Source organism: Pinus tabuliformis, chromosome 2_1 (assembly GCF_031772625.1).
Source record: "Pinus tabuliformis cultivar Carrire ecotype Pingquan chromosome 2_1, CPIR1, whole genome shotgun sequence".
Classification (NCBI taxonomy): domain Eukaryota; kingdom Viridiplantae; phylum Streptophyta; class Pinopsida; order Pinales; family Pinaceae; genus Pinus; species Pinus tabuliformis.
The window spans coordinates 755,615,662-755,687,750 of NC_142299.1; positions in this window are offsets into that span (position 1 = coordinate 755,615,662).

Genomic DNA, 72,089 nt, shown 5'->3' on the forward strand with positions numbered 1-72,089 from the left:
GGGAGGGCAGAGAGAAGAATGCACATGTTCCATAATTTATGCATGATACTGACATTATTGAGGTAACATGAGAAGATGAGAGACAAAGGTAGGGAGGGTAGTTAATGTAGTGGATGCTAGTCTTAGGAACACAAGAAAATTATAAATAACACATTCATGTTCCTAAGAATATGTGCAGGTTAGCAGGAAAGTATGTGCTATTTTTCTACATCTTTAATGATATTATGGCCTTAAGACCCATACATTATGATTAAAATTGTTCAAGGGTGCTACCATTATTTATCAAAGGCCAAAGATAACCTCTAGAGGTAATGTGTGGTCATCTAAGTAATTTTTCATGGTTCTAAATTCCTCAAATATTTCTTTATGATAGAAGACATGGTCTTCCTCCCTATATCATTTCAAAGACCCTATGACATAGGTTTATTTCTCAAAAAAATATAATGCAATTGACGCCTACAATCATAGGGAAATGTTACCATTAGGAGTCCATTTATGGTTTTTCATGGCCTCCTTCTTAGCCTTAAATTGCTAGAATCTCCCACTAAGGAATATCATTCATGTTTCCACCCTTAGGCTTGTCTAGGGCTATAAGACCCATAATTAGTGCTTAAAAATGCTAGTGGAACCTGTATACCTAGTTAGTGGAAAGATATTCCCTCTGTAAGCCATTGGTGGTATTCAAAATATCATTCTTAGCCCCATAAACCTATAATAGCCTTTAGGATCATGACTCTCTTGGTTTTTCTCCCTTAACCATATTTAGGTTCTAGAGACTTATACTTGATTTTAAAAAAATCACAGTGCTGACTATCCCCATCCATAATCCAAGGACACCTTGAGAAGGTCCTTCTTGGTGGGTCAACTTGTTCTTGATAGTCGTGCATGCCTAGAATCTTCCTTTACGATGTAATTCCTAAGTTTCCTATCATGATCATACAAAAGGAACAAAGACCTACATCTAGTCCTCAAAATCTCCTAATGATTGTCACATCCCCACATAAATTCCAAATATCATCTTGAGAGTTTGTCTATGGTTGTTTAAGTGATCATTCATGACCCTTACACCCTAAAAGTTACCTAATACCTTAATAGGTTATGTGTGGTCTTTTTATGTGTAGTGTTTGTCCCCAGATGCTTATACGAGTTGTAATCAAACTTAGGTTTGGGTTTCACAAACTGACCATATTGTGGACTTAGGAACCATAAATAATGATCAAATCTTATGCGGTGGCCAACATTTTTTTTTCAAGCCCAAGGATACCCTCGAAAGTTAATGTGTAATTATTTAAGTTATTTTCTATGGCCTTGGATGCCTCAAATATTTATTTAGGAACTAATAAATGGATTTCCTCCCTAGATCATTTGCAAGTCCTTGGGACACATAACTAACATTCATAATCACCTAATGGCATAAAAATCACTAACTATGGGCCAACGATACCCTCAAGTTGTCATAAATGGTTGTTTTTGGCATCTCTTTTTCCCATAGATGGCCATAATTTTACTAGGAATATTATTCATGTTTCTTTCCCTCACTGTGAATGGGGCCTCGAAACCCATTCCTAGTGAAAAAAGTGTTAGAGGTAAGGTATTCAATAAGTCATTTGTGGTGGCTCAACGTGTCATTCCTAGCCCTTTAAAGCCTATAATATTATTCTATGGCACAAATATTGTGTTTATTCCCTTACCCTTATCTTGGCTTAGAAGGCTCATAATCAATTTTCAAAAAATCATAATGTTGATTATGCCCATCCATAAACCAAGGATACCTCGGAAATGCCCTTTATGGTGGTCCATCATATGTTGATGACCCTACATGTCGAGAAGCTTCCTTTAATACCTAAGCAACGAGTTTCATCACAATAATTTATAAGGAACCAACACTTATTTCTAGTGTTCAAAATATCCTTATGATGTTTACATACCCACTTAAAGGCCAAACATCCCTTTCAGATCTCATTTATGTTAATTTTATTTGTAATTCATGACCCTTGATCCCTAGTAGCTACCTAATAAATTAAGGGGCTAGTTGTCGTGATTTATAGCATCATGTTTTCCCCTAGATTCATATAAACTTTGTTCTTTAGTTAACACATGTTCTATTTCCCTAAATCATATCAAATAACATATGTGTTTGTGTGTGTGATGCATACAAGTATTAGGATTGATTCCTCTAATATCTGTACATTCCCATGCAAAAGAAGAGGAATGTTTATGTAGCATCTTTATCAATTGAACTTCTTAAGATTCTTCTAGTTTGGAATTAATATTTTAAGTTTTACTTGGATTAATTTCTACAAGAATACTTCCAAATTTATCTATAGGATTTGACAATAGCATGGAATTATATGATGGGAAATCTTCCACATTACAATTTTGTTGAAAATCCTTATCTAACATCTTCATATGATAATTTTACATTTTTTCATCAGGATAATGATGAAAATAACAATTATTTATAAGATGTATTATTTGGTTTTCTTCATCATCTTGTTTGAAAGACATTACTTGTGAAATTATTAGAAGAGGTTGTATTACTTCATGATCATTATCATCATCAATCCATTCATTCTCTTCTAATTTAGTGATTGATTTACGAGAAGTATAATTTGTAAACTTCTTTATTGCATTTCCATTAAATATTGTTGTTGAAGATGTAACTATGGTCAGTCTTCATAATCTCTATTGTAATTTATCATTATGTATTTATAGTAAAATTAAAAAAGAAGAAAGAGAAAATTATTTTGAAGCATAGGTTTCGTTATCATTTTATTTATTTATTAGGTCAAATCCTACATTATAGTATTCTAAGGTTTCTCTTGCGTCTTAAGTCATTATCACATTTGTTAGACCCTCCTTGGGCTTTTGTATCGTGTAAGAAAAAAAAATATAGTATAAAAAGTTATTTTTCACCTCGTAGAGGATGGATGAGGTGGTGATTGGAGGAGGTCTTTGTCTAGGTTAAAGGGTCTTGAATTGTCTCACTTTGACTTGGTTCAGTTATAGAAGAATATATTCATTGGGTTTTCCCCTAGAGAGGGATTTTTTTTTTGGCTGAGAAGGTACATCTTGTGTATCTTTTTCTTTTGATATTCATGAATTTGGATTTGGTAGTTGCTTGATTAAAGATAACACAATAAAGAAGTAAATAAGCCAACACAAATCACCAACAGTTGTCAAGAAAAGAGGAATAAAAAACCTAATAACTACATGCATTTATTTCTCAACAATTTTCATTTCATTGGATCTACAACTCATAAATGCCTCGGCCGTGGCTAACCAAGGCCTCCCTACTATTAATGGATGAACTCCTAGATTGGTTCTAGGTGTAAGAATCATAAAATAAACTAGGTATTCCCATGAATACAAAGATACACAAATATTTTCTAGTACACCTTATGGTTTTATAGTGGACCTATCCATTGATTGTAATACAATTAATGTATATCAAAGATTGCTTGATTATAATTCATTGGTATTATTTTTGTTTATTACATTTCTTGTGTCTCATATATCAACAATGTCTTTGGAATTGCAATATTATTGATATCAATATTCACAATGGGACATCCTGGATCTAGATATTTTTCTATGTAAGCCTCTCCCATCCTTATATTTGATAGATTCCCAATGAGATGTACTACAAGAAGCTCTTTTATTTTTATTCCTAGTTTGTTTATGGATAATCCATTTAATGTTTTTGCATCTACTGGGATATCTTTTATTTCTTATAATAAGTCAATTCTAATGCAAACATTTCTTAACTCATGCAACATATCATAATGTGATGGAAGTAATTTTTTTTCTACATTCTCATCTATTTTCGTTTTTTTTTTTGGAAATGGTGAATTTTGTGAAGATGTAGACGGATGATATAGTGGAGTATGTGAAGGTTGGCTTATTATTGTAACATCTATTTTCTTAGGAATTTCTTTTTTTTCTTCTTTCATAATTATATGGGAATGTTTTTTCAAATTCTCTTCCTGATCTAAGTTGAATGTCATTTATATCAAGACAGGAAATGATATATGTTGAAAATTTTGTACCTTAGCATTGTAAGTGGGGTATTTTACATTATTTTTCATATTTAAAAGATGTTGTGTAAGAAATTGGGTAGTCCTTTGATGTCATTGTGTAGAATGTAATTGAAGAGGTTGGCTAGAACTCAATTGTGGTTGTGGTAGAGGAGGTTGGTATGATTGTTGGGGTTGATATTGAGGATATGATGGATAATATTAATGATTATTTTCCCCATATGCTCCTTTCCAACCTTATTTCCAAGGTCGAATTTGAGCTTGAGTTGGCTAACATTTTCAAAGCAATGATGTATTTCAATTTATTTGGGGGTATTATAGATAAGTTTGAAAAAATTGAGTAAGTTATTGCATTATACCTAGTTGTTGGGGCTTCCAAGGTCTTATTGTGATAAAATATAAAAATCAAGAAATATAAGAATAAGAGGCAAAAAGATTACCGGAAAAGACCTCATGCCATAATCTCTACTCTCACACTACTTCATTGTGTATTCATCTTCCATTGATATAAATATATAATACAATTATGAAACCACCTCAATTTATCTTAGCTTGACACTTGACAAAGAGATAAAGTAGGATGAAATAAAATAGGACCTAGAAACATACTTAAGATATTAACTACATCCCAAGATGTTAAATACATAAAGGTGGTGTATTAGGACTTCATGATTGTGTATGAGAAATAATCTAACATTCCCCTTATCAAGCACTACTAGGTTAGTAGTTGGGCCAACATTAAAGGTCTTTCATGTCATTTTTAGAACAATAAGAAATGTTTGTACAAGTATGAGCAGTAAACACAGTCAAAATCTATGCTTGCATAATTTTCTAATTCTATCTCAAATTAGCCAAAACAAAACATCTATGGTTCCTATAAATCATCCACCTTTATTAAATATGAAAAGAGATAAGAAAAATTATGATGTAAATTTATAAAAATTTTAAAGAATGAAAGTTTAAATAAGTTTCCATATATATATATATATATATATATATATATATATATATATATATATATATATATATATATATATATATATATATATATATATGTTCTACTATATTTTATATTTTTAATAATAATAAAAAGTTCTAATACATTTCTAAAGTATATATACAAAACAATAAAAGAGATATAGAAAAATAAAAAATTTATGTTATTTATTAATAATTTCACATTAAAAAAATAATAATAAATTCTACATATAAAATAAATTCCAAAGACATGTCTTTATATTACAATTATACTAATAGAGTACTAGTGATGTAACAGTCTATTAGGGTTTTTGCAAACCTTGCAACCTTTCCGAGTACATTCTGAAATTGGCAGAGCCAATGCTATCCCTGTAGGCCTTGATGGCAGGAATGAGCACTCACGTGGGGGGGGAGAGGTCCCCTCCTACAAAAACGTTACAACAAGCGAAACAAACACGCAAGCAATAAAAGAAAGAAACGACAAAAAAAGTGGATTCAATGGAATGCTAGTACCGAGGGCTCAATGGAAGAACAAATTCAGAGGACAATGCATGCCCAAAGCTATTAAGAAACCTAGATTTGTAATCCCAAATAACAAACTAGAAACATACAGAAAGTATATGAAGGACCACGCCTTAATTTTCAAGTTCATTGGCATATGGCCTTCAAAAAAGGACCTGGTGAAATGAATACAACATAAATGGTAGCCAAAAGGACATATAGATCTAAATCTGGGGACTAAAGGCTTCTTTACAGTGATATTCACCAATGTAGAAGATAAGGAGCGAATCTTTGAGAATAGCCATATTTCTATTACAATGCCATAATCTTTAAGCATCACTGGGACGAATGATGTAACCCCGATCAAGAGAAGTTGATGGTCGCCCCAATTTGGGTCAGATTCTTTGGATTTTTGATGGATTTTTTGGATTGAGAGATATTGGAAGGCATAGGAATCTCAATAGGGATTTTTGTGAAAGTGGCAGGTTCAACCAGGAGAGGAAGATACACCTCCTACGCACAAATTTGCGTATACATGAATATAATATAATCATTGTCAGAGTTTATAGAGTTGGAGTATCAAGATGAGGTATGGCAACAAACCTTGGATTACAAACACATTCTCCTTTGTTGTAGACAATGTCACAAGTATGGACACATGTACAAGGAATGCCCTCTATACCAAAGTGAGATGGCCGACATGCCAAAAGCAAAAGATAATGGGAAAGGGAAGGAGGATAAGCAAGGATTTCAAAGGTCCAAAAGAAGAAAAGGAATGTGAAAACCCCAGAAACCTCGACACAATAGCAATCGAAGAAAGGATCGAGCTAGAGAAATTGGCTCAAGGCCTTGACAAAGGAGGAAGAGGATAGTGTTAATGAATCCAGGGGCCCGGTAAACCCTGATAACTCTCAAAAAAAAAACCAAAAGGTGGACATAATCCTAAAAGGAAAGAAAAAGAGGAACCCCAAGAGAAAGAAGCACCAACAATGCAAGAGGAGCAAGCGAATATGGAAACAAATGGATTGAAAGAAGGACTGAGTACAAAGGAACAAGTGATGATAATGTTTTCAAATGAATGGAAGCATTTAGATGAAAAATTCATTCTATATCGATAAACCTTCCAGTGCTTTAAAGCCAAGCAGGCCCCCCTAACTCCATATCTGTCGGATCATTTGAGTTCACAACTAGGATAGTAGAGAGAACTAACCATAGTAGGGAAAGGAGGAAATAAATGAGGTTGCAAAAAATTACAATAATATATTTAGATGGTGGGAGATATGTTGGTAAATTTCGGAGGGGTTGTATGATTATCAGCTATCTTCAACCACCTCAATAAACCTTCCCAATGATTATTACATCCTAGAATGTTCAAGGCCTCAATAGCAGGGGTAAGCAAAGGTACTTGAAAGATAGGATTCACAAGGATCATCCGAGTATAATGACAATTCAAAAAACAAAAATTTATGAAAGTATATTGAAATAAATTTTAAAAAGTATGAAACCATAATACGAAGTGGTGGCTCGGGAATCTAGTGGGAGAGTGGGTGGATTAGCTATCCTATGGAACCTGATGGAGGTGATATTAGATGAATGGGTGAGATTTCCAAGGATACTATCGAGAAAGTTTTGGCACATGGGATTTAAATATTAGGCTCTACTGATGGGGAATTTTTGGCCTCACACTCTAGGAGAAAAAGGGGTTTTCCTCCAAAATTTAGGAAAACTAAATAAATTATATGAGGAGGATTTATGGATTCTAGGATGGGATTTTAACATTATCACCTCACTCAAGGAAAAGAAAGGAGGCCTCAGAAGGATGGATGTAGATATGGAGGCATTTCGAGACATAATAGAGGGATTGCATTTAGTGGATATACCCATAATAAATGACTTTTTCACTTGGAACAATAGGATGGGAGGAGCACAATAGGTAGCATTAAGACTGGACTGGTCCTTGGTGTGTGAAAGGGTCATAAGGCACAATATGTTTTTAGAAGCCTCTATCCTTCTAAGCATGGGATTGGATCATTAACCAATCATGTTGGAGTTGGATCTAAAAGTAGGCCCAAAAAACTGACCCTTTTGCTTTGAAACCTTCTAGTTATGGGACCTGCTATTTATGAAAAAAGTGGAGGGTTGGTGGAATGGAAGTGAGGTGCATAGGCACAATCACATACATACCTTTCAATTCTATAAACGACCTCAAAATAAAAATCAAGAAATGGAACCAACAAGAGTTTGGTAACATTCAAAAAGAAGAAAAGAAACTAGAATAGAGCATGAAAGATGTGCGACAAAGATTCATATGAAAAGGGAGCTCAAAACGTTTGGTAGAGACTGAAGGCTAGCTGTTGAACTAACTAGAAGAAAGAATGAACTAAGAAGAAATCTTATGGAAACAAAAATCCCACATCTAATGGATTGGGGAGGGAGAATGTAATACATGGTTTTTCCACAAGGCAATGATCTAGCATAGACAGCATAACTGCATATTCTCACTCAAGGACAAGGCGGGGAATTGACTGGTAAAACATGAAGAGATGGAAGAGCTGGCAGTCAGTCATCTCTAGAACTTGCTCTCGGAACTAGACCAGGATAAATTGAATTCCATTGCACGAGTCACATGACACATCCATTGGCTAATCTCCCTGGAATAGAACATGGCCCTAATGCAGGCAATGATATTAGCGGAAGTAGAAGAGGTTGTCAAAGGAATGGTGAAGAATAAGGCTCCAGGACCAAATGGGTTCACGATGTAATTCTACCAAGCTACATGGAAATTTATTGGTAAGGACAATTTGGAAGTGGTGGAGGAATCATGGAGAAACCAGAGGGTATGTTTGAGTATCAATTCTACATTCTTTGCTTTCGGCCAAATCAAAATACCCCTAGTGGTTTAGACCGATTGCGTTATGTAATGTCATCTATAAAATCATCTCTATTGTCATTGTCAAATGCCTGAAACCTCTCCTTTCAACCTTGATTTCTATGGAGCAATTGGTTTTTGTGGAAGGTTGCCAAATCTTGGATGGCATCATTACCTCTCAAGAAATGCTTCACTCCCTAAATCATCTCAAATCTCCTCGTATGATGATTAAGCTTTACTTTTCCAAAGCCTATGATCATCTGAGTTTTGATGTCTTTTGTTTCAAGCATCATTGGGTAAACTGTTTTTAATCTCTAATGTCAACCCTAATGTGTTCCATTATGCTCAATGGCTCCCCATATAGAACCTTTAATCCTACCTAGGGCCTTCGTCAAAGGGATCCTGTCTCTCCATTACTTTTAATTTTAGCTTTTGAGGGATTAGGAAGATTCTTGAAAGCATCGGTCTAGTCCTCCCACCTAAAGGGTCTTAGGCCTTGGTGTTTTGATTTACCCATCACCCATCAACAATTTGTGGATGAAATCATCCTTTTCTACCAAGTTTCTTTAAGGGAAGCCCGAAAGATCAAGGAAATCATGAAGAGTTTATGATGGCCTCAGGCATGCTGATTAATAATGAGAAATAAAGAAAATTATTTTCTAATACCCCTATAGCTACTCAAGCTTTTCTGGTCTACCTGATGGGGTTTGGAATAGGGACAATGCCTATGAATACCTGGGAATGCCTCTAGCATATAATTCCCTCAAAACCTCCTACTCGCAGGACCTCCTTGTTAAAATCGAATCGAAGTTGAGTGGATGGGCGTTCTGTGCTCTCAAATTGGTGGGTAGAATTGTCTTACTAAAATATGTCCTTCAATCTATCCTGATCTACCAGCTATCTGGTATGGTGGCCCCTAAAACCTCATGTTATTCCATGGTTAATATTTTCAGGAAATGCTTATGGCAAGGGGCTCAGAAAGTAAGGAAATGGACCTTGGTATCTTGGGACACGTTAACCCTCCCTAAGTTGGCTAGAGGCCTAACTCTCAGACATCTGTATATATTAAACCAAGTTATGGGAGCTAAGCTATGGTGGGCATGGATAAAAGGTGGCCTTGAGTTATGGTAAAGAATATGGACCCGAAAATATGGAATTCTGATCCAGCCTAAAAAGATCCTTAGATACAGGGATCCTCCTCAAGGATTAGCCATTTGGAACTTGGAAAAAAACAATAGGGACCTAATTAATCAACACTTCTTTTGGGAAATTAGAAATGGTCGCAAATCCCTCTTTTGGTAGGACTCTTGGTATAAAATAGAAAAGATATTCAATCGACAGGATCTTGGATATATTTTCTTGTGTAAACTAATAGGAATTACTATATAGTGGACCAATTCTGGGAAACCCCTCCCCAAATTGCAGGATGGTGTAAATGGAAAGCAGTAGGGGACTATCCAAACTCCCCACCCTCAAAGCATGGAAAATTTTAGGGGCTAATATTCGCAGATGTGCTAATTTTCCATGATTTTTCCAAAAAAAAGATTTTCCAATTTCCATTTTTTCTAAAAATGATTTGCCCAAATTTTACAATATCAAATTATTTTACCTTAAAAGATGAAAAAATTATATAGAGACTATATATAAAATCCCTACATATTTGAATAATTTTACAAATATATTAATAGACATTTCATAGTTTGCATATTAGGGACTAGCGAGATTCGCCAATGCTTTAAACTTCAAGATAATTTTCCATCCTTAAAATTTTCCCTACCTCAAAGCAATGGAGAATCATGGATCAAGAACTAAAATCAAGGAAAATAACATACCAAGAGGGGGAAGACATCATACGATGGGGATACATGACTAAAGTCACCTTCATCATTAAGGAAGCTTATAATCTTAGAGTGGAGGAACCACAAAACCACTAGTGCCTTCTATGTGTTAGGTTCCTATACTACTAGTGTAACCCCTTCTTGTTATTAGTACAACCCCCTTATTATATCGTTGTTCCCATGTAGTCCCCATATTTTTATTATTGTGCCCCATGGAAGCTCACTATTGTTATTGTTGTGCCCATACATTATTATTGTTATGTCATCTCTGATTACATTATGACCCCTTAGACTCCTATATATAGAAAGGAGGTCTTGTCATTTGCATCATCCAATAATTTTTCATTTATGTAATGTAAAGGGGGTTGCCCCATTGAATAGGCTTATTTATAAGGCATTGATCTATTTTTACTATATTGTTGTGAGCTAGTTTCATAACATTTGGTATTAGAGCTTTGGAATCTAAGGTTTCACTGCTCCAAATAGGTCATCATGGAAGTTTCCCTATAACGTTTTTTTCTAGGACATTTAAGATGCTAAATAAAACCCATTTGATAATAAATCTCACAAACCTTGGGTCTAAATTTCAGATCTTGTCACTCTATGTTGTAGGAGATATGATTTGAGGAAGTTAAGGTTTTTGCAAGCTCCAGAGTTCCATCTCAAATAGGTCATCATGTAAGTTTCACTATAACTTATTTTATATGAAGGTTAAGACTCTGAAATTAAAACCCATTTGAGATGAAATCTTGGTGAAGCTCAAGCCTGAATTTCAGATCCTATTACGCTATATTTTAGGACATACATTCCAAGACATTTAGGGTTTCTGCAGCCTTCCTAATCACATCCCAAACATGTGACCTTAGGAAAATCGTCATAACTTTCTCTCTGAGCATCAGATTGAAATTTCGCAAGAAATTACAGAAGGAGGATGGACTGTAATTTTCTGTATATTGTGTCTAGGTCTGAAGGTTGAAACAATGATATGTGGCACTTCGTACAAGTTCACTCTACTCAACTAGTCTATAATGAGGTCATCATAGGAGATTTGGCATAACTCTTTCCGGAAGAATCTAATATTGATCATACCGGTGGGGTTAGAAAGAGGAACCAAATAGATACCATAGGACACAATGTGAGAAATGGGAGATCCAAAAATAAAGAGTTACAATCATTTCAAGATCAAGCTCCTAAAACTAAGAAAAAGTGATATGAGGAAGTTTGATGGCAAGGATCTGGTAAATTGGATACTATAGATGGAGCAATATTTTGATCTAAATGGTGTACAACTATTACAAAAGGTACATATTGCACCTTTATATTTGGAACCAAATCAATTTTTATGGTATAAAGGGCCTTTTTCACGTAAACCACTTGTCACTTGGTCAATTTTCATGGAGGAAATGATAGCACATTATGAGGATACAAAGAGCAACACCTTCTTTAGCCAATCGATAAATCTCAAACAAAAGGGTTCAATGGCAGAGCACATTGAGGACTTTTGAAAATTGAATATAAGGGTAAATTATATTCCATAGAAGTAAAGGATTGAGGTATTCATAAAGAAATTAAAGGATAACATTCAACATGAGGTTCGTCTTTGGGAACCTGATTCATTGGAGAAGGCATTCAAGTTGGCAAGAAAAATTGAAAGCAGAATTATGGAAACAAGGAATCTTACCACTAACAACTATAAATATGGAAGTGTTTTTTCTCCTAGCCTTCCATAACCTACAAGGTTTATGCCACAAAAATTGGAAGAAAAAAGAGAAAAAGGTCTTTGTTACATTTGTGATAGTAAATACACTAAAGGTCATAAGTGTGCTGAGAAGAAATTATTTTACATAGATTGTGAAGAGGAGGAAGAAAACGATCAAGAAACATAAAAATAAGAGGATATACACCAGGAACCAACCCAGAGAAAGAAGAAATGAATCCGATCATATCTTGTAAAGCATTGGCAAGAATTACCACTCCTCAAACTCTCAAGATAGAAGGACATATCAAGAAGAAAAAGGTTCAAGAAGTGAAAGATGACATCGAGCATTAAGAAATAAATATGACCATATATTGTAATGAATTGGTAGGAATTACCACTCAAACTATTAAGATAGAAGGACATATCAAGAAGAAAAAGGTAATAGTATTGATTAATTCGGGCAGTACCCATAATTTTATTCATTATAAGATAGCGAAGGAATTGAAGTGCTTCCTATATCCAGCACCAAAGTGTCAAGTTGTTGTGGGGAAAAGTATCCGATGCGGATGACCCTATCCCTACTCTAAAGGTGACAGTCTTTAGCAACAACTGAAAGTAAAGTTTTGATGATTTCCTTTATGAAAGTACAGAGAGAATGAAGAAAGATTAACCAACCTGGTGTCTTTCGCTTAGTCGATCCTTATCCTCTCTCTTTGTCTCTTGTTCCCAGCTCCTTGCTCTCTTTGCCGGTCCAGCTACACACAGATCCTGCACAAACAAGAGAGCAAACTACAAGATACATGTACTCATAACTGAAGCATGGATTAGGATGAATCAAATATACATGTAAATACAATACATCAATGCAATACAAGTATATAGGAGAACATGCAAAACTTTATTGATAGAAGTAACAGGGTTCTGAGAAGGTTACAACCAATGATGGCTCCAATCCAGCAGCACCTCCCCAGCAGCAAGAACTCTCCTCTTCACCTCTAGTAAAACAATCACCCAATAGCTCTAACTGTAAACCAACAGCACCTCCTTGCTTTACACAAAATTCCAGCCTCCTTAGACCTCATAGAAGAGCTCTATATATAGGAGAGAAGAAGAGAGGATGAGTCAGCTTGAGACTGACATGAAGCTGCCTTGTGTCCTCTCCCTCTTCAGTTAATCTTCAGTTCTTGAGTCCACTTGGAGATCCTTGCTTACACATGGTGATCAAGTTCCTCTTACTCATCACAGGGCGAATCTCATGAACCAAGTGTCAGTTTGGAAGCTTCCTGGGCAGTTGACACCTTGCAGGATGACTGTGCCACTTGGCCAATCTCGCCCAGCGCAGGTAGCCTTCATTAGATTTGACTTCCAGCGCAGGTACAAGGAGGAGCAGTTGCATTCCAGCGCAGATGCTCAGTGGAGCAGCTGACATGATCCAAAATTAGCCTGTTTTGAAGTGTTTTCAGGTGGAGAACTGATTGGAAGTGCTGTTGTTTGATGACCTTGTTCTTTTAGGGGTAAGAACAACATGTTTAGGGACTGAGGATCCCTGTGATTATTGACATTTCATGCTCCATGATGCGAGGCACAAAAATGTCTATAACAGTTGCCCCCTAAAGTATGAGGCCGTTTATCGGGTGAAATGCTTTATCTAGAGGGTCCGAAGTTCATTCCAGTGCTGAGGAGGCGCCCTGTAATACAATACAATACAATACATTATTTTTCATTCTATTTTCATGATCTAGCTGAGGCGGGCATTCCCATGCTCAGCTTTTATAAATACATTTTGGTACATATGACAGACGATCGTCTGAAGGTAGACTGATAATTTTCTGCTGAAATTATCATCCTTTGAATAGGATGATCATCTGTTGCAATGATGTACATGACAAATGCTTTTATATTTCCTGAATATATATCGCAGCCCGGATGGATGAAACTAGATCCGGGTCTTCAAACTCGTTCGATCTTCACTCTAAGTACAAGTCGATCCATGTGAGAATTGCGCTGAAGTCGAACATGGAAAGACATCGCTTGATTACCGGTCAATAATGAAAACCGTTAACAAGCGCGAGAGGAATCACCAATAATGACGATGACCCTCAAGGTACTGCAGTACAATTCACGTGGCGTGAATAAAGGACTTGGCGTCGAACGCCACGCAAAATCTTCTGGTCGAAGGTCATTGATGTATACCTGTCGCCGGAAGTGAGAAACTTGCCATTGAGGCATGCAAGCTTCAAAGTACTGATGGGGGTGTTCCTAGATCAACTTCTTGGATAATGAGCTGAAGTCGACAAGAAGCGATCCGTCAAAGGAGGGCCTTAATGAATCCCACAGCAATGACACGGAACGGAGCTAATGACTTTAGTGGAGGTGAAAACAAACTGTGACATATGATTCAGGGTGGTGATCATGAATGGATGAAGGATAATGTATGGCAGTGGATGGGACACGGTTGACACTTTCAGAATGACCCCTCTTGAACATATAACAACACTGATGCGATGGATCGGTAGCATTACCCCAAATGTGGATGGTTTGGCGAGGACCATGGTGATGAGACCGGTGAATGAAACAACCCAACCCGATGTGGTACGGAGGAAAAGTGTCATGTTCAAGAGTGACTTGCTACCATTAAACTTTGATGTTCTCCCAATTTTTCCCCAGTCATTTCTGACCAGTACCTCTTTATTTTTGTCAAGCTTGAGGAGGATAACATATGCTTGTTCTATAACCTGCCCTTCGGGCAAGCCCATCGCTATGATTTAACGAGCCTAGCGATAGGGAAACTCGTTCTCGTCTAAAGACAAGTTTGTCGCTATTTAATCATTTTAACGAGTCTAACGACAAAGAAAACTCGGTCCTTTTCATTTTTAGAGAGTCTGAAAAGGTACGGAAAGTCAACTCCATAATTCCTTTTTCGTCAGCAAATCCCTTAAGTCCGAAAAAGTATAAAACAATACAGAAGGGATGGCTGTTCGGTACTTTTAACGAGCCGAACAAGACAAGCGCTCGATCCTTTTGTGCAATAATCCCTCAGGTCCAAAAAGATTAAAATTTAGAGGAGGGATAGCGTTCCGGTCATTTAACGAGCTGGAAGGCCAAAACTCGGCAAACTTTTCATATTTTACGAGTCAGTGAAAAGAGCTCAAAGAAGACTCGTCTTTTGAGGAACGAGTGATAAACAGGGATAGCTACAGATTCCAGGTACAAATTGGAATTTTCCAATCACGGTAGTGTCACAAGGATGGCTAGGTGAAATCACTCTTTGCAGCTGTTCCTCAAAATGGGTAAACACACATATGGGGGTGAACGACCGGCCAAATGAAATGGAGGTGATGGATGAGAACACGACCAAGGCTTTTAAGGCTGATAAATTTACGATCGCAATGGTTATTTACCAAGATAGGTTCATTTTTTAATGAGCTTGAACTCTGGCGGAAAAACTTTGCTCATACTTTTCTATTTTTTAACGAGCATAAATTCTGTGGTAAAACTGCTCGATTCATGGTCAAATTTAATTTTTTACTTTTACTAGCTTTTCTCTTTTCAAATGTAGTACTTCATCTTCAATTGCTGCAACAAATTTTGTTAGAAATGGACAATATTTGCATGAAAACGAGATTATAACCCTAATATTTAACTTTAAACTGTGTAAAAGTCATAAAAAAGGGTTTTTACCTCTCATTTACCATTTCATTTGCATTTTGCTTGTTGGAGCTCTGGAGGTGCCTCTTTTTCCTTGATTTTCACCAGCTGATTCTGGGAGATTCTGTGGACGATTTTTGGCGCCGTTTGGACCAGGTAGGAGCTAAACCTTAGCCCTTCACTTTCATGGTTTCCTTTTTCAGTTTCATGCATGTTTTTCAGGGTTTCTGAGCCCCAGGGGTTTCATCAGGGCGCCCTGGCATCAGCGCAGGTTCCCCTTTCGAAAATTGCGCTGTATTTCAGGCAGCCTTAAGGCAGACTGCCTTACAGCGCAAGGGGAAGCCTCTCTGCCTGCGCTGGGCCTAGAAAAGCTGACCTTGCATGTGTTTTTTGATGATTTTTTCGCCAGATTTTCATCAAAATCAGGAACTTACTCCTTCTCTTGTTTGCTTGCAGGGAACTTTGAACAAAATGTCCCTTACATGGCGAGAACGAGAACATGAAGCAGAGGACATGGTTGCACTCCATGACCCAGTCACGGTGAACGCGCTTCGGAACTGTGGCCTGCTGAAGTTCTTCCGTATCTCTAGCATGAGAGCACAGATTTCTTTACTGCAGTATATGCTTGATGCTTGGGATCCTGTTAACCAAGTATTCCAGATTAGGGGGAAGTCTTTCCCCTTGACCATAGAGGACATGTACTTCTTGACTGGGTTGTCAAGGCGGGGTGCCCCCATTTCTTTGTCAGGTACGGCTCGAGGGACTACTTCCACCAGAGACTATATCCGTCAGTATTGCCGGGAAGGTTCACAGCCGAGCAAAGACGGCAAGATCAACATCCGTGACATCACTGACAGGTCTCTCAGGTCCATTCTGTTTACTATTGGTAGGATGGCCGGTAGCGCAGCTTTACATGTTGCCAACAGATCTTACATGCAGCACGCCTTGGAGTGTCTCCAACCGAAAGTGTTTAACTAGTGTGATGCAGTACTTGTTCAGATGAAAAGTCAATTGACCAAGGTAAAGGACGGGGGGCTGAAGAACTTTGGTTTTGGTTCTATTCTGACTGCCTTTGTCTTGGAGAAAATCCCATTGATGCAACCTCAGTACATCTTGCTCGATTTACCTTCTCCGACCGAGCCACGCATGCAGAGGTGGGTTGACCATATGTCCCGGCATGCTGGTCAACCTCATATTACTTTCACTGAGTCCTTCTTTAGGTGGTTCGAGCGTCAGGAGATGGCATTTTCCGAGTATCCATACGTGGGTATGGACTACCGAGGTGATCCGGATTTGGTGCTTCCGGATGGCGAGCAATGGGGCGCTATTGGTAAAATCTCTGACCATATCACTGTTTATTGTTTTTATTCATGATGTTACTGTTCAAACTGATCAAACTCTTGGGTGCATGCAGATGTTGGTCCTGTTCGTCCAGTAGCTCGTCCACGATCGCCAGTTGCTGCCCCAGCAGCAGAGCCTGCTAGGAGAGTTGTTATTCGCGACCTTGGTGATACTGAGATACTTGCAGCTGTGCAGGAGCAGGTTGAGAGCCTTACTCGTGGTCTTCCGGATGTACAGATTGACGAGTTACCTTTACAGTTGCAGCGGCACACTATTGGCGTGCCTAGACGATGGACTCGTCTCTTGCGCATGATCGCACAGACCGTGACGTACTTTCATGAGCACCACTAGGCTAGGGTGCCCCCTAGCATCTTTTTGAGTTCTAGGTCATATGACCAATTTTGTTTTGATTACAGCACATTATGTACAAACTATAAACAGCTTTATATATTTTGATTTTCGGAGTTTATTTCAGTTTATTTGTGATCCACTTACATAGCACCGATGCATCTCTTTTTATATATGTTGTAAATGTCTATCTAATACATAGTTTGCTAATGAATCTGTTAATGTGTTCAAGTTTCTGGAAATATGTTGGTATTGAATTGAATCAAACTCTCTTTCCAAAATCTTAACTCTTAGAAACATTCGATAAATAGCTGGATTGCGGACTGAATATATACCAGTGAGTTGTAGTATCACAAGTTGTGAGTCTAGCCTGACAATTAGTCGGCGTATACCATGAGCGATGGTATCAGAGAGGAGTTCAATCAACGCACTATACTCAGCGATATTGTTCGTTGATCGTCCAATACACACACCTCTGAAACTCACTAACTCGCCGCTTGGATCAAAAATGGCCCAGGCTGCGGAGGACAAATTCCGCGTACTACGACTCGCTCCGTCGGCATATCCCACATATGTATCAGAATAATTCGACATCTGCAACAAACGAGAAAGGTGGATTACTTAACCGAAACAAACATTTTAGCGAAAACAAAATACAACAAAAGCACTCAGGTTACTATTTAGGCATAGTAACGCTTGAGGTACAACCCGTTACGGGGTTGCGCCAGTGGCATTCCGTCATAATCCATTAACTCGTAGGCTCCTTTTGCTAACACCCTTTTAACAATATAGGGACCCATCCATAAGGACTGAAATTTTCCTGCTCCTAATTTATCGGATTCTTGGTCGTAAAGCAAAACCAAGTCACCCTCAGAGAAGTTGCGAGGTTTGACATTTTTGTCGAACTGTGCTTTGACTCGTTTCTTATGGGCCTCGTTCGCCAAAGCGGCGTCACGACGGTTTTCATCCAACTGGATCAATTCCAGGAAACGAGCCTCTTCTTCTGAAGTTCCGGGGAGGAGGTCAATTGCGAGTTTAAGAGACGAAATTTCGCACTGGATCGGTAAGACTGCCTCCAGGCCATACACCAATTGGAATGGTGTGAACCCAGTGGCGTTCTTTACCGAGGTTCGGTAAGCCCATAATGCTGAGTACAGGATTAGATGCCATCTTCTTTTGTGAACCCCGATCATCCTTTGCAACATTCGCTTCAGGACCTTGTTGATTGCCTCAACTTGTCCGTTGGCTTGTGGATAATACGGGGTAGAGATGTCGTGCGATAGCCCTAGTTTGGCAGCTAATTCAACCATCATGTGATTGCGAAAATGCGATCCATGATCTGTCACTATAGCTTGCGGAACGCCGAACCTGGCGACTACATGATTGAAAAAGAAAAGGGCAGCTGTTTCACCAGTGTTATCCAATGTAGGCATCGCCTCGGCCCATTTGGTAAAATAGTCAACAGCGACTATAATATACCCATGCCCCCCGGTCGAGGTGGGGTTACATTGCATGAAATCGATGCCCCACTTGGCGAAGGGCCCAACAGCAACTATCGGCTGTAAGGGTGCGGGTGGTCTTCTGGTTTTGCTATCAAAGATCTGACATGCATGGCAACTTCTGACAGCTATTATGCAATCTTTAAACATAGTTGGCCAGAAATATCCTGCTCGTAAGATTCTTTGTGCTGTTGCATATCCAGATTGATGTCCCCCGCACGCGCCTGAATGACAATCATTCAGGGCTTTTTCGGCCTCCTCATGGGTAAGGCACCTCCTCAGAACCGTATCGACACCACGACGGTAAAGTGTATCACCGACGATCATGTAGTCTTTAGATTGGTATCGTATACGTTTCCGTTCCGAGTGTGAGGTATTAGGCCTAAATTTTTGGGTTTGGAGATAAACAATGATGTCTCCATACCACTCATCGCTTACCGATATTAGAAACAAATTTTCATCCACGATTGACTCTTCTGATGTTTCATCGTTGGACGACGATGGGAGATCGCATAATAATTCCGCGAAAACTAGAGCTTTCTTCGATTTGGATTTTACAAAATCTAAATCAAACTCTTGAAGGATGGCTATCCATTTTGAATATTTGCCCCCAAGCAACTGTCGCGACAGTATATATGTCATGGGATTGCAATCTGACAGAATGGTAGTTTTCCTAAAGAGGACATAATGTCGAAACCTTTGAATCGCTTGAACAGCAGCAAGCGCTAGTTTTTCAACATAGGAATATTTACTTTCTGTGTCATTTAAGTTTTTACTTAAATAATAAATAGGATGTTCAATTCCATCGACTTCTTGCACTAAGACCATCGCAATGGTCGTATCTGCTGCAGCTAGATACAGGTTAAAATCTCTTTGATAGTCCGGGGCGTACATTAATGATGCTCTTACTAGAGAATCTTTTAGAGCGTCAAAGGAAGCTCGCGCAACCTGGTCCCAGACAAAAGGTACATCCTTTTTCAAAAGACGAGTATAACCTTTGGCAAGTTCTGCGTAATTTGGAATGAACCTCCTCAGAAAGTTTGCTTTCCCTTGGAGTTTCTGAATCTGAAGCAAATTTGAAGGTGGAGGCAAATTAATGATTGCCTGAACCTTACAAGGGTCGAGACGAATCCCATCCTTAGAGACCACAAAGCCAAGTAAACGACCAGAACCGACGCAAAACACACACTTGTGCGGATTGAGTCTTATCTTGTAATGTCGGCAACGTAGAAATATTGCTCTCAAATGCTGCGGATGATCAGTCCGCTTCCGCGAATGAGCCGGAAGATCGTCGAGGTAAGGTTGAACAATGTTCTTGATGTCATGGAAGGCATAATTCATTGCCCTCTGAAACGTCGCCCCTGCGTTCTTTAAACCAAAGGGTAATTTTCGATAAGCGAATGTGCCCCACGGACAAATAAATGCAGTCTTAGACTGGTCCTGTGGGCGGATATTTATTTGATTATACCCGGAAAATCCATCCATAAAGGAAAAGATTTCACATCCGGCGCATTCATCAATTATCTGGTCGATGAAGGGTGTAGGGTAGTTGTCTTTCGGACAAGCTTGGTTTACATCCCTATAGTCGACGCACACTCTTATCGTCCCTTGTTTTTTCATAACAGGGACAATATTCGATACCCAATCGGTTAGAGGAACCGGGTAGATGAATCCAGCATGGAGAAGTTTTTCAACTTCTGCCTTAATGGCAGCGGCTTTCTTCGGATGTACCTGTCGAAGCCGTTGTCTTACTGGTTTGACATCAGGATACATTTTAATCTCATGTTCAACTATGCTCGAGTCAATGCCTGGCATTTCATCATATGACCATGCAAAGACATCTCTAAATTCGCGAAAGAGAGCACTATATATTTCCAGTTCTGAAGGGGAACAACTTTTGCCGACATGAATATTCTCAACAACATCAGATTTTGTCGAGATGTTTATGGCTATGGTTTCTTCAATATTGGATAGGTTTCTCTCTGAATCCACCGTGTTTACAGTATTTGTTAGGAATTCAAACACTGAAGGGTGATATAGGTCGTGATGAGTTTCTTCTTCACATTCTGGAAGAAGGGAACGATGGTGGTGACCATTCCATGGTGCCCCCTCAATCATCATTGATTGTAAGATTCCTTCGTCAGTCCCATGAATTTTTGACCATGGATCTAATGGGGTACCATATTCTTCGGACCTATCTACCCAAACGCTTGACGAGCGTTCATTTGGGCTCGCCTCCCATGCCTGAAACATTGATTGCTACAATATTTCAATAGGGCTAGGTGGCAATACCACTTGATGATCCATGACGACTTTGTCTTCTGCGACCTTCGATGAAGATACCATGTTGCATGTTGCTACAAACGGGATATTCCCTTCATGGAAAGGAGGTGGCAACGTGAAAGTTCCCATCATTGTGGGATCTTTTAGCAAGCCTACTCCTATATCTTTTATTGAATGGTCGCTCCCATGGATCAGGGGAATGCTTCCAGTAACTTGTGAACCATTAGGGAGGAAATTCTGTTGGTCGACGATCGTAATCCCTCCTTCAAACGGGAATGCGATCTTCCTAAAATATGTCGACACTACAGCTGCCATGGCATATATCCATGGTCTTCCCAGTAGGATGTTATAGTCAAGATTGCCATCAATGACTTCAACATCAATCTCTACTGTTTTTCCTCCTAGTTCAACCTTAAAGTTATTTAGGATACCGTATGGAGTGTATGACCTACCGTCAAATGCTTTCAATGTCGTCGAAGATCGCGACAAGGTTGGAGATCCAAGAGTTTTCCAGCAACTCATCGACATGATACATGTCGATGCGCCCTCATCAATAATCGTTCTATGAACAGTTTTGTTGAGTGCTTTCACTTGAATAAGGAAAGCTAATTGCGCTGGCAACTGAGGATCATATCCTTTGTGATCAAAGGATACAAGATTGGAATCTTTAGGATCCACTCCACCAATTGCTGATAACAATGCCTGTCTTTGGGATGGGCAATTTTGTAGTACCTCAAGAGTCGACATAGCAGATGGCGATTGGGCCAAATCCTCCACTATATTATAGTGTTGCGCCGCTCTGGCGCGAGGGTTGAATGTCGACTTGTGGACTACTCCCTTAGGCGGCTTTATTGTTAATTCATGCGTGAGGGGGGGTACAACTTCTGCCGAAGTTGTTGTCGAACTACTGGGTTGATCTTTCCCTTTGTCGTTCGACACCGGCGGATTCCCATAATCTTTATTCCTAGTCGAGATCAAAGCATCATTTTGCTTAGAAACCGACAACATAAGCACTTGAGACGGAGAAGCATTTCCACTATCAACCATATTTTGACCTGGGGTGGGAAATGGATCAGTCAACACAGCTGAAGTTTGGGAACTTTTAAAGAACCTCTTTAACTCAGCTTTGAACGGACAGTTCTTTGTTGAATGATTTTCATCGCATATTTGACATGGAGGAAATTGTTTCCCTTGCCCAGGAGGGTTTGAAGAAGTTTTTTGAGGGGATGACCCACCTTGTTTCTTCTTCTTCCCTTTGTTTTGTTTCTTCTTGCTTCCTGGTTGATTGGAGTTTTTGTCTTTATCCGTAGATACAGCATTTACCTCCGAAGCAAGAATCTCTTGATTTGCTTTTTGATTCGAAGTCTTACGGGCTTTCTTATTTGAATCCCTTGTCGACTTAGCGTTTGCAGTTCCAATCACGCCATCACCGGCATGAGAGTCACTATTCGATCCGGGAGGAGGAGGGATTGAAAATTCCGGTCTGGGGGCATCAGGTATCTTATCATAGAGCGTGCCCGACTGAGTATACACTAAGTCCAAATATTGAGCACGAGCAATCACTTGCTCTTCTGTTACGACACCTCCCTTGGCCACATCTTCTGTTATTGCCGGCAGAAGCGACTTTATAAACCACTCAGCTAATAGCTGATCTGGAACATAGGTTTTTACCATTCTGCGACGACGACGCCACTCATGTATATGATCAGATATATGTGTGGCAGTTGTCTGCTTGAAATTGGTCAAGATCTCTGTCCCAGTTTCGTACCTTATAGGTAACTGAAAGTGTGTTAAGAAAGTCGTGGCTAGGGAACTAAAATTGTCGAAAGAGGCTCTAGGTAATTCAATATACCATTTAGCCGCCGGACCAGTCAATGTCCTCTGGAAAAGACGAAGCCTTATCGAATCATCATTCAAGGTATTCGACGAACACCACAGATGGAATGTCATCACATGATTCGACGGGTCTTCGCCCGGATTTCCATTGAATTTAGGAATGTCCGAAGGAAGTTTGTGAGGAATCGCTGGCCACCAATGGGCATAGGCGATTGGATCGTTCGTCAATCGATGTAAATCTGGTAATTCTAAGGTCGCCACGAATGGCAACTGCTGATTCAGGTTTGGCGAGGCGTACCCAGGATATGATGGAATCGCCTGAGCAGTAGGTCTTTGCACACCAGTATAATGCAACTGATGTTGATATGACTGATATGGTTGGTGGGCTTGGCCACTGTAAAGTGGTTGGTTTAACCCATTCTGAATATAGGGTTGCCCACTATTTGCAAAGATCTGTTGCTCAGACCCCTGGTACACCTGTTGAAACTGAGGTTGTTGGTATTGCACCATCCATGGTTGTGAAGCCATGTTTTGTTGTGCGACACTAACCGACGGACCAAGACGCGGGGTTATGGTTCCCGTTTGTATCTGTGTCGTCCCGGCAGTTGGCGATTGTGGTTGTGTTGCAGGGTCAATAGGCTGTTGCATTACAACTTGGGGTTGACATACAACAGGCATCGATTGAACTTGCGACACGGTTACAATTGCTGGCGTCGTCGGGATACTAGACATAGGTACACATTGTTGCATGGAATATACAACTCTTGGTTGTTGGGGTAACATAGGTACCCAACCACTCGTCGTTACTTCAGTCAAACCTGAATGTGGTTGAAAACTGCCGTATGGGTATCCCCCCGAAAGGGGAAGTGAAAGGGCATATTGCCCCCCATACGGTAACAATCCGGAGCTCAAGGGTATAGATGGCCTTTGAGGACTGGATGGCCCAAACTGATTCCCAAAGGGATCAATTTGTCTCGTTTCAACATAAGAATTACCGGGTATTATACCGGAAGAACAAACTGGAACAGACCAAGTTGTCATAATAGTCCCTGGGTGGACTCCTTCTAGCTGATGAGAGCTAGTCGGGACGGCTGGTATGCCGGCAAACATCGTCGGATTGGCAGCAGGAGCTTCTGCTGTCGCTGTGTCGTTTGGCACAGTTCTAGATGTCGACGGTTGTTCAGACATTTTAAGTCTATCCAATAAACTTCCTAACGATTCTTCAGGAACTTCTGGTGGCGATAGACAAACTTCTGATGCAGAAGGAAAAAGAGGGGTACCTACTCCAAAATGAATTGGAGTATTTGCTTGCTGGTCCTCTACGATTTCCTCTATTGCAATCAGACCAGGAGGAAGAGGAAGACCGTCAGGTCCGTAAAAGATTTCTGGTGCCGAAGAAGGGGTTGCTTCGACAGCGACAGTCGTTTGAACAACAAGACTCTGTGGACCGGTTTCAGATGGAACTGGTTCAGTTATGCAAGTACTTGTCTTCAGACTAGGATCAGTACCACTGTCCTTCTGTTGCTGTTGAACTTCTTCAATAGAGGCAGGGATTCCAGAAATATTGGGAGTGACCAGAATCTCAGATGTTGTTGGAACTTCCGTTCTAACTTTAAAAGGAGATTTTGAAGTGTAAACAAACAAGTTTCGTCTAACATGAAAAGACACCTTACAGGTACTTGTTTTAACACTAAAAATATACGAATTCAAACCATAAGATGAAAAACAAACAAACTCAAACAGCCATGAACAGTAATAAAACTAGCTCTTAAGATCACAAAGACACTTTTACAGTTCAGGATCTAAGAGGTCACAACTATACTGGTTCGCTTTTCACAATGGGAAACTGTAACTGAAACAAGAAATACTGAAAGAACATTCACAGTTTCATCACACAACTGAGGCGGAATAATGTCAAGGAGAAGTGGTCTACAGCAAGTACAATGACCAGCAAGCAATCAGCTAAAAAACAGTGAAAACAGGGCCAAGACACAAAGGGAAAGCTGAGCAAGACAATGGCTAACTGGACCAGCGCAGGTTCTAGTCTGCCAGTTTGACTCTCAGTGCAGTTCCCGAAGGGAGCACCTGCGCTGTAATGCAGACTGCCTGTGGACAGCCTGCACTGACACACGAGAGTTGCGTCTGCAAAGAATTCCGGGTCATAAAAAGCTCAAAAATGCACTGTTTTTGCTGAAATAAAAAGCTATAGGTCAAGTACAGGCTAAGGGATGATCAAGAGGATGAAGATCTATCACAAAGAGTAAAGAGTCTTTTGTAGATTAGCTCTTTAAATCTTGAATTTGCTCAGCAAATGAGCAAGAGTAGCAGTCCCTCTACTTCGCTTTTGATATAGTCAAAAGCTTTTCGATTTGGTACTCTTTTCTTCAAGAAATGAATAGAAAAATACTACAAACACCAACAAGATACTAGGCTCCCCAGTGGAGTCGCCAGTTTGTTGTGGGGAAAAGTATCCGATGCGGATGACCCTATCCCTACTCTAAAGTTGACAGTCTTTAGCAACAACTGAAAGTAAAGTTTTGATGATTTCCTTTATGAAAGTACAGAGAGAATGAAGAAAGATTAACCAACCTGGTGTCTTTCGCTTAGTCGATCCTTATCCTCTCTCTTTGTCTCTTGTTCCCAGCTCCTTGCTCTCTTTGCCGGTCCAGCTACACACAGATCCTGCACAAACAAGAGAGCAAACTACAAGATACATGTACTCATAACTGAAGCATGGATTAGGATGAATCAAATATACATGTAAATACAATACATCAATGCAATACAAGTATATAGGAGAACATGCAAAACTTTATTGATAGAAGTAACAGGGTTCTGAGAAGGTTACAACCAATGATGGCTCCAATCCAGCAGCACCTCCCCAGCAGCAAGAACTCTCCTCTTCACCTCTAGTAAAACAATCACCCAATAGCTCTAACTGTAAACCAACAGCACCTCCTTGCTTTACACAAAATTCCAGCCTCCTTAGACCTCATAGAAGAGCTCTATATATAGGAGAGAAGAAGAGAGGATGAGTCAGCTTGAGACTGACATGAAGCTGCCTTGTGTCCTCTCCCTCTTCAGTTAATCTTCAGTTCTTGAGTCCACTTGGAGATCCTTGCTTACACATGGTGATCAAGTTCCTCTTACTCATCACAGGGCGAATCTCATGAACCAAGTGTCAGTTTGGAAGCTTCCTGGGCAGTTGACACCTTGCAGGATGACTGTGCCACTTGGCCAATCTCGCCCAGCGCAGGTAGCCTTCATTAGATTTGACTTCCAGCGCAGGTACAAGGAGGAGCAGTTGCATTCCAGCGTAGATGCTCAGTGGAGCAGCTGACATGATCCAAAATTAGCCTATTTTGAAGTGTTTTCAGGTGGAGAACTGATTGGAAGTGCTGTTGTTTGATGACCTTGTTCTTTTAGGGGTAAGAACAACATGTTTAGGGACTGAGGATCCCTGTGATTATTGACATTTCATGCTCCATGATGCGAGGCACAAAAATGTCTATAGCACAAGTGATGGTTGAAAATGGAAGAACCATAATTTTTTCTGGAAAGTGCCATAATATCAAGCTATCTATGGTAGAATATGTTTTGAATAGTCCAATTCTTTCAATTCAAATGGGTTGCGCTGATGTTGTACTAGGAGTCCAATGGCTACAATCTTTGGGTATGATAATTTTTAATTTTCAAGAACTCTTCTTGAAAAAATTTCAAAAGAAGAGGAAGTTGAATTAAGAGGTATCGCAGGGAAATCGGGAAAGATAATTAGCTCTAACGGCATGAAAAAGCTTCTAAATGAAGGACAACATGGCCTAATTTCACAATTATGTTCCCTAGAGGTTCCCATGTCGAAATAATCTATTTCCCCTAATCTCCAAAAAGTCTTGGACAATCATTCCAAGGTATTTGAGACTCCCAAAGGTCTCCCACCTATTTGTGATCATGATCATGCTATTCATTTTCTAGGAAGTGTTCCTCCAAACATTTGGCCTTACAGATATCCCTTCGTACAAAAGAGTGAAATTGAACGTATGGTTGCAAAAATGCTATAGGATGGTATAATTCAACCTAGTCAAAGTTCTTTCTCTGCTCCAGTAGTATTGGTGCACAAGAAGGATGGATCATGGCGCATGTGTCCAGATTATAGACAGATCAACAAGCTCACTATTAAAGATAAAGTTCCCATTCCTCTCATTGATGAAATATTGGATGAATTGCATGGAGAAATTTACTTCAGCAAGTTGGACCTTCATGCAGGATATTATCAAATCATAATGAAGACTGAAGAAATTCCGAAAACAGTAATTAGAACTCATGAGGGTCATTATGAATTTTTGGTCATGCCTTTTGGCCTTACCAATGCACCTTATACGTTCCAAGTTTTGATGAATTCTATTTTCAAACCCTTCCTTAGAGAATTCGTGTTAGTATTTTTTGATGATATACTAATCTACAACAAGTCTTGGAAGGATCATGTTCAACATGTTGATAGAGTGCTCAGACTATTGGATGAGAAACAATTATATGCAAAAACCTCGAAATGTTTCTTTGGAGTACAAGAGGTGGAATACTTGGGTCATATTGTATCTCATGAGGGTGTTAAGGTAGACCCTTAACAACAACAAGTTCTCCAACTCTTAAAGAATAACCTCACTTTGAAACAAAATCAAATGAAACAACAGGCAGATCAACATCGCAGTGAAAGAAGTTTTGATATAGGGGACTGGGTATTTTTACGAATACAACCAAAAAAATTTCCCTCGAGCAAGCTAAGAAGGATAATAAATTATCACCAAAGTGCTATGGTCATTGGTAGGTGCTGCAAAACATTGGCATTATGGAATACAAATTGGAGCTTCCTACATCTTCCTCAGTGCCCCCAGTTTTCCATGTTTCATGTTTAAAAAAGTTTATAACTGGCAAGATCCTAGTTCAAACAATATTGTTGAAATTTGATGAGGAAGGAAAAAACATATTGGAACCTGAAGCTGTCATGGAAACAAGAACCCAATAGCTACAAAATCGATCAATTTCAGAGTATCTCATCAAGTGGAAGAACTTACCTGCTGAAGATTCCACATGGGAGGATGAGAATTTTATAGAAAAGCATCCAGAACTACTCAAGCATTGAGGAAAACAATTTTTGAAGGAGAGGGGCATGTTAGGTCCCTATACTACTAGTGTAACCCCTTATTGTTATTAGTGCAGCCCCCTTATTATATTGTTGTGCCCATGTAGTCCCTATATTGTTATTATTGTGTCGCATAGAAGCCCACTACTATTATTGTTGTGCCCTTAAATTATTATTTTTATGTCAGCTCTGATTACATTATGACCCCTTAGACTCCTATAAATAGAAAGGAGGTATTTTCATTTGTATCATCCAAGAATTGTTTGTTTGTGTAATGTAAAGGAGGTTTCCTCCTTGAAGAGGCTTATTTATAAGGCATTGATCTATATTTTATATCTTTTTGTGAGATGGTTTCATAACACTATGGAAGACTATATGGATGGGTAAATTATGGCCAAGAATTTTGTAGTTCCTTTGGTTGGTATCTCATGGGAGAATCCTCACATGGGCCCAACTTCATAAACAAGGTCGGTAGTGTCCCTCCTGATGCATTCTTTCTGGCCACCACAACCAAAGTCTAGAACATTTATTGAACACTTACCCCTTTTCAATCCAAAAATGGAACCAACTCAGGAATGTGTTTGACCATTTAGACAAAGATCCCCTGAGTGCGAAAGAAACTATAATCCAATGGCGTAAAGGGATCTTCTTGAGCCCCATCTTAAATAGAGCATGGAATTTATCGCTGGGGTTTTATCGTATGGGCAATATGGAAGGAAAGAAACAGTTGAATCTTAAAATATAGACAAAAATATTAGGAGACAATATGGGAGTGGATGATATAGAAAATAAGAGAGACTATCTTATCAGAGAAATGGCACCCAAATGACTTACAAGTCGCTACAGCAAAAACAAGAATCCTAAAACTGTTGAATTTATAAGAAATCATGACAGCACCAAGCTCATGGAAAGTCTTGAATTGCCCCACATCATCACCACTCCATTTCAAGAGCCCCCCGCAAGTTTTTATTAGATTAAACTTTGATGGTGCTTCGAAAGGAAACCCAATAAATGTTGGTTTCGGTGGCCTATTTAGGGATTATAAATTGAAAACCAAATTGATCTTTGTAGCTGACTGTGGGTATGCTAGTAACAATGAGGTAAAGTTCACTATAGTCAAACAGGGCCTTCTTTTTTCACAAAAAATAGGGTTCAAAAGACTGGTGATAGAAGGGGATTCGCGACTGCTGGTGGACACAATTAAGAAGCTAATTCAGGGATCCCATTGGGAAAAAATGAGTCATAGTTGGCACATATCTCATTTAGTGTAGTAGGTTGGAGAAATCATGCCCTCATTTGACTAGCTAATCAACTCTCATGTCAAACGTGAAGGGAATAGAGCTATTGATTTCCTAGCAAACTAGATATGTGCCCTTCTGGGAGGTATGATAGAAATGCCATGGCCACCAAACTCTCTGTAGAATGATCTGATTCCACTCCAAGGTATCCTAAAGAAGTATAACAAATACAATCAAAAATAGGAGGTGAGCGTGACTCACCATCCCCGATTCGGGTGCCAGCCGGCCCTAGTGGGATTTTACAGTCACAGAGATTAATGTGGCTCATTAAGAGCATCAAAACCACCCTCTGCATGTAGCCAACAATTAGAGCGGTGGTGGCAAGCATGCGAGGTTTAATGCATAAGGGTGGAAGAGTCTCAAGGATAGTTGGAGAGGGAAATACTCTGTTTGGATTGTTGAGGAGAGTAATGTGGGCATTCACGATCCTGTGGAACCTGTCTGTGAGAGGAATTCAGGATAGACTAAGACAACTACCATCCTCATTAATTGGTAGTGATTCCTGGTATGTTATCGACCTTAACCTTACAATTTTAGTTAGAATGGATCATTGTATTAGGCCTTTGGTCAGGGAATTGAATGTGCCTAGGCTATGGGGTGACGAGTTTTGGAAGAGGCAGAGGCATGGCCTCACTGGGTTCCAGGTCAGGTTTATGTCCATAGTTTTTGTCATCCCAGTGTCAATAGAGTTCAGGATATGTTTGTCTCTCATTGGTGCATGCAAGGTTACAATGGTAGAGAGTAGGGTATGGGAAATTCCTCTCCCACAGGTTTGGAAGTACTGATATGGTGTTGGGTCTATAGAGAATCGAGGGGGATTCTAATTGCCTCGGTATAGAGAGAGTCAGGGGTTCAAGGAAATCCTAATATACCCTCTACTGGGAGAGGGGTGAAGTTAGAAAAGCCCTATTTGTTAATTTATGGGTCAATCTCGTTCTATGGACTTAAATATCTTGGGCCAGGAACCTCTGTTTGGATGAAATTCATCTCAGGTATCAGTGGTGGGCATGGAATGATGTTGAGTAATTGAAGTTGATTATGGACAAATAGGTCTCAATTCCCACAACTTGGGATCTCTATATGGGGTCATTTACCAAGGGGTTCAATGGGCTATGGGCTCAGTCCCGTGACTAGCTCGAATCCCCTTTCAATTCCTATTACTATGTTTGGATGATGAAGTCAGTTATCAATGGAAATTATTGCTATACTACTGATGGCTTGCTAATAGTTGGCATGGCCAGTTTGTTCAGGCTTTGCACTAGGAAGAGGAAGGCATATAAAAACAGTGGCGCTATAATCTTGTGTTTCCATACAATTACTCAATTAGTGGAGTGGGTTCCTTAGCTAGTTTTGTTTGAATTTGAAGCAGATCTGTAGTGTGGGCATGACCTCGGGAAACATCGTGCACCCACAGTTCAGTCTTGGGCTAGTGGAAATTTGCGGGTGAGGGAAAAAGGAAATAAATTGACAGGAAGAGGAAGCAAAATGGCTTGAGAAAAGGGAGAAAAGAACAATGGTGGTTGAAGTCGAGGAAAGGAGAGGCAAAGAAAGGAAGCCTCACTACCAAGAAGCCAACCTAGCTCTTTCAGTGGGTTGGGATAGGATGAGGGCACAAGCCAGCCTCACGTATAGTTGGCAAAGCAACCCAAGCTTACCATTGCCAGCATCTCCAACCCAGTTAGGCAGTCGATCATAGGGTGGGAATAAATATGATAAACCGTGGAAGACTTTTCTTTGGACATGGATGAGTGGCAAGTAGTGGCCTCGAATCTAAGCCATACTCATGGAAGAGTAACTCAGTAAAGGAAGATAGTGCATCTATTCTAGATGATGAAGAGAATTCTGGTGAAAGCTGTAGAACCATGTCCTTAGCACATGCATGTAGCCCCTCGGGGGCATTCATATTTTAGCAAAGAACTGAAAAAAATTCAGTTCCAACTAGAAACAGAGTCGTCAGCTAAGCCAAATTGAGTAGCACATCCCTTTCATACCTCACATGGAGCTTCATGGTTCTACTATGAAGGACCTTGCTCCTGTGGATTTTGCTAATCATGATTAGTGACAGTGAACCCATGTTTTTTTTTTTTTTTTTTTTGGGTAGGTAAGCACCCACAGGGGATTTGAACCAGTGACCTATCGCAAGGAGTGCCTTAACAGTGCACCTAGTCACCATCAATCTAAAGCCCGTGGGCATTGAACCCATGGTTTTCATTTTGAATGCTTTAGTCCTATAGTTTTAAACTTATTATCAGTTATATTTATCACTATTTAGAGAATATAAGTATAAAGGCTCTAAGGTATATATAGCATGGCTGGAAAAACTTATTATTTTTTGCTTATAGAGGGCATATTTTGCAGCTAGGTGGCCAACAAACCTAGTTTCGCATTTGGTAGGTTGATGCCACATAACTCTCAGACATATGGATGTAACCTAATTTATTTTTCAAAATTAATAGAAAGATACCACCATGATTACAAAAAAAAAAAAGAAAAAAAAAACAAAAAGCTCCCATATATAAAATAATTTTTAAAATTATTATCCAGAAAACTTTAAAAATTTTGGCACATTGTAAAAAAAATGACAGTTTTGAATATCATACAAAGTGAAGGGATAAGTTTATCTAAAATCATAGTTTAACTAATAAATAAAATGGCTTTCTCCCCTAAAATGTGTAATTTCGTATTATTTAATACGCATTTTTAATGCATAAATGGATTGAACACATCGAAACCCCCAAAGCACTTAAAATTTGCAGATTAAATAGCTTAAATGTATAATTTCTAATAATATTTACCAAATTTTGGCAAAATTAACCGAATCAAAGGAAAAGAATACAACTTTCTTTATTAATTAAATTATATTTTAGCTAAATAGTAAAGCTTATATATGGATTGGTGAATTTTTTCTATTTATTAAACTATACTTTGGCTAAACACGAAAGATTACTATATGGATTGATGTGCATGCCTATTCTAGAATAGGACATTTTGAATCTTGATTTAATTATCAAATAATAGGACTTCTGGAATCTTAATTTATTATCAAAAATCATTTGGTGGATAGTGGGTATTTAAATATCATAGAAGGCGTTTCTCTTTGAAATGAACCCCCCAAATTCCTTTGTGTAGAGGAGGGCGAGGGACCTGCAGAGAAGGGAGAAGGGTTTAGACGAGGGCCGCAGAGGACGAGGCCACTATTTCGTCACTGCATGAGGGCGCGTAAGGCGTTTTTTCTGCAGATCATTTTTCCCTCAGAATATGGCGCCCTCTGCATGGTGGTGGTAGTTATGAAATTTTATATATATTCGGGCCACTGTTGTCTTATATTTTACTTTATGTTTGTTGTTCGTGAAATCCTGCATGTGTATTGAGGATTGCTTCTACTTTGCGCAATTTTAAGGTAACCTTTCATGAGGTGTTTGCAATGTATGTACTCCATTTTGTCTCTATGAACCCTGGTATGCATTCCTTTTCCAAATATGTCCCAATTCTCTGTTTTAAGTTTCAGGGGAATGGGTCTGTGGGGGATACATTGGCGATTCTCTTGTTCTTTATTTTGGGTTTCCACTCTGCCCCCAGTTTTGAGCAAGGTGCCCATTCTATCTACCACTTGGCCTATCCTGGAGGAAAATTTTTTTTAAAAATTTAAATAGATAGAAGGTGCAGAACACTTGGTTCAAACCATGACAAATCAGATTTGTTTCAGAAATATCACTGTTATCTATATTCTGTGTGTTGATTACTTGCCTGCAAATTTGAATCTGTTGTAAATATTCCTGAAAATCTCAGCAGTTATAACTCGAACCCTCATGTTCTTCGCGGCATTCAACACCTTCACGAACAAGGTCATCTGGCTGATCGTCATTTCTTTTTTCTTTGCGCGAGACTTTGTGAAGATAGGGTTAGGCAATCGAATCGCCACATATCCTGGTATGAATTCCTCTTCCAAATACGTCCCAATTCTCTGTTTAAGGTTTCAGGGGAATGGATCTTTGGGGGATACATTGGGGATTCTCCTGTTCTTTATTTTGGGTTCCCACTCCTCCCCCAGTTTTGAGGAAGGTTCCCATTCTGTCTATGACTTGGCCTATCGTAGAGGCAAAACTTTTTAAAAATTCCAATAGATAGAAGGTGTGGAACATCTGGTTCAAGCCATGATAAATCAGATTTGTTTCAGAAATATCATTGTTGTCTATATTCTGTGTTGATTTCTTGCCTGCAAATTTGAATCTGTTGTAAATATTCCTGAACCCTCATGTTCTCCACGGCGTTCAGTGCCTTCATGAACGAGGTCATCTGGCTGATCGTCGTTTCTTTTTTCTTTGGGCAAGGCTTTGTGAAGACAGGGTTAGGCGATCGAATCGCCACATATTTTGTCAAATGGCTGGGGAAGAGCACTCTAGGGCTTTCCTATGGGTTGGCTATAAGTGAAGCTCTCATTGACCCAACAATGCCTAGTACGACTGCTACAGCCGGAGGAGTGTTCTTGCCCATTATCTAGTCCTTGTCTCCCTCAGGGGGTAGTTTGCCCAACGATAAGTCGTCGAAGAAACTCGGTTCCTATCTCATTTAGTCGCAATTCCAAGTAATTATTTTCGTTGCCTATGATATTTTCAAGCATAATGATGGCATTTTCAATCACAGAAACACACTGCTTAAAATGGGATGCTTTCGATTAAATTTTGATTTTGATTTTAATGAGCTTTATTATGGTGTTTTCTATCACAGCAACGAAACCTTAACATCCCCATGCTTTTGATTTTGATCTAATTAACTTAATTATAGCGTTTTCAATAACAGAAACCAAATCTTGCGTTTGATTAAAGTATGGTTTTGATCTTAATGAGCTTAGTTATACCATTTTCAATCACAGAAACAGAATCTCAAAACCCCACTTTTGATTAAATTTTGATTTTGATCTTATTGAGCTTAATTATGGCGTTTTTAATCACAGAAACAAAATCTTTTTCTATTAAATTTTGATTTTGTTTGTAACAAGGTTAATTATGGCATTTTCAATCACAGAAACGAAACCTTAAGAACCCCACGCTTTTGATCAAGCTTTGATTTTCATTCCAATGAGCTTAATTATGGCATTTCCAACCACAGAAATGGAATCAAACGCCTGCTGTTGTTTCAGTTTTGATTTTGATCTTAATGAGCTTCATTATGGCATTTTCAATCACAGGAATGAAACTTTAAGAATCCCATGTTTTTTATTAAACTCTAATTTTTGATCTTAATGAGATTAGTTATGGCGATTACAGGCATAGAAACTAAATTTCAAGAATCTAAATTTTAATCTTGATCTTAATGAGTTTAATTACGGTGTTTTTGATCACAGAAACCAAATCTCAAGAACACCCGAGTTTGATTTTTATCTTAGTGAGCTTCATTATGGCATTGTCAGTCACAGAAACTTAATGATCTTCATTATGGCATTTTCAATCATAGGAATGAAACTTTAAGAATCCCATGTTTCTTATTAAACTCTAATTTTTTATCTTAATGAGATTAGTTATGGCAATTATAGGCATAGAAACTAAATTTCAAGAATCTGAATTTTAATCTTGATCTTAATGAGTTTAACTACAGTGTTTTTAATCACAGAAACCAAATCTCAAGAACACTTGAGTTTGATTTTTATCTTAGTGAGCTTCATTATGGCATTGTCAGTCACAGAAACGGAACATCAAGAACCTCATGTCTTTGATGAAATTTTTGTTATGATCTTAATGAGCTTATTTATAGTGTTTTAAATCAGAGAAATGAAATCTAAGAACCTGATGCTTTTGATTTCAATGCGGACACACAACATGCACATCTACTCCCTTTTGCATCAGCATCATAGAAAGAAAATCTTAAAACCTGATTATTTTTTATTATAACAACCAGATATTTTTATTTGTATTAAATTTGATATTTGATTCTGGGAGAATAGGCTCTTTTGAAACGGTTGTAACGTAAATTTTATTTCAATTACCTTTCAGGCTTCATTCTTAATGAGTTTCGTTATGTTGCTTTCAATTACAGAAGAGGCTTTTTTGAAACAATTGCAACGTAAGTTTTATCTCAATTACCTTTGAGGCTTCCTTCTTAATGAGTTCTGTTATGTTGCTTTCAATCAAAGAAGAGATTTAAAAGACCTGACATTTTGTTTAAAATTATTTTGGAATAGTATCTTTCAAAACAGTTGCAATGTAAGTTTTATTTCAATTACCTTTGAGGCTTCATTCTTAATGAGTTCAGTTATGTTGCTTTCAATCATAGAAGAGATTTAAAAGACTCGATGTTTTGTTTAAAATTATTTTGATTTTATTGAGCTTAATTACGGTGTTTTCAATCACAGAAATGAAATATTAAAATCCTGATGCTTTTGGTTAAATTTTGATTTTATCTCAATGAACTTAATTATGTTGTCAGATATGGAATCCTAGGAACTCTAGGCTTTTGATTGATTTGATTTTGACCCTAATGAGCTCAGGTATGACATTTTCAATCATAGAAACAAAATCTTGAAAACACATTGTTTTTTATTAGATTTTGATAAAAACCTCATGTTCTTTATTGCATTTTGATTTTTTAATCTGGGAGAATAGGCATTTTGATATAATTGCAATTTGAGGTTTATTTCAATTACCTTAGGACACTTCGATCATAATGAGCTCCATGCTTTCTTTCAATCACAGAGAAGAAAACTCAAAATCCTGATGCTTTTGAGTAATTTTTGGTGAAAAGCCATATTTAAATATTTTTTATTAAACACAATATTTGATTCTGGGAGAATAGGCTTTTTGTTTTGTTTCAATCACAATTCCAGGTTTGTTTCAATTATAGCTCTGACCTTAAGGCAGTTTCAATGACAGGAATGTTACACACGGAGATATAAAACAGAAATGGGTAATATTTGTATTAGAAAAAAGCCACAACTGAGCTAGGCAGCTTAGCGCAATACAAAAAAAATGTTGTTAACAAAAACCACCATATCTATCTAGCTGTATGTGTTGGGTATAGAAGATCCAAATCATCATTTCATAGAGTATTTAAAAAAGTTTTTGCTAGGATGAACTCTATAAAAGACACCTAAAATTGACATTGTTTTACATAATATGAAACACTAATGAAAAACATGCTTGCTGAGAGCTTCATCTTGACTGTTATTAGTGGGGTGAGATTCCTGATAATCGAAGTCCATCTCTTCAATCACTTGCTGAGGTCACAAACCATATAACTAACATGGAGCATTCAACTTCCAAACTTGGATTTGCCTCCTCTTCTACACAAGAGTGTCTATAAAATAAGTTACCAGGAAATGGATACGGATACAAATACAGATCTAGATCCAGGTATGTATCTACTAGAATTTTGAAAGGCAGATGCAGATATGGCCGGAAATGCCATGTACAAAAAGTATAAAATATTTAAATTTTTTTTTTTAAAACATATTCAAAGAAAGAATCAAAACAACTCATGAATCACAATATTATTGCGGTTATTGAAGTGGACAAATATCACATAATATGACATCATTTCCCATCCCATAAATTAGTAATTTAATTGCATTTTATCCATTTTATTAGAACATTGTAAATTATTATATCTTGAGAATTTAGAGATTGATTAGCTCATTACCAAATTCATAAGTCATAAGGCACATCTTTCATGACAACCAGGCTTGAATTCATTAGCGCAAGAACAAGGCTCAAAGTTGTTACAACAAAATATTCATTGTGAGTTCAACATGTCACTCAGGAAAACAGACCTTAGGTTTGTAGGATAACTTACATTCCACAACTAGTTGGGTAAACCTAATTGAGAAAGTAGTGTTTTATATGGAACAATCAAAACTAAATTTTTTCAAGATTAAAGTTCTGAGACCACTCTGGACATGTTTAATTTTTATAGGAGCATGTTCAAATTTTCAGAGTCATACCCCTCTCAAAGTTGTCATCTATGATCTAGGGCAGAGTTATGATCTTGGCATGAAATTGGGAGTGCTTTGCCTTTAGTTATGAGTAAATTGAGTTTCCAACCAAATGGCTGTGCTCGTAGTAACATTTTAGCAAGCTACATGTTTCTTACAAAGTGCCAACCAATGTTACTAGCAAGGTGTGGAAACTGCATTTTCCTAACAAAGTACATCGTAAAAATTACTAACATGGTGTCTCAGCTATATTCTGACTATCACAGGACTTGTCTTTTTATACATCCAGAACAGAGCACCCATCTCTTATTCTATGGTTATCAAGGGTTTAGAACCTCTAAAATCCAGAAAATAAATTGGTCTTGTCGCAGCAAACAAAACTTATAATGAGGATGTGACTCCTACTTCCAATCTTCTCATTTTGAATGGAGAAAATAGCTCTTATTCTATGGTTATTAAGGTTGGGTTTAGAATCTCTAGAACCCAGATAATAAATTGGTATTTTTGAAACAAAGAAAAGTTACAATAAGGATATGACTTGTGCATCCAATTTTGTTGACTTTGAATGGTTCTTCATGCCTTTCCTAACTGTCAGAAATCTTTGTTTCTTTCAATTTTTCCTCTATTGCTTTGAATACTATATTTTGGAAGAGGTTGTGCATCAAACAATGTTATTATCACCTCACATTTATGATATGCCATATTCAGTAAGTTACTAATGGCATCAGAATTTGGATGTTAAGGTTGGTAAGTTGTGATTGTGGCAATATTTTAGGATTCTGTGTGAAAATTTCTCAAGCTCATACTAGCTTAAGAGCACTTGATTCACTCACTCATTGATCTCAAGTTAACTCCACCATTATCTCTGCCTTATTTAAACTTATATGAAGACATTGACATTATGAAAATGCATGTGATCTTTCCCTTTGCCTTTGACAATGTACTATATTTTGTTAGTTGATTTCTTGCTTATAATTATTATATTATGTTAAAGACAATTACTGTATTTTGCATTGGTTGTGCGTCAAACAATGTTATTATCAACTCACATTTATGATATACCATATTCAGTAAGTTACTAATGGCATCAGAATTTGGATGTTCAATTTCTGGAAGTCCTCAATGTGCTCCATCATTGTACCCTTTTGTTTGAGATTTATCAATTGGCTAAAAAAGGTGTTTCTTTTTGTATCCTCATAATGCGCTATCATTTCTTCTGTAAAAATTACCCAAGTGACAATTTGTTTACGAGAGCAAATCCATTGATACCATAGAAACTGATTTGGTTCCAAATATAAAGTTGTAATATGTACCTTTTGTGTGTTTTTCACATTATGGAGATCGAAAAATTGCTCCATTTGTAGTATCCATGTTCTGGGATCCTTGCCATCAAACTTCCTCATATCGATTTTTGGAACATGGTGGGTCTTCAATCCAACATTTGAATCTATGAAATCATGATTAACATTTCTTTTTTTCTCATCATGAGTTTCCTTTACTACCCTTTCACCATTAATGACCATTTCTTGTAGCAAATTATTCAAATTTATCTTCAATTCTTTCATCTTATCATCCATGCCATTCATCTTAGCGTCCATGTCATTCATCTTAGCTTCCATGCCATCCATCTTAGCTTTCACGCCATCCATCTTAACTTGCATGCCATTCATATTAGCTTTCACACCATACATCTTAACTTCAATGCCATTCATATTAGCTTCCATGCCATTCATCTTGGTTTCATTTACCTTTAGTGAGAGTGAAATTTTTTGTAATTGGTCTTGTAATTTTGATATGTCATGTTGCATTTCTTCCACTTCTTCACAAATCATGCTTGAGATTTCAAGTTGCTTACTAGGTGTTTCCATTTTCTTTCTTCAAGGAATTAATCGATGCTAAAATTTGTTCACTATTCCTTTTGAATTGATTCAAACTAATTTTTCAGACCAATCTTATGCAAAATAAAAAAAATAAACTACACACTTTTTTTTCACGTTGTGAGAGCTCGATATTAAATCTATTGTATCTCTGTAGCTGCGGATCTTGAATATCTGAAATCATGTTTCCTGTTAGCCCTTTGAGTCCTCTTTCTAACCCCTCAAGTCTGATCAAGATTAGATTTTCCAAGGAAGAGGTATGACGAATCTCCCACGATGACCTGATTATAGACTAGTTCAGTAGGGTAAACATGTATCACATGCCACGTGTCACTATTTCGACCTCAGTACCTAAAAATGATACACGTAAAACTAAAGGTTGTCCTCTTTCTGAAATTTTTTATGAAATTTCAATTTGATGCTCAAAACAAAGGTTATGACGATTTTCCCTAGGTCACCTGTTTGGAATGTAATTCAGGAGTCTGCAAAAACCATAACTTCCTTAGATCATATCCCCGCAACTATAGTGAGACAAGCTCTGAAATTTGGATCTGAAGTTAAGAATGATTTCAACTCAAATGGGTTTTTATTGTAGCTTTCGAAACATCACAGAAAAAGGTTATAGTGAAAATTCCACAATGACCTATTTGGAGTAGCGAAACCCTAGAATCCAAAGCTCTGATACCAAATCTTACGAAACCAACTCACAAAAAGATAGAAAAGATATATTAATAACTTATAATTCAACCCCTCCAAGGGGGAAACCTCCTTTACATTACAAAAATGAACAATTCTTCGATGATACAAATGACTAAACCTCCCTTCTATATATAGGAGTCCAAGGGGTCACAATATAATCAAGTTGACATAACAGTAATAACATAAGGGCACAAAAGTAAAAATAGTGGGTTTCTTTGGGGCATACTAATAACAATATGGGGACAATAGAGGCACAATAATAAAAATAAGGGATACAATGACAATAGTAATGGGGGAGTCACTGGTATTATAGGGGCCTAACATGGTACATGTTGTAGGTCTTCTTAATCATTCGGTGCACTATTCTTTATAAGTTGTTCTATGCTGTTTTGAAGATGAAATTGTTTTAGTTGTTATTTATAATTTCAGATTACAACCGTTGCACTTTTATCCGCATGTGATGCACTACAACACAATAGATACAAAAACATAGTCATTAAAGTTGTATGTATCATGCCCATGCAAATCTAGGCAGCAATGCTACCTGCACTATGGACGTATTCCAAGTTCTAACCTAAGAATTTTCTATGGATTTTTTATGGAAGGATAAAAACCTTATGCCACCATCCCCATTGATAAAGTTCATATTTTTTTTCCATTTGGACTTACTCATTTTTTCTAATACGAAATATTTTTAGTTCTAGAGAGGATCTAGATTTGTATAGGATATATTTTGGTTGCTCATATGTTCTACGTTAATTGGTTAAGTTTTTGTTTATTTATTTCTATTTTATAAACAACATTAGCATTGAAACAATGAGAGTTTAGTTAACAATAACAATGCAATGTGAAACTGTAGTATGATCCTTTCCTAGAGAATGTGAAATTTGAAAAGAAAAACTTACCACCATAATGTCAAAGGATAAGATTAGATCTATGATATGGAAATTCCAAAAGATATGATTAGATCTATGATATGGCAATGTTTAGGGGGTCAAACGTGATTGAATTCAGTTCTCCAGAACAAGGAATCCTGTAGGAGGACAACATACATCAATGAATTTGAAGAACTCCTCTGAGAATATGCTTCTACAACTTAAAAAAAAGGGATACATTATTCATAATGAAGCTTTTAGTTACAAAACATACATCACCTCTAGAGTTTTGCAACCACCAAGATGTTTATCCTTACAACTCATCTCTTCTAGGACATAATAACTTCCATTTAACAGATTATGGTTTGATAGTCGAGAAATGGACCTCTTTTTTAGCTGCCGATATCCACGACTGTCTGACCTTGAGTTTATCTATAAATTATGATGTGGAAAGAAATTTCATTTCCATAACTACTTCACCTAAAACATAATTCTATGTTAGATTTCTTACTTCATTAATGAAGAGAGAAATATTATAAATTAAATAAAAAACACCTACATTCATGTCCTCAATTAACACTACTAATATTCATGTCCTCAATCCTTTTCCTTTGATCAACATTGAATCATACAAGAGCTCATTCCATGTATTAGGGATCCTAGGAAAGCACCAATGACTGCAATCTTGATACCTTTCTAATATTTCCTCCTGTCAGGGATACTGTCTCCGATATATAGAAGGGTGGGCATCCTTTCTGTAATCTATTATGCTTGTGATATTCAGGCATAGGGATTTGTTGAGATTGGATCTTTTATCAACCCATTTCACCAATGTTGTGAGAACCTTTCTGTAGGCTTCCTATACATTCATATCAAGATAGACATGATCTCCATCTTGGTAGTGATCCTTTCCCTTCAAAGTTTCTTTATGATTCCACCAATGCCTTGTATTGGAGGCAATAACATCTTCTTCCTTGAACTTTGGAGTAGATATTTCTATCAATTCCAACCTCAAAGTTTCCTTCTTTTTTCCATTTCCATCATCCACCTCCCATTCTTGAACTAGAAAAGGAGCCCTCAAAAATTCTAGTGAACAATTTTAATTCTAATATAAAAATGCATAGAACCATTTCCACCTCTCATAGCCATTATCCACCATTGCATAGCAATTAAGATGCCTTATATTGAGGAAACAATTTAATGAATCATCTATGTTTCATAGCCTTCTTCTACAACTTATCACATTATTCCATGCTTTGTTGACACACAAAGTAGGAATAATAAAACATAACCCATTCTATTAATTCACAGGCTTCTTAGATTACACGCTTCCATAAAGGCACTTCTGGAAGCCAAACCGGACGCCTTATTCCCCTTGCTCCTCCCAAGGGAATATTCCAAGGGAATATTGGTTGTAATGTCAACTAGCTATTTATTTAGGGAATGGGTTTATGTACCTTTTTGATAACCCAATAGACAATCCCATTGATTTCTCAATTAGAGTAGGCACAAAGAAGTGTGGTTGGACAAAATCAATTCTTCATAGGAACCCATAGAGAGAGGAATAGAATAATGGCCTTAATAAATAGTAGTGTTGAAACTCCTTGTGGCACTGCCCTCCTAAATTCTGTTGCACTCCACTGAAATGAGTAGTTGAGTAACCATGAAAGAGAAAGGCAACATATCTTTATGACTTTGTTCACTGCACATTCTTTTAGTTTTCAAAAAACTAGGATCTATACTATAGTGGAGAACAAGGTAAACAATTTCGCTATGCATTGAAATATATTTTTAGAAGCATAACACTTGTTCATACAATGTCACCAACCACATTTCAATCAAGTAACACTAATGTTACTAGCCTCATCTAAAGTGAATAAAAATCTTATCTAATATTTGAATACGAATACAAACTTCTTATAGGAGGATATGATAAAGATGTTGTGACACTATTTGGGATTGATTCCATCTAATTGATGAGTTGGCAGGACCATGCTTAGTACTAGGAAGGAAGGCCAATCTCTTTGGAATGAAGGCCATATCTTGTAACTCTAGGAAGGTTAGGCTTATTGAGTTTTCAAAGCTTATCCTTACCAAATTTCACTATTGCCTTGACTCATGAGACAAGCCCCCATTAACAATCAATCTATATTTTTGGAAACTTGAATGCCATGATGACACACCTGACGCATTAGATGCCTAGTGTTAGGAGAACACAACACCTATATCCTAGACTTGCCTTGTTTAGAGTAGGCTTGCTTTTATAAACCCAAATATCATAGACTTGCTTGTATGGAGTAGGCTTGCTTTTATAAATAACAATGAATAACTTATTGATTGGTAAGTTTTTGTGCATGATCAATTGTCCAATCAGTCTAGGAAGACCCAATCTGCAACGTTTCCTTCCAATTCCTCTATTGGTCCGGCGCCATAAATTATATCTAGTACTCCTAAACAAACTGAGGAAGGCACTAGATCTAACATCAAAATAATTTGGGCGAGAGGACCTTATTGTTCGATAATGGATTTATAGATGATGAGGACATAGATTTAGAAACATGTCGCAAGTACTTTAGTCGGATAAATAGTTAAACAAAGTAAGAACTAAAAAGAATAGAATATTCTTAAAGCTTAGCATTTTGTGGTTTTTAATAGGTACTATCAAGTTCTGTGCCTCCTCCAAAATAATATCCAAAGCCTGCTAGAATCCTAGTTAGGATGTGACTTTGAGTAAACTTATAATGCTGCTCATACCTTCAAAATACTTGTGAATATATCCATAGACATGGCATTTCCTTGGACCTAGAACAAGCAATTCTCTTGCTATAATAACTATACACATGTCCATTCCAGTATTAAGTTTCATAACAAATCATGCCTATTAATATATTAATTCAACATAGCATGAACATTGATTTCAGATAGGTTCCACTCACTACTAAACCCACTTGTTTACAGCTGAATATGCAGCCTATTTCATAAAATTTTAACTACATTGCATAGATAAGCAGATCCCCAATCCATACCTATATTTTTCTTTCAATGCAGCTCGTTTCTCTATGTTTGGCTACAGAGAGAATAACTGTTACTACATCTTAATCCTTGTTTCATAAAGCAACAATGTACAGGAAGAACAATTATTACCTAGACACATGCAGTAATAAGTCAAAAACCTGCTGCATATATGCTTATCTTCTTCTTTTCTGATTGAGTTGCACTGCTTATCTAAGTTAAAGTTTTTTAATTATTGAAAAGTAGTCTTTTTTCTAGCTCTAGTAGGAATTATACTAATTTGGTATATAGCTATATCTCTATATAGCAATATCTTTAATAAAGCAACAATATCTCAGTCAATAGGCAACAATTTTGAAACTTGTTTGTTTTTAAGGACCAATTTCAAACTTTCTACTAATTCATTATATGGCATGGCCACAACGCACCTTTTTATCAAAATATAATTATCTTTGTTATATATATTAACTATTAACCAGGCCCCAAGGTTAGCTCAATTTGTTTGATTGCTATGGCAAAGATACTTTTTTATACAAAAGATAACCATATATGTTATATATACTAACTAGGTTCCCAAGGGTTAGCTCAAATTGTTTGATTGCTATGAAAAACCCATAATGACCAAGGAAGTCATGAGGTCAAATCCATTGACCAAATTCTTGTATTTGTATATAATCTATTGAAAGTTGGTTTGTCTGCTACAATATTGAAATTATGACTATCACCTTCTCTTGACTGTTTGTGGGATATGGAGTTGGACTTACTTGCTTTATTGTATGTTCCTGAACTTTATTAAATGTGTTGTATTATCAAAATATGGATAAGTTGACATTTTTATCTTTTTTCAGATAGATCAATCACAACTCATCCATTATTTTATTCTTTTGACAAGTTCTAGTCCATATAGCTAAAGCAGATCCCCTTCTTCAAAGTGTGATTTGAGTGCTATTGATCTACGTGTCCCACTTTGTTTTATTTCACTTCATAAGTCCTTATTACATTATAAGTATCAAATTTATTTTAGCTTGTTTGCCTTAGAAATTTTGAGAGAAATTTTGCAGTCACTGCATTTGGAAGATTTTTATGCTCTGCCTTTTGTTGCAAGGTTCAATTTTCTCTATTCCAAATGTCCATGTATTCCCCTTCTTATAGAATTATCGACGGGGGCCCTATTTTGTGCCTAAGCAATTTGATCAATTCCTGACAAGTAACATGTGCCCATTCAATTTCTTTTCTCATATGATTCTTTGTTTTCTTAAAGGCCAATTCATTTGCTATCCACATGCTGCATGCAATTTCTCTTGACATTTGTGTGATATGCAAAGCTTCTTTATACTTTGAAAATTCATTGATCTCTACTGACGATATGTTCAAGCTAAACAACAAAATATTGTTTTCACGGTTCATTATGCAAGACCGGACCATTCAGATATTTTAGTAAAATCTATGAGAGCACATTCAGAGATTGTAGTACAATCTAGGTAAGCACCCAACCAGTGTTTCTGAGTAGACAATGGTCTAGATATAGATCTTGCTTTGGCCAACTGTCTTGGCATTTACTTTGGCTGGGTTTTCCAACACTTATGACTTGTGAAGCCCCGTTCACCCCTCAAGGAAGGGACTAGATGCGATGCACGCTCCCTTGTTTCTAATTAAATCCAATATCATTGTTTAACACTTGAAGGATAAACTTGATAACCAACCATTCCTTAGGTTAAGAAATTTGCATATGAGTAAGGTTGCGTTAATGGGATAAAACATTCAACTAAGTTAGATGCAATGTGAACAGTTGAATAACATCAACATCAATTTTCATGATTCAGACTTGACAATAATTCCACTATTTTAATGCTACCAATATACTTCCAATATTACATTTATGCTTATGGTAGAGTAATGAAAATAACATTGTTATGTCATGTTTTGTTTTAACATTATTATATATCTATATATATATATATATATATATATATATATATATATATATATATATATATATATATATATATATATATATATATATATTACCTAAGTAATGAGGGTTGTTACAAAATATACGCCTATGTGCGTGGCCTCAGGTGTCAAACTTGACTTTCATTAGGATTTTATTCGTTTACTTCCAATATTACATTTATGCTTATGGCAGAGTAATGAAAATAACATTGTTATGTCATGTTTTGTTTTAACATATTATATTATATATATATATATATATATATATATATATATATATATATATCTATATATATATATATATATATATATATATATATATATATATATATATATATATATATATATATATATATATATTACCTAAGTTGTGCGGGTTGTTACAAAATATGTGCCTATGTGCGTGGCCTCAAGTGTCAAACTTGACTTTCATTAGGATTTTATTCGTGTCATTGAAATCATATTGCTTATTGTTATTTGACTATACCTTTCATGTTATATAATTTTTTAAATTCATATATTATTTTTATTTAATTAATAATAATAATATTAATTACAAATAAAATTATTGCACCAACAACTACAATATAGTACTAAATATTTGTGTATTTTTTTCCATGTTTATTTGGAGTTACATGTGTCCTTTTTAAAACAAAAGTAGAATTTACTCTAAATAAAAAACAACCAAAATTGGCACATGTCTATCTTAAAATACAAATAAAATTTTCTTTAAATAAAAAATAATGTAAACAATGATAGTAATCCAAACAAAATATTTAGATTTAAGTAGTTTTAATTAAAGACATTATAAAACACCAATAATCATATTCTTATTGTATGCATTTTAGTGATATTACAACCATGTAGGAAGGAAATGTGGTAAAACATTTAACTGTGTCTTAGCCATAAATAAAACATTTCAATATCCATGTCAAATAACAAAATTTATATAATAATAGAAATGCTATATTTTTTTTGTTTTGAATGTCAATTAATTATATTGACTAATTTATTTTAATATTAACTATATATATAGATATATATATTTCAATCTTCAAAACCCAAAAAATAATTGAAATAAAAAATTTTGTGAAAACCAAACAATATAATTAATATGTAAAGTTAAGGAATATTGCCTATATATTTAATATATTGATTGTATATTTAAAAATATATTTACCATGAAAAATCATGTTAATATGAACAATGTAACAGGTAGAACATGTGTTGACAAAATCTCTCCCCAACAAGAAGTTAACATATTTTAGATGCATGCCTCGATTAGGGGATATCTCTTATTTCATTGAGAGGGAGGAATAAGTACCGTTAAACTATGCATATGATGATACTTGGGAGGACATCCTTATAGTAGTGAGATCTCAATTTTTGAGGATGTCTCAATGCTCGTGTCGGAGGGTATCTTGGAGCTCCGATTTAGTGTTGATGTTACCTGCATCATAGTAAGAGTTGGTGCGAGGTCGTGCAGGCCTAGATGGTATCTATATGATACCAAGGTTTTAGCTTGATGGTACCTATAGATACAGGTGTCTTGATGACACCTTAGTCCCTATTGGGAGGATATCTTGGTAGTTAGGGTATCCCTAGCATAGTGTATGTTGAAACTCTTATATAAACATGTCAATATGAGTTCATCCTTGTACCTATTTGTACAATTATGACTACCTCCCTAGTGAAGAGGGAGTGTTGAAAATGTAGCTATGGCCAGTCCTCATAATTTCTATTGTACTTTATCATTATGTATTTATTGTAAAATTACAAAACAAAAGAGAGAAATTTATTTTTAAGCATGGGTTTCATACTCATTTTATCATCAATTCTATGCTTCTAATATTTCTCTTGAGTCTTAACAATCATTGTCACATTTGTTAGAGCCTTCTTGGGATTTTGTATCGTGTAAAGAAAATGATTTTTGAGTCAAAACAAGTATTTGTCTCATCCTCACAAATTCAGCCCTACCTTGATTAAGTCAACCCAAATTAGGGTTATTCAACCATCTATAAGAAATATAAATATAAGAGGAGCTCAACCTACTTGGCATTCATCCATCAACAAGTTTGATTTGTATAGCAGGGAGAGAAAAAGAAGTACAAAGTCAAGGACAAGAAGGTAAAAGAAAATGAAGGAAAAAAAATATATTTTGGGGCATATTCTCTCTCACAAGTGTGAGTTTTCTAGGGTTTTTTGGAAATTTGTAGGGACCAAAAATTTTGCACTAATTGTAGATCTAAAATTTTGAGTTGCAGAGGCTAAAATTCCAGATTGAAGCAATTTTGGAGGAACTGACCCTCGTTGACTTTGAAATTGTTTCTCTACTTGGAAAGAGGGTTGAGTTGGTGATTGGAGGAGGTCTTATTCTTGGTCAAAAGGCCTTGGATTGTCTCACTTTGACTTGGTTCGATTATAGAAGAAGAGTTTGATTGTTTTTTCCCCTAGAGAGGGGTTTTTCTCTTGTTTAGTACCTACATCTTGTGTCTCTTTTTCTTGTGATCTTCATGAATTTTGATTTGGTAATTTCTTTATGAAAGAAAAAATAATAAATAATTAAATAAGGCAACACAAATCACAAGTAATAGTCAAGAAAAGAGGAATCAACAACCTAATAACTACATGTATTGATTTCTTAACAGTTGTCATATCACTAGATCTACAACTCATAAATGCATTGTCCGTGGCTAACTAAGGCCTCCCTAATATTAATGGTTGAAATCGTAGATTGGTTTTAGGTGTAAGAATCATAAAATCAAATGGGTATTCCCATGAATAGAAATTTACAAAAATATTTTCCGGTATACCCTCCATTTTTATAGTGGACCTATCTACTTATTGTAATACAATTAATGTATATCGAAGATTGATTTATTGTAATTCATCAACAATATTTATGTTTATTACATTTTTTGTGGCTCATAGATCAAACAATGTTTTTGGAATTTCAATATTATTGATATTAATATTTGAAATGGGACTTCCTCGGTCTAGATATTTTTCTATGTAAGCTTCTCCCATCATTATATTTGCTAGCTTCCCAATGAAAGCTAATTCATGAGGATATTTTATTTTTCTTCCTAGTTTCTTTATGGTTAATTCCTTTATTGTTTTTTCATATATTAGAATATCTTTTATTTCTTATAATAAGGGAATTCTAATGCAAACATTTCTTAACTCATGCAACATATCATAATGTGATGGAAATAATTTCTTTTCTGCATTCTCATCTATTTTCAATCTCTTTGGAAATGGTGAATTTTGTGAAGATGTAGATGGATGATATAATGGAAGAGTATGGGAAGGTTGGATTATTATTGTAACATCTATTTTATTAGGATTTTTTTTCTTCTTTCATAATTTTATGGGAATGCTTTTGCAATACTCTTCCTTATCTAAGTTGAAATTCGTTTATATAAAGAGGGAAAATCGTATATGTTGAAAATGTTGTACCTTAGCATTGTAAGTGGGGTAATTTACTTTATTTTTTAGATTTAAAAGATGTTGTGCACGAAATTGGGTAGGGCTTTGATGTTATCATGTAGGACGGAATTGGAGAGGTTGGCTAGAATTTAATTATGGTTGTGGTGGAGGAGGTTGGTGTGATTTTTGGGGTTGATATTGAGTATATTGGGGATATTTAGGATATGATGGATAATATTGATTATTATTTTCCCCATATGATCCTTACCAACCTTGCTGCCAAGGTTGAATTTGAGCTTGAGTTGGCCAAGATTGTCAAGGTAATGATGTATTCCAATTACTTTGGAGGCATTATGGATAAGTTTGAAATTTTTGAGTAGATTCTTGCATAGTACTCAGTTGTTGGGGTTGTCAAGGCCTTATTCTGATACAAAGTAAAAATAAAGAAATATAAGAATAAGAGGAGAAAAATTACCAAAAAATACCTCATGCCATAATCTCTATTCTCACATTGCCTCATTGTTTATTCATCTTCCAATGGAATACATAAAAGTGGTATATTAAGACTTCATGATTGTGTATATGAAAGACGCTAATATTCCCCCCTCATGCACTACAAGGTTAGTAGTTGAGCCAACATTAAAGGTCTTTCATGTCATTTTTAGAACAATAAGCAATGTTGGTACTCAATTGTATGAGGGTGAATATACATTTCTAGATTGTATTTCAAGGGTGAGTGATCAACATAGTCAAAACTCTATGCATCAATATGTTTCTAATTCTACCCCAAATTGGCTAAAATGAAACATCTGTTATTCCTCTAAATCATCCAAATTTATTAAATAAGGAAAGGGATAAAAAAAGTTATAATATAAATTAAAAAAAATAAATGATTGAAAGCTTCAATAAATTTACAATGCATATATATACTATTTTTTTTAATTATTGGACTATATTTAATATTTCTAAAAATAAATAAAATACAAAATTTATGTTATTTATTAATAATTTCACATTAAAAAAATAATAATAAATTTTACATATAAAATAAATTTCCAAAAGCTCCATATATAAAATAAATTTAAATCTATTATCCATAAAACTTAAAAAAATTGAAACTTTGTAAAAAAATGACACTTTTGAATATCATACAAAGTCAAGAGATAATTTTAGCTAAAAGAATAGTTTAACTAATAAATAAAATAACCTTTTACTCTTAAATGTGAAATTTCTTGTTATTTTTTGTGCACTTTTAAATGCATAAATGGATTGAACACACTGAAAACACCACAACACTTGAACTTTTCAAATTAAATAACTTAAATTTATATTTTAAAAAATTGACCAAATCAAGGAAAGCAATATATTTTTTATTATTATTTAAATTATATTTAATCTACATACTAAAACTTACTATATGGATTGGTGAATTTTATCTATTAATCAAACTATACTTTAGCCAAACACTAAATCTTACTATATAGACTGGTGTCCATGCCTATTCTAAAATAAAACTTTTGGAATCTTGATTTAATTATGAAAAATCATTTGGTGGAGTACATGGATTAAAAATTCATAGAATATTTTTAATATTATATCAAACTTAGTTACACACTTTTAGATTTTCAATTAAATTACCCCTTTTAGCTTTTCTCAATTAAATTAAAAATATATGCCTATGTGTGAGATGTGAAGTGTCAAATTCGATTTTCATTAGGCTTTTATTTGTGGCATTGAAATCATATTGCTTATATTGTTTTCCATTATTATTTGGAGTTGACATGTTTTCCTTTTAAGACAAAAGTATAATTTTTTTTTAAATAAAAAACAATCAAAATTGAGCTAGATAAAAATATTTTTTTCCTCTAAATAAAAAACAATGTATGTTATGATAATAACCCAAAAAAAATATTAAGATTTGAGTAGTTTTAATTAAAGGCATTATGATGCTGATGATAATGATTAGCGCTCACTAAGACCAATATGGCCTATCGGACCTTAAGAAAAGAAAAAGAATTTTGTTGTGATTCTTCAAAATCTTGTTTCTATGGTCAAGGAGAAGGGAAATAAGTGCTCCAAGATCATTATATTTGGGCCAGCTTAATATGTCAATAATGTTGGAAGTGTCGTAGATGCTAGGGAATTGAGAGAGGATATAAGTAAGAGCCAGGTAGTCTAAACGGAAGTTCTTTTCATCATCCACTTTCTTAGTGTCGCAACTCTGACAGATTCTATCCTCCCAAGGAGGCTTGGGAGTAGACCATCGTCTGGTTTCACTAAAAAGCTCATGAGAATTAGTTCTTTTCCTAGCGATGTTCATTCTTTTCTTAGTGTTGGTTAAAACAAAGAGATAATTTTGGTTATCAAGGGTGGGGTTCATCACCTCCTTATAGTATCTGAGCTTCCTTTTACCCTCCAGCTCCTTATCATCACACAATTTGTCCTTAAAATTGGAGTTAATGGAATATTTGATACTAACTTGCTTCCTGTGATGATCTCCTCCTTATTGGGCATCCTTATGCCACCCGTGCTTGAGGCGAAGGTGGGGGTTTTGACTAGAGTTAGAAGCAATTTTGGGAGCCTCTTGGGGTCCATGTTGTAAAGCTTCTTCTTATACATAAGATATCTAAACATAGCCATTCTTTAAATGGGGGACATGCCGACTTCGATCAAGAGGATAGGATATGGAGTATTTCCCTTGATCTCTAGGTTATAGGTTATGAATTTCTTTTGAATCATATCAATATTTCTCCAAGACTCTCTGGATATACTGCAACACCAGACTTCACATCTGTATAAGACAATAGGGGTGATGAGAGTCACGAAGAGGAACCTCCTTTTACTCCAAAAGCAAAGATCAACTGACTTACAATTGTTTTCAAGCTCATAATAAGCTTTCCAACCTCAAATAATCCTTTTCTTGATGTTATAATTCTAGCTGAGATGATGAGGAAAGTCAATAACCAAATAATTATAAGAAGAAACCTACTCCAAAAAATGTTGATCATAAACAAAACAACCATGGGTGTTCTTTTCGGATTTAATGATCATGACTTTGGTCTTGTCGGTATTAATCGTCATTCCCATCTTGGAGCAGAAGACATGAAGAGTCTTAAGGTGCTTGTTGAGGTCATCATGACCTTTTTCAAGAAGAACGATATCATTAGCATAAAGGAGAAGAGTAACGATTATAACAACAAGCTCGGTGCCCTTGGAACCTACAATATCCAGACACTCCTCTAGCTTATCGATGTATATTCCAAAAAGGGTAGGGGATAGGGGAAACCCTTGCTTAACTCTGATATTGAATTTAGTGTCTCTATACCACCCTTCATTGGTTTTAAGCTTGGCAATGGCAGTCTCATATAGGTGGATCATAGAAATCCTCAGTTCAGGAGGGACCATGATCTCTTCAAGTCTCTCCCAGAACATATCCCGAGGAGCAACATCGAAATATTTTCTAAAATCCATAAAACAACAAAAGAGATCAAATTTACTATTGCAACATTCCTCTGCAATGATCCTGAGAGTGACAAGATAGTTGACAGTCGAGTGATGTCTCCTAAAACCAGCTTGTCCTTTAACTCTTTTACCATGGTTTTCAAGGCAAAGGCCAAGCTTCTTTTCCAGAATGAGCCCATATAGCTTGGCTAGGACATGGCTAATCATAATGGTCCTGTAGTTAGAGGGAACACTTTTGTCCCCATTTTAAAAGATAGACACAATAAGGCTTTGTGTGCAAATATGAGGGAAGCCATCTTGTACAGCCAAATTGAGAAGCTTTTGGAGATGAGGAATGAGGATAAATCTTCCGATTTTGAAGATCTTAGCTTGGTATCCTTCAATATCTTTAGCTTTCCCATTAGTGGGGTTATTAATTCTAGACTCAACATCTTCTAGAGAAACTAAATCCTCCTTAATAGAAGTGTTTACAATGGTGCCCATGGTGTCCAGAGAGTCATGCATCTTCTTAAGATAGTTGTCCCCATTTTCTAAGGGGATATAATGATTACCTTTAGTTTTAAGAACAAGCACATTTCGCCAGAACTTTTTGGGTGTGAATTTAGAAAGGTGGAGAAGATTTTCTTGTCTCTTATTAATAAATGACCTCTTCTTCCTCTTGATGAGAGATTTGTATATAATTATATTCTGAATCTTAGTGATTTCATTAGGAGCGTCTATGATCACTTTCCTAGAAATTTTACAGTCTTTGTCATACCAAGGATTGGTTGTTCTATTATTTTTCTTATGCGATGTCTCATTAGAGAACTTGCTAATGGAAGTAGAAAGGGTAGTAGTAAAATAGTAATAAATTTGATCAATGTTGCTATTATAATCCACGAAGCCTAAATTCCTTTCTAAATCCCTTATGAAAAGGTTGGCCTTACTTCTACGAAGTGCATGTGTCTTTTTCTTTCACTGGTCTCCTAGAAGTGGGTGGTATGCATAACAAGATTCAGGGATAGAGACAGGGGTTTGTGGTCAGATTCAGGCTCGAACCCGTTAAGTAGCTCAAAGTTTGTAGGACAAGGGTGTCAGAAATCGCATAATCGACAACACTGCTAACCAGCACATGGAACCAGGTCATTTGACCCAAGAGAGGCCACTTGTTAATACCATTACATATGATTAGGTCCTGGGAACTACAAAATTTGAGGAGCTCGGTGTCAAATAAGTTCTCAATTATGTCTTCAGAGTTTCTCTTGAATCTATTAGCTAAGTTACTATCTTCATCAAGCTACAAGGGGTCCAACTTAGAGTTGTTACTTAATATTTTAGCTTTGTTAGTAGAAGTTCAAGCATTAAAGTCCCCAAGAGAAAGGATACTACCTTCATTTCTTAGGTTGTAGATGTCCTTTTCTAAAGTATTCAAAGGAAAATCCTTATCAAAGTTGTTTTTCTTATAGGATGTAGAGTTGATAGGAGTGAAATAACAGATTGCAAGAAACATCCTATTGGTTGTAGAATTAGAAATCTCGATCCAAATGTATTGATTGAAGGGGTTTATTTTTTGAAGTTGGATGTGGGAGGAAACAATGTTCCTTATATAGCATGCTATACTAGCAAAACCTCTCTAAGAGGATTTCTTATTCCAAGTTGACCAAAGAGTGAAACTATGAAGGTGAGGGACCCCAGATTCGTCATTCTCCCAAGTATCAACTAAAATAATAACATCAATATCACTGGAGACCCAACTTAACATAGGAACTTTGCACCATGGAAAATCATGGTAACTCCATAAGAGGATCTAGAGTTATACAAGTCCCTATTTATCACTCATTCTTGAGACTTTATCTCTGATAATAACTTTCCTATTCCTAATGATTGCCCATTTCTCTATCTTTCTTTCCTCCTCGACCTTTTAGACTTCTTTCCTAAGTTCAACTTGGTCTTCTAGAATGAGATCTTCATTTATAAAGATTCTTGTTCCTTTTAGGCTTGGAGATATCCCGAGTATATCTGGTTTCCACAAAATACACTATGTTATGCTCAAGTATGTTTCCTACGTTTATTGCTTCCCTGAGATAAGTTGTTTCCTACCCTTATTGCTTCACTGAAATAAGTTGTTTGAATTTGAGATTTTGATATTACAACCATATGAAGGAATTGCGGTAAAACATTTCACTCAGTCTTAGCCATAAATAAAACATTTCAATGTCTATGGGAAATAACATAATTTATATAATAGTAGAAATGCTATATTTTTTTCATCTGAATCGAAATAAAAAAATAAAAAATAAAAAAATAAATAATAAATAATTTCAATCTCCAAAACTAAAAAAAATGAAATAAAATAATTGTGAAAACCAAATAAGATAATTAGTATATCTTTAATATATTCATTGTACACCCCGTATGCAGGTGGGCAATGACGTTATGAGGGTTATGATTTGGCAGGCGGGTGTGCGGCAAGCCCACTGGTTTTCCTGCAGAAGGCATTCACTCACATCTGGAACAATAAATTTGATGGGTCGTCACCCTACGCGACATTTATGCCAGTGGGGAGGCCGAGAGACCAAGAGCTTCAATACAAAGCCTCCGGCCCCTTCGTCCCTGTCCTTAGTTGAGAATTCAAATGCTTTGATTTGGAATTGTGGTGCTCTATCGGTCTCCATGTCGAGGCAGCTCTTGCCCACTGTTGGAAGGCACTGCCCGCTGACCTCCTGCATTAGTTTTATCCCTGGTTACCATTACTTGCACAGTCTGTTCTGTGCTCAGCACCTCCCTACTCTGTTCGGCTTTTTCCCCCACCTTCCTCCACTAGGACCCTCTGTCAATTCCGCCTTCTCTCGCGATTTCTGTGTTGCAATGCCAAGGCTGAGGCATCATTTGAGATGCCGCAGGGGAGGCTCCAGGCGTCGTCGCTTCCCTTCTCCTTCCTCTCACTCGTCCTCCTCTCACAGTCACAATGAAAGTGCTCCCCATTATCTTCGTGGCAGTGGTCAAGCTTGTCACCTTCCTCCCTCCCAGCGGAATGATACCTTCACCTCTCACCATTCCTTTAAACCTCGGCCTACTTTCGCCACCTCTATTCGGAATCCTTCCACCGCTGTCTTCCATTACCATTGCAACTCCTCCCGCCCCCTGGTCATTTCTGTTTCTTTCAAAGAGATACTCGAGGTGATTCCTGCTCCCCCGTCTTCTGCACCCCCTATTAGCTCGCAGGCCTCTCCTTCTGTGCCACCTGTTTCTCTGCCCATAGATAAAGGTCCTTCTCGCTTGGCAGGTGATAGCAGCTCTAGCCCACTCCAGGCCACTGGGACGCCTGCATCTGAGCGTGAAGCGGTGGATGCCGCTCCTCAAATGACAAGGAAGGATGGTGGTGCAGAACTGAAAGGAATCATCCTTGGGTGACTATGGACTCTAGCGCTACTGCTTTTTTTCTCGCCATGATGTCTAGTCTTTTGAGCATTTTGCTGGTTTTGTCACCTACATATCTTAGCTTGTCTAAACTAATCTTTGTAGTTAAATTCGTCCTAAATCTATGTACGAGTTGGTTTCCCCTAGTGGGCGGCTCAGATTTTTGGCTCACTGTTGTTAAGTCAAGGCTGGTTTCCTCTTGCGAGGCAGCTCTCAAATGCTTCTCGGGCCGGTTTCCCTTTGCAGGTGGCTCAATTTTTGATATCTTGTTGATTGTATGGTGGCACTCTAATGCCTAGAACTCTTTGTACCATATGTTACATTAATAGATTTAAGCTTACTTAGAAAAAAATATATATATTCATTGTATTTAAAAATATATTTACCATGAAAATACATGTTAGTAGGAATAATGTAACCCTTAGATAAAATATTTCAAAGTAATTAAAAAAATAATATAGTATGATTAAAATATTTTAGAGAGTCAATTTTATATCTTTTACATTTTAGCCATTTTTCAATTTGTTTAAAATATAGGAAAGATTGGTTGAAATTGTAAGTTTAATCTATGTATTTTACATAAATGAGGGATTTTTATGGGATTAACATTTAAATATATATAAAACTAGTATAAGTGCATTTTAATTATGGATTTATGAATAAGAAGAAAGATCAAAATTTTAGAGATACAAACTTATATAAAATAAATCCATTATAATAAAAAATTTTAGAAATCCTATAAGAGATCAAATCTCTAAAACAACAACCCATTTTTAAAATTTTGTATTAAAAAAAATAATATAATCATTTATTAACCATTTAATTTATAAAACCATTTAATTTATAAAAGTATACCATTCGTTTTATCTCGAAAAAAATTAGTTGCTAAACCCATATTATTTACTTTTCTGCAAATGCCAAAAATATTTCCAATATAGAAAAGTAATTTTCATACCATTTATCTTCCAGAAGCAATTCAAAGTAAATCTAGAATTTACATTATTTATCTGTTTTTGTTCCAGAATTGCACTGTACAGATTTCATGGCCTCTCTGGGTACTAAACTGGAAGCTCTGGACACAAGCTCAAACGAATGAGAATGTTCCAAAATGCAATCAAAGAATTTAAAATTTTCGATACCTCAAAGATGCAAGGACAAGTCAAGCTCCACATCTTTTTTACTCACGGTAACCATACAGCTAGGCGTTGTATTGTAATGTTCAGGATCTTCGTTTCTGGTCACTTCTACTAAAGGTAAAGAGGTGGACGGAAATTCGATGTCATTTCTGGCCTTCTTGTATTGTGGTGCTGAGACTCTCGGTTTGTGGCCCTTTTCACCGAAGCTAAACAGGTCGACACCAATTCGATGTCATTTCTGGCCCTTGTTGTATTGTGGTGCTGAGACTCTTGGTTTCTGGCCCTTTTCACAGAAGATAAAGAGGCCGACACCATTTCGATGTCATTTCTGGCCCTTCTTGTATTGTGCTTCTGAGAGTCTTCGTTTCTGGCCCCTTTCACAGCAGATAAAGAGGTCGATACCAATTCAATGTCATTTCTGGCCCTTGTTGTATTGTGCTGCTGAGACTCCTGGTTTCTGGCCCCTTTCACAGCAGATAAAGAGGTCGATACCAATTCAATGTCATCCAATGTTAAGAGAAAGAAAAGAAAAGTGACCTGCAATCATTTATTCTTCAAATAAAAATAATGCAAGCTTATTGAAACAAATAATCTCTAGGACATTTCATTCATATAACATTGGCCCATACATTAAATTTGCTAAAACATGGTTAATTCCACATTTTAATTATCCAACAACTAGCCCTAATTTTAGTAGTATGCAGCAACAAGAATAACAACATCAAAATTTACTTACAACATTATAGACTATATCCAACCAACATTTTATTTGCAAGAGAAAGCTCTAAGACAAGAAAAATATCCCAAATCCATATCTCAAAATTCATCCACCTCCAAAAAATGTGAAGTTTTCTATGATTAAAGAGATTCCAAGTCAATTGATGATCCAAATGAATGTATTTAACATTAATATATAGCCTCCTAAGGACTTAAAATTATCCTATGTGCCTACATTAATCCCTAATGATAAAATAGTGTGCAAATAAAACCCCTATTGGTCACAAGACCACCAAACTAGCTTACAAGTGTAAAAATAACCCTCGCAAGGGGCCAAATAATAATATGTGCATGTCGTGGGAACCTCCAAAGGCCTAATAATGTCCTGAAGTGCCATACTGAGGAATAAATTCTTTAGAGTATGATGGAAAAGGGGCTGACCCCTTGTTCTCCAAGTAGTAGACCTGTCGTGCTCCCAGTGGGTTTGAGGGTACATAAATGACTCTATGAGTCTCCATTTGAATCAGAGATGCTTGTAGATCCTCTACAAGTATCTGAGTGGTGGAATGAGTGTTTCCATGACATCGTACAAGCCTTGGGACTTCTTACAAGAGTGTGGAGCTCTTGTGGGGGCTCGTTGGGCATAATGTACCAAGAATATCACCATCATCAAAAATGGATCACTAGTAGTCTCTCAACATCGGTGAAGATTCATGGAGTATTGTTTGTTGCCGTTGAGGCCAATGGCTCTATATGTAAACCCTATATGTGCCAATGTAGACCTCTGTGGGTTAGGATCCCATATTGGGAGACAAAACCCAAACGGAAACCATCTGTAATCCTACATAATATCTAATGTGTCCCCTATCCTTCCAGTAGAAATAGTCATTAAAATAATCAGGTAAAATAGCTTACAAACCATGGATAACAATGTGGGAACTTCATAATGGCATGCCCTTCTGTAGTGGGCTTTGGCATGTGCTCGTGTCTCCAAGCTCCCAAGGGGGTTAAACAAGTATCTTATTGGTTGGTATCAACCCTTAAAGGGGATAGTGTGTCCAAAGTACATCCCTTTAATCGGGGTGGTGAGTGATAAATAAATGGAATGGAGTAAGGAATGAGAGGGGAAATCTTGGGCCACATCTTGGGGCATAGGGGTAGCTATGTAAGGGGAAGCCCACACCTGGGTATGTAATATGTAGGAGGGAGAAATCGTGACACATGAGGTGCCCTAGCCTTGATATTTCCACCCTTCTTTATATGCCTTCTGTCTTTTATGAATTTTCTTAATTAACTGCTTGGGGTTAAAAGGGCAAGAGAATGATGTGTAAGATAAAGCAGTGATTACCCCGTTTGAGGTAGGGTAGTTCATTTCCCTCGAGGGGTTGGGACAATCATGGGTTTGCTGAATGATAAAGGAGGCTCATTTAGGGCCTATGAAACTAGGGTGATGACCATGGATTATGGTAGATATCACGTATTAACTTTTGCCCACATGCTAATTATTTTGTCCCGACCATCTTTTTCATTTTGTGGTACAATTTTTTGTTATGTGTCCAATTATGTTTTTTTTTTTTAAACTTCTTCAAACTCCAAGGCGTCATTCCAAGACTAACCCAAGGTGGGGGAAAGGGGATAGGGAGGTTGGCCCTATGCAGACCCAGAATGGAAATGTGATACCAGGTGGGAGAAATGATGAATGGGGTATAATGAGTAGAAAGGGAGTAATATATGCAAATAAAAATGTAGGACCATGCACCCTAAGTCGGGGTTTCCCAAGTAGTACCACCCTAGAACCAATTGGTCAATAAAGGAGACCCCATGGGACTAAGATCTAAGGGTGACATCCAAAAGAGATTAATGGGACAAGAGCAAAAGTTAACCCCACCCTTCCCGCCAAATCCACCCATCAATCCATACCCACAAGTTTCCATGATAAATAAACCCAATACTCAATTAACAAATGATGAAACATACCTTTAAATTCTGGAGGCCCACCTTCAAACATACGATCAATACAGGTTGGGTTAGGGACCCCATTGTTGGCTCAACGGGTAGAGAAATGGCACAATAGCTAGTAGGAGGCCACAACAGGTTGTTGGCTGTCAATTGAGGTTTATCATGGAGAAAAATTTCCCCTAGGGATATCACCCCTGGCTTTTAGACAACATTGATTAGCATTAAATTATATACTCCATACACAAATTAAAACTACCTGCGTCAACTCTTTAGCTGTATCTCCGCAGACTTAATCCCCAAACCCCCAAAACTGTGATTTGGTGCATCTTGAAGTAATTTTGACTTGTATATATTATAGGAGATTCCCAGGAGGCCGCCTGGTTCGTTCGATCAGTCCAGTCGATGGTCGTCATGGGCTTACTGATCCCACATAAACTCTGGGACACTGTGATTCAACAATTTAATCACTTATGGACACTAATGGCTCATAAACAATCTATTTGGTAATTTTTTGTTTCCTTAATTTGTTTTTTTTTTGTAATTCATTCTTGAGATATATGGGGCGATCTGAAAAAAAAAATGGTTTTTCTATGTATAGAGCAGGTTAAACAAGGATATCTTGACTCTGGTAGCTTATTAGTTCTCTTTCTCTCTCAGGCAGTCTAATGTAAAGCTGTATCAGGCAGTCTCATTGAAAGCTAAGATGGATCTGGGTGGTGGAGCACTCCATCAATGTGCCATGTTGCAATTTCATCAATGTGCTATGTTGTGTTGTATTTTTTAATGTGTTTTGGAGGAGGATATAAACAATAGGAAAGCAAGTCCTATTACTAATTTTGGTTTCTAGTCTTTGAAATCGATTTGCAAATTTTGGTCTCTAGTGTTTGAAATAGATTTGCAGTATTCCCACTCATGTACTACCTACCCATGTACTATTATATTTGATTTTTTGTAATGTGTGTTGTGTATATGTGTGGATGTTTATGTTATGTGTTTTTGAATCTGTTCTAATTGAGATTGTAAATCTATGATAACTGAGATTGAAAGAGAGAGTTGAGAGCTTTGGCAGAGGAGAACATGGAGAATTGATGAGCCAACTTATCAACAAACTGTGCCTTCATAATGAGTTGGTATTCATGTAATTGATAACTGAGATTGAAAGAGAGCGCTGAGAGCTTTGGTAGAGGAGAATATGGAGAATTGATGGGCCAACTTATCAACAAACAATTCCTTCACAATGAGTTGGTATTCATGTCATTTGTGTCTTCAATTATTTTTAACTCACTCACTATTTGAGTTGGTATTCATGATAGCTACGTCTTCAATTAGTTTTTACTTCCTCACCATTTTTTGTATTTTTTGATGGGTTGAATTTTTACATACAAGAGCTAAAGCCACTGCAACAGAGTTTCCAGCTCTTTTGTGGCCACTAGTTTTCAAAGTTTTGTCGGCAATTAATTCTCTGTTACACGGTTAGTATTCTCCATTAATGCCAAAGTTAGTATTCTCTCTCAATGCTTATAAGCTGCTAATAACAAAGTGTAAAGCCCTGTACAACTTTAGCCATTATCTTATAACATGAAAATTCACCTAGATTTTAGGGTTTAAACCAAGCAAACCCTATGGATTACTTGATTGAACTTAATCTAAATTCAACCAATATAGTTGAAGTAACTGAACATGGAGACCGAGATATTTTCAAAGTTATTTTCCAGATGGTTACTGCAACGAACACATTGTTGCCTCTCACAGCAGAATGGAAGTCTGGATTGGTGATAGAGGTGTGCTGAGCTCCTCTATTTCTTGTTGCAGTTTACGAATGCCTATCCAATATTTTATGAGAACAGAACATGTCCATTGCAGCAATATCCCAGAATAGGAATGCCAACTAAGTCTACTTCCCCATCAATTTTAAAACATCCATGGTATATGCAGATATCTATTAGGGGAACCTCCCAGCTTTGTTGGTGTGTAGACCCTCCTCCTTTGAGCACCTTCGGGTGCCTTTTAGCAATGGGTAGCTACAATAATGTATAAATTACATATAAAGTTTATAATTATGTCTTGACCATGTGCATTTCCCATAGTTGTTAAGCGGTTGTTGCTTGCTACCCTACCTACTCTCTACCTTGCTTGTATTGAATGCCTTTGCCTTTCTGCATCTATAGGACAAGAAATGTTCATAGGTTATACCCACTCCATCGTCGTTCTAATCTCACCTTTGGACAACAATCCTTTCAGGCCCACCCATAGGATACTTCATGAAGCATATTTGATTACTGCAACATGGGTTGCTATGGGGTGTGGGTACCATTGGATAGGACCAGAGACTCTTTATGTCCTTATCACTTCATTCTATGCCACAAGCTTCATCGAACTTTAATCTTGAGGTTCAAATTTTGGTGAACCTTAAAAAAAATGTGAGGTTCTGCCAACATCATCGAACCTCATAGCCAATGGCCAAGTCCATAGGTCAAAACTCATAACTTCATGTCACAACTCAAACTTGTAATTTATCCTTGCAGTTTCCATGTCCATGATAACATTTTTGATGTTTACTAATGTTGATTTCTTACTATTTAATCTTATAATTCATTTTATATATGTATATATAGATATACACACACATGAACCTAAACGAATCTCATCAAAAAATTTGAACTCAAACCAAACCTAATCATTACCGAACCCAAACTTGAACCTGAACCATGTGAAAATGACTTCATTGATCTCAGGGTTAGCCTAAATAGTTAACATCTATTAGCTATTCACTAAGAGGCTAAATGCTACATCGACTGCTTGAAATCAGCCTCACATTTTTGAAATTTCCTATGCTTAGCGCTCGGATTTGCTTTGCAAATATTTGTCCATTTGCTCAGACCCCAAATAGAAGTGTAGGTGTCTTAGTGTTACTGGGCCAAACCCATAGAGTTTTAAAGCATTCACATGATAGGCTTTGGCATTATTCTTATGTGCATCCTCGTTACCTGATTTTATTTACCTTATGCTTATGAGCATTATGCTCAAATGAATACACTATCACAAACCAAATTTAATAAAGAACAATGATGTCATATTTAGCATGGTTTCAAATATTATATTTTGACTTTCTAATCGCACTATACAATTATGGTTTTCAATGTAGTATCATTCTATATATGTATATTATTCTTTATAAAATACAATAATATCATGGTTTCTAATGGAATTAACTTTTTAATAGCAATATATCAAAATGTTTTCTAATATTATGTTTTGAATTTCTAAATACAATATACAAGTATGGCTTTTAATGAAATATATTGGTAGGGGATAGTCATGGTGGCTATTGCCTTGGTCACTAGCAAGCTTCATAAATGCTTGGCCATCTATAGAGATTTCTTGATTTTGGGTAATTAACTTAACATCCTGATTTTGGGTAATTAACTTACTCTAAAATGAAATAAGACATTCAATGTGTTTCTTGTAATATACATATAAACATAACATCTAAAGAAAAGTAATTGCACAATGATCCAGTCCAAGAAAACAAGGTTTTCCACAAACCAATTAACTCTTCTAGAAAAATTCAACAATTCCAATTTAATAATCCTATGGGCCTATCTTTGTACCATTTGGGACAATTGCTAGTATATTCATTGTACATTTAAAAATATATTTACAATGAAAATACATGTTAATAGGAATAATGTAACCCTTAGATAAAATATTTCAAAGCAATTAAAAAAATAAAATAGTATGATTAAAATATTTTAGAGTGTCAAAACTTTATATCTTTTACATTTTAGCCATTTTTCAATTTGTTTAAAATATAGGAAAGATTGGTTGAAATTGTAAGTTTAATCTATGTATTTTACATAAATGAGGGATTTTCATGGGATTAACATTTAAATATATATAAAACTAGCATAGGTGCATTTTAATTATGAGTTTATGAATATGAAGAGGGATCAAAACTCTGGAGATGCAAACTTATATAAAATAAATCCATCATAATAAAAAATTTCCGGAATACTATAAAAGATCAAATCTCTAAAACAACAACCCATTTTTTAAATTTTGTATTAAAAAATAATATAATCATTTATTAACAATTTAATTTATAAAAGTATACTATTTATTTTATCTTGTAAAAAATTAGTTGCTAAACCCATCTTATTTACATTTTTGGAAATGCCAAAACTATTTCCAATATAGAAAAGTAATTTTCATACCATTTATCTTCCATAAGTGATTCAAAGTAAATCCAGTATACAAATGTAATTTTCAAACTTATCTAAAATTGAATATAAATGATAAAAGAGGAGGAAATTTATGCGACTATGCAAACAGTGCCCATAGATCAATGCCTAAAGAGAGGAGGCAAATCTATGCGACCATAGGAAGGCGAAAACTTCAGATAAATCTCAAACACAAACTATGTTTCTGTTTGACAGTGATAAATCTCAAACATAAATTATGTTTCTGTTTGACAGTGAAGTAAATTAGAGATTATACAGCTCACACATAAACACAAAATTCTGAAACTTATAACTTTAGAACTTAGAACCTGTAACTTGTTTTCATTTGATGACTGAAATAGGTTTTTATACACATCACAGATCTTTCTGGAGTTTGATTGGGGCGGTGGCTTCTTCAAGAAGCTTTCCCATTTTGTCAACGATCTCTAGAAACTTCATTAAAACATCTGTTGAATTCTAGATCAATCCAACCCTTCAGACATCCACCAACTTCTCCAGAAGACGCTAGGTTCTGCATTTAATTTTGGTGGTTGGATTTATCAATGTTTTCCAACACTCCCCCTTAAATCCAACCATATGAAAACTATACAATATATAAGACATTGTAAACATACTCCTAATTGACATGCCTGCTGGTCTAAGTCTCAGCTAGGCTTACAACAAACATTTCATTTTTGCCTTCTTATTAAAGGCTCCATGTTTGTTCATTTGTTGATGCAGTTTCATCTTCACCTTTCTTGTCATAAGATAGTGATTGAGCTTCTCCTTTCTTGATTGCAGGTTAAAATTCTTTATATTCAACATTGCTTCACATTCTTGGGAATTACACTTGTCCTTAATGCGTGCAATTTCTTCAAGTTTTGTTGCTTCTTCCTGATTGTCAATATCTGCACACTCAAAAACAATGTTAGATTCATAAACAGAACCATATTGATTTTTTTCATCCTGCTCAGTCATGGATTCTTTAGTTTCAAGATTCATCACCATGCCATTTGTTGTTTTCAAACCTACATCAATATGTTTAAAAGATTTCTCAAGCCATCCTTTAATTAGATTTATCTCTGTGTCATAATCAAGCTTGACATCTTCAAACTTGTTTCTTCCTTTAACTGCTACTACAATTTCTTCTTCATGTTTTTCCAAACGATCATCAAAAGCAAACAACAATTTATCAATCATTTTGTTTTCATAGATAACTTGCAATTCATTTTCATAAAATAAATATCCATTATCAAATTTAATTGCAAATTCATCCGTTGCGGCTGAGTCATCCACAACTTTTTCCTTTGTAATCTCATTTGTTTTCTCACTGCATTTCATTTCCGGCCGATTCAAATCAATATTTAATGTTTCATATTCCACCTCAACCCCATGATACTTTCTCCTAAACTGTTTAAATTCTCTTCGAAATTGTTTGATTTTCCTTTTCCGACCCATGACTGCAATGCATGCTCCTCCGATTTTCTACAATGTTTTTCATGCCAACCAGCAAATAACGACTTGTTTTTTTTAGCGTAGCTCCACGTTCACTGCTCACATTGCTACTCGGCCTCAAAGTGAGACTATCAACAACACCATACCTCACAGATTCAAATAGGCCTCATCAATTCACCATAAAAGTGAAGAGTCACTCCATAGCGATCGGCCCTATCTGTAGCACTCTACTACACAACGGGTTCAATCTCTTGAAAATGAACTATTGAGGGCCTGATCTTCCAGCAAATAATTCTAGTCAACACTCACAAAAAACTTCTTTCACACACAACAGATCTAGATTCAAAAATACAGATCTTTTCTCTCAATCTGATCAAACCATTCAGTCGACATCAAAGGCTTATGAATGGTAGCAAATGATGCATTCAAATCATAGCTTGTACCAGCAAAGATTATGGACAATAGGCACAACACACCAACAATGCAAAGCCTCACAGATCTTGGCCCTCTGGTTCACGATGGCAGCTTGTTGTGGCTAGCAACAACCCCCCTTCTTATTTAGTGTTATTCCTAATACTAAATAAGTGGGGACCCTTAGTCAAAAATTTAAAATTAATTAGTCTTTGTATTTCCTTTTTAATAAAACTTATCGTCATAAACTTAGGAAAATACCCTTGAAAAATATAAAAAATTTAAGTTTCATGATAAGGTAAGACTAAATCTTTCCTTAAGAAAAATCGCATCACAAAAAGGATAATGGGATACCTCCTTGCAAGCCAAAGTCTAAGATTGCAAGATCGCGATGCGAAACTTCATCGCATCGCATACATCAAATATTACTTACGCTAAAAAACCTAAAACTGCCGATATGCGATGGCACATATCGCAAATCACATTTCACGGAAAACACATTAACGGATGATTGTCATATGCTACGCTCCTGCGATATTGCGATATTGTGAAAGAGCGATAAAGCGATTTGTGACATTGCGATAGAGCAATAAAGAAATAAAGCGATAAAGCGATATTGCGAAGCAAATCACAAAATCGCTTTGTCACAAATCTTTTGGGCTCGTTGTTGAAAAAAGTATTTTCCATAAACCGAAACCTGGTTATGCACTTTAACGCTAATTAATGAGTTAGTTGCCAATCATTAATGAAGTAGGGTTTCGTGCTTATCGAAGAGCCATTTGACATAAGGTGGTATATTTTATATGTCTTCAGCATTTAAAGCTTTCCTGTCACCTTTCCTTATCATTACTCTCACCTTACTTGTAAACTGCAGGAACAAAGAATTATACAAAGCAGTATACAGGATATTATGGGAAAGAAAGGCAAAACTCTGAGCTCTGAAGATCAAGAAATGATGCCCTTGTATACAGACACCACTTGTAAAAGATACGCCGGTATTACTACTTGGGAAGGCATTTATATTCTACTTGAGGAAGAGAATCCCAAAATAATGGAGGTTACAGCTACTGTAGGCTCACACGGGTCTTCTGAGGCGTCTATTACAGAGCTAGCTTACTCATTCTTACATCGAATAGCGGCGAGGCTCAAAATTCTTCCATACACGGACATGGTTAAATAGGTACTGGATAGCGTTGACATCACAAAGAGAAAATTTAAGACTCAGTGTCAGCAACTTACAGATTTGTTATTTTCACAAAATTTAAGCATTATATCTGCTAACAAAAAGCGTGCAAGAGGAAAAAAATCGCACTAGGGAAGCCCGGATCAAGAAACGGAGGCAGTTTCCAATGTGCGATTAGCGCCCCTGAGCAAAACCTCCTGAAAGGGAAAGCCTCTAATTGCTCAGTCACCTATAAGCCTAGAAATTTGTAAGAAAGTAACGCTAGAGGTAAAAAAGTAAAACTCGAATCCTAAAACTAGTTGTATTTGTCAGAAATATCTACAAAATGGTATGTATATATGCTCAACAACTACAAACAGGCTGGAGACAGAAGGCTCAAGAAAAGGAAAAATCAATCAAAAGATTAACTAAGTTGAATTGGGATTCTTACTAGGCATATTTGGTAAAACCACACAGCCAGTGCATGACTCTCAAATGTATCATCAATTCTGTTGAGAAGATGGCGCCAGCTCTTGCTGATACCATGTTCGCAAGACAGTTAAAGTCGGAAGTTAGCCAGCCAACTTTTCTCAAACAAATGCTGAACGCTTGCGATTTCAAGGAATAGATACAAAAATAACTAGTTGTTAGTTTTAATTTTAGATTCAATGTTAGTATTAATTTTGCTTTATTTTTTCCTGAAATGAGGACGGTCATTTAAACCGTATCCTACATTTTTGTAATAAGTTATTTTTAGATTTAGTTAGTAGTATTTAAACCCTTCTCATGCATTTAGAGAAGGGTCCTGAAATTTGTCAAAAACTTATCCCTAGAACATGCACTTTTGTACCCTCTAAGGAGGTTTTGATGAATGAATGGAACGTGATTTATTGATATTTGCATTTAATATCTACTACTGATGTTGCACTTTTGTACTTTTAGTGGATGTTGGATTAAGAAGAGATAAATCATTATCGCTTGAAGCTCATGAGTAGAACTAGTTATAAATGGTACTTCTATCTCTTAACTATTTCTGCCTTTGTGTTAAAAGTGATATTCATGTTCAGCTGTTTATATATTGATGCGTGAATGTCTGAGTTATCATTTGGCATTTTTTTACAGTGATAGATATTTATTTATGCTTAATGTATGAGTAGCTTATTATGCGATATGCCTTTCACAATTGTTTCGCCTAACTTTTTATACGAAGTGGTTTATCTGTATTGAATTCTTTTCTCATAACAGTTGAATGATCTTTATTACTGATTGTTATCTGAAATCATTTTAGATCACATAAAAAAAGGATTACACCCCGGGTTAGTGTAGACTTAGATATTTCTGCTTATTAGAATACAATTTGCATGTTATTGTATTAGAGTTAGAATTAGAGCATCTCATTTAGGAAATTTTAGAAAGGAAATATCAGTTCTTCACACACACACACATAAATTGGGAAGCTGGTCCCATATCCCCAATCAGACCCACTATACCAAACGGAGAAGAAGTTGCTAACCAAGGTCCGAACCGGGTGGGTATCCCCCTTGTTTTAGACCTGATTTTTTGGGCTTCAACATATTTGGTGCTAGAAGGAGGGCCTCGAATTTGTGAATGGCAAGCAAGTATAAATCTAAATACCAGTTTGAGAGTAAATAACCCTCACCATCTGCCCCGACTTCTCCATTGCATTTAGAATCCTTATATCCAGAGCCAGAAGACACAAGAACAATCTATTATTGAACCTCCTGAAGTTGAATCTTTGATTCACAAACTTCAGCGATTTTCTATATCTCGTCAAAGATATGACAAATCTCAAGGTAGCATGACTTCGCAATATAACCCTGCTCATCCTCTTACCAGATTAAAGAGCGAAAAATTTGGCGTTCAGTGAACCGAGTTACCTCTACCCACAAGGAAGAGAGCAAGGAAATCTCCTAAAGGGTCCGATAGCGAGACTCTTTCATCATCATCATCCATGTCAACCTCTCCACCATGAAGTCAACCATCCACTCCTCCACTTCAGATCATTGTCCATCAGTCCACTGGTACTCCCACATCTCCTTCTCAATCATCTGGAGTCATAATATCCTCATCTTCTCAACCACAGGGATCATCTTCTGCACTTTCCTCTATTAATAGATCAGCAATTTTCCAATCTCCATGGAATAACCCAGGGGCAGTCTTAATGCTTGCACCCTTGAGTCAGCTACTGGCCCATCCTGAAAGATGGCTGCCTAAGTTTGATCCTGAGGCAGACATTCTAGCGGAAGAAAATATAAATAACTTTATGCTATCCATAAATCTCAATGGAGTTACCAACGAAGACGCGGTTGTTCGACTTTTTCTTTATACTCTGCAAGGAGTAGCCAGATCATGGTATTTTTCATTACCATCTGGATCTATCACTAGTTGGGATATCTTCCAAGAATAATTCCTTATTAATTTTGGTGATGATATGTCTACGGCGACATTGATCAATGACCTATCTAACCTTAGGGCCGAGTCAAAAGAACCTATCAAAGATTTCAATTCACATATTCCTACTACTTCCAAGCCTAGCGAAGAAGTGCGAAGTGAATGGTACATCACTACTTTACCATCAAAGGTAGAAATCTTTGTTGATAGGGCTAACAAAACAACTTTAGCCGAAATATGAAAGAAGCAATAGCAGTAGAGAAATGTATTATAGCCCTAGAAAAGAAAAATGTGATAGAAGAACGAAAATCCAAGAAGGTTTCTTTCAAGGAAGATCACAAGAAAAAAAAATTGAAAGATCCATTCGATTTAGAAGGATTACAAAAAGTTTTGAAGACCATGTCTAATGAGATGATTGACATTAACAAACAAGTGGCTGAAACTTCTTCTAAAAATCCGTACAGACCTTTTAAAAGAAACCCTTTGACCGATTCCAAACCCCCTAATGCTATTACAAGTGTTGAATCCGAAGAAGAAGAAGAGGAAATCGCTACTGAAGAACATACCGATGAAGCAGAAGTTGTAGAGTTACAAGGCATGTGGGATTTCATCCTCCCAGATGAAGAGGATCAAGAGGCATCCCCGGTTAGTACTCACAGTAAAAATCAACTTGATCCTCCTCAACCTACACCTAAGCCAAAGAGTGCAAGCTCGATGACTAAGGATAAAGTTGCAGCCAAGAAAATGACACCTAAAGCGACTCAAACCAGCCCAGTCCAAACAGATTCATCAACTCCATCAAAAACGTTGATCATTTCGGATGAAATGGAGTATAATATCATAGAAGACATGAAAAATACTAGGGCTAACATTAATTTTTACGAATTGAGCAAGTTAAAACACCAACAAAAGATACTTTTGAAAGAATTACATGCTATAACAGTTGCAACTTTTCCCACCGCTGTAATCTCTCAAGCTTCCCATGACATGGGAAGACCTCCAACTAATGCAATTAATAAAGTTGATTTAAACGATATTGCCTTAATTGGAGGAAGATCGAGATCTCATACTCCCCCATTTCTTCTTACTTATGAAATTTTGAATAAAAATTTGCATAATTGCTTGGTGGATTCGGGAGCTTCATCGAATATTTTACCAAAGTCAATATGTGCTAAATTGAACGTTCAACCACAAAAATCCATTGTGCGCATAGTTCAATTAGATCGATCGCAAGTCGAAGTGATTGGTAAATTAAATCAGGTTACCATAAGGTTGTCATCCAACCCAAAGGTATGTCAAGTTATCGACATTTTAGTTGCTGATATTCCAGAATTTTATGGCTTAATTCTTAGCAGAGATTGGTAAAAAAAACTTCATGGATACTTTGCAACCGACTGGTCACACATGTGGCTCCCTTACAACGGTAAACCAAATCAAATAAAAGTTGAGCGAGAAAGACATCAGAAATTCATAGTAATAGAACTGGAGGGAGCAAATGAACCAGTAGCATACATCAATAACATCGTTGGAAACTACTCAGTAGATTCTTTCCTAGGAAATTTTAATGCTCATACTTCACCTTACTTAGAACATTTTATTTTATCTCAAGTAGAAAATTTCTCTCAAACAGATAGTTCTAAATGTATTAATTTTATAGTTGTCCTGTAAATAAATATTTATTTTGGGAAATATTTTTTGACGGTTCTAAGTCTAACGAAGGAGCAGGAGCAGGATGCATGTTAATAAGTCTAGAGGGAGATAAAACTATGCTAACTTGCAAACTCGAATTTGATTGCACCAACACTACTACAGAATACGAGGCTTTAGTCCAAGGGTTATACAAAGCAATCGGATTAGACGTCAAATACCTTCAAGTTTTCGGAGATTCTGAAATTGTAATCAGACAGGTACGTAATACTATACATTGTTTATCAGGTCATTTAAAACATTACAAATCTTTAGTTCAAGATCTGACTGAACACTTTATAGCATTTAATATTTCGTTAATTCCCAGACTCTATAATGCTAGTGGAGACCTCTTAGCTAACGTAGCTTCCAAGCTCATTCATTTAGAAGATTTTAGCCCTGATCAATTTTCAATTGAATTAATTTTTAGACCATCTATTCCTGATAACATTACCAAATGGAGGATTTTCAACGATGATCCTGATATCGTGAGTTTCCTCACATTTGAAGGATCCTACACCAATCAAATAATTGACGAAGATGAGCATGACCGACAATTGCAACAAGATAGCACTAACAATGCCATACCTAAGTCAGTATTCAAGTTAGAAGACCTTTATGATTTGAAAGATCGGTTTAAAAGATCTACCAATTCAAAACTCCAAAGTTCAACTTTGAACTATGAATTGGTAAATCTAGGAACTGATACCAAACCACAGAATATCAATTTAGGCCTTGGTCTAGCACCTGAAGAAAAATTAGGGTATATTCGTCTCTTGAGACAATACAAAAGTGTCTTTGCTTGGAATTACGATGAACTCAAAACGTACAACACCTCCATCATCTAACATACTATTCCAATGACAGACGATGAAAAATCTATCCAACAAAAGTTGAGAAAGATCCATCCCAATCTAGAAAACCAGATCAAATCTAAACTCAATAAGTTATTGAAAGCCAAAATAATTTTTCCCGTTCGACATTCCAAA